The sequence below is a fragment of the Vigna unguiculata genome, chromosome 10 (genome assembly GCF_004118075.2).
Source record: "Vigna unguiculata cultivar IT97K-499-35 chromosome 10, ASM411807v1, whole genome shotgun sequence".
In the NCBI taxonomy this organism is placed as follows: domain Eukaryota; kingdom Viridiplantae; phylum Streptophyta; class Magnoliopsida; order Fabales; family Fabaceae; genus Vigna; species Vigna unguiculata.
In genome coordinates this window covers 3,324,126-3,396,214 of record NC_040288.1, presented here as the reverse complement: position 1 = coordinate 3,396,214, position 72,089 = coordinate 3,324,126, and the positions used below count along the sequence as shown (strand labels likewise).

The following is a 72,089-nucleotide window of genomic DNA, read 5'->3' as shown; positions in this document are numbered from 1 at the left end:
TAAGTTATTTTTATGTTTGGAATTTCTGAAAATAATATAACTGGCAGAGACTTGTATTAATTTACTCAATCCTTTATAAGGAAATTTATGAGATGTTGGGAAGAAATGAGAGACCCAAAGTGGAGAAATTTGACCAAAGAAGAAAGAGGGAAATAACTCTTTGATTGGTGATAGATTTAGATTTTATAATCTATTTTTCTTTTTTCTTTTCTAGAAACGTAATTTGTTAGCTCATATTGTAACATCCAATTGTTTATATTGTCTTAAGGAAAAACATTTATATCCAGAATCCCTAAGTTAAAAAAAAAAAAAATTTATTAATCACAAGTTATTTCATAAAAGATGGTGAAAAATATACTAGTATCGTCTTAATTAAATGTTTGCACTACCAATATTGTATAATAAAACGATCAATGGTGAAAAATAAGACTAATGAACACTAAATTATTGTATGGCACTAATAATTTTATTTTGTACATGGTTTTAGAGACGAAGTTAATGATAATTTAAATATATATATTTATCTTTTAATTTTTGTAAGTATTTTTTAATAACAAAATCATAAAGAATTTCAGATCTCGATCCAAATAATATGATACGATCTTATTTATGGTTGTTTCTAAATTTGAATTATCAAAAGACACAATAAACATAAATTAGAGGAAAACGCAAAATACAACATATATCAAAATGTTAAATTTTTGATAAGAATAAGAGTTCTAATCTAAAAATCAAGAAAATTTACTCTCTTTTGATACTTTTGTATATAAATACATAAGTTTTTCTTTAAAAAAAAACTAGAAATCCTAAAAAGAAAGTTTAAACATAAAAACATTAACGAATTTGTAAAAGAAAACCCAAAATCAAAAAATGGAGATATAAACTAATTTTCTCAAAACCTATTATTCAAATGTATCGAATGCATGATATTCATTCTTTTATGTCTTTCAAATGCCAATAGTTATTCCTTAATGTCAAAACACTAATATTGTCTAAGGATAAAAATATCATCAAAACTCGATTATTTAATAGTCTCAAATCAAATTAAAAAATATTTTTCATACCGAATTTATCCGCAACTCTTTGAAATGTAAGACAAAATCATAAATCAAATTCAAACTCTTAAACATATGCTGATAGGTTGGAATAGAAAATACTATAAATCATATAAAAGTCTCTTTTTTAATGTGTTATTTAATTTAATATCTTATTATACATAAATTTATTTATTTTTAAGTGGTGGATGATTTTAAATTTTATAAAAATAGAGTGACAAATGTTGTGGTTGGTGATGCAACGTGGAGAGACGTAAGATATTGAAACATGAACACGTATTGGTCTTGGAAGTGATGAAAGATAAACAATGATGACGAACACCACTTGACTCTAAAATTGGTAATCTAATTAGAATAATACATCATCAACAATCATTTCTCACGTTAGCAACGAGAAAATTGACAATGAAGAAATTCAGAGTTATAAAAGTATTATTTTGATAATTAATACTTTAATTGTAAAATGACCAATTTTAGTTATCATATCCAACTTCAGCAATTTCGTTTTCTAGGGACTGTTAAATTGTTTAAAGTAAATGTAATTACTATGGTTACTTTATTTAATTTTCTTAAACTTTAAAACTTTGCTATATCTTGTAAATAGATTAAGTAAAAGGTAAGTTTAGAAGTTCGGATAGAAAAGTTGTGTTCCTATGTTATTATCAAAATACAATTTTAAATATTTTTATGATAGTAGAAGAATAAAGTATTTTGAAAATTAGTTGAATAAACTACATTTATTCAATGAAATTTACACAAAAATATATAAATTTTTTGTTGAAGACAAAAATATATAAATTTCATGATCTCTTTCTTCGTGAGTAACAATTTTCTAAGATTATGTGTTAGATTCATGATAGTATATAGTTGATGGTGAATATTGAGAGGGAATTAAGAATTTGAAGGGATAGAGTACATTAAAAGACATGAATGTTAGGTATTTCTAGCAGTAAAAATAGGCATGGTTTGACTAGCAAGGTTGAAGAGTCTATAATAAAAGTTTGGTCATACAAAAAATTTGTGACCTAAATTAAATTTAGTTTTTTTTTTTATTTTTTATCTAGGCTCGTTTATAAAATAATAATTATATTTATTAGAAATAAAATCTTACTTTCTCTCAAAATCAATACATGTATTATAATTCATACTTATCTCTCTCTCTCTATATATATAATCTTTCTATTTAATTAAAATTAATTTCATTAATATGAATTAAATTTTAAAAATACACATTTTATTTTGTTTTAAATTTTTAAAGTGGAGAAATGGACTCACTAATCCGATACACAGTTAGCCATTTCTTCGTGTACCTTCATAATTTCTTCTTTCACCTCCATAACCAAAATGAAAGATCAATTTACAACTATCTTATTCTAATCTTTTTCCTCCAGGTCTCCTCTTTCTCTCTTTTCTTCTCTTCTTTTCTCCATCTTTTATCCTCCATCCAATTTTTAAAGTTACACAGAAAGGGAAAGAAAATACTTGAAAGTTTTATGAGAAAGATGAAAAAAATATGAATATACACGTTCATTAGACACACAACCCTATACAGTCTGATAGGAATGACAACGCGTCGGGTCGGACACGGATAGTGCTTATTCATAACCCGATCTGCGACAAAAAAATTTATCCACTACGCGTTCGTGTGAGTATCTGTTTAAAAAGTATCTGCAAGTATTTTAAAATCCGTGGATACCCGCAAACATTAAAAAAAAATATTTTATAAATATTTAAAATTAAAATTAAATAAAATTAAAAAAATGTATAATAAAATATAAATTATATTAAATTTAAATTAAATTTAAATTTAGTTTAATCTAATAAAATATAAATTAAAATTTAATTTTTATTAAATTTAACTTAACAAAACATAATTTTATTTTTAATTTTATATTTTTACGGATAACGGGTACCCGCGGATACAGATAGTATGATACTCGCACCGACTCGTTTATAAGCGGATATTAAAACACTCGCTACCTGCGAGTAACAAATATCTGCAAGTACCAACTATCTATCACAAATTTTATCCATAGATACCCACAGACACAAATATTTTTGTCATCCTTACATTCTACCCTTCCATACACCACTTCCCTACTCCAAAATATAGCTTCCATCCTCCATTTTTTTTTCCTCACAAAAACATAAATTATGGATTCTACAATCTGCACTACAAAATAAAAGAATTGTATCAGATATTGTATAATTTATAATATATTTTTTATTTTTGTGATTCAAATTATATAATTCAAAATATAAAATTGTATAACTTATAATGTAAAAATTAAAAACATATTCTTGATTATATAATTCAAAATGTAAAATAAAATTTTGAATGAGACAAGATGAATGTATAAAATTTTTGGTGGTGCAAATACATAAAATATATTAAAATTAATAAATATATATATATATATATATATATATATATATATATATATTAATTTTACATATATAGAAAAAAGTTCAGGAGACAAGGCTCCTATAACTGCTCTATGCTCCACAGCCGGCTCCCTCTTCCATTTGTTTTTTCTCACAAAACATATATTTTGGATCCTACACTCTCGAATACGAAATATAAAATATATTACATATCGTATAATTTAGAATACATTTTTTATTTTTGTGTTCCAAATGATATTATATAATTCAGAACATAAAATTTTATATATTAGATCGTACAATATGGAATATAAAAATTAAAAGCACATTTTAAATTGTATAATTTCAAATGTAAGATAAAAAATGTATTCCGAATTATATAATTCAAAATGTAAAATTTGTATATCGAATTTTAGATTGTGCTTTTCGTTTTACGTTCCAGATTGTATGTTCCAAAATTTCAAATTGTATATTCCAAAATATTTTCAGATTTTGTATTTCTGATCTGAAAATGAAAAGAGAGTAAAATTGAAAATTTAAAATGTATGGAGATGCCGGAAGAAATTATGTTAGGTGCATGAATGTAAATAAAAAATTGCAATTTGTTTAGAAAATAAGTTGGATTGACCTTAAAGAATTTCTTTTTCTATCCCGTATATTCTTCCTATAATCCCATATTTTTTAAAATTTTAACTATACCCTTATTTTTAATTATAGTTTCAGATTGTATAGTCTGTAGATATTTTGGATTTCACAATCCGGTATTCCAAAATATTACTTTTACACATTTCAGAGTATAATCCAGAATGTAAATTTATATTCCAGATTATATAGTGTGTATTGCAAATTTATATTATAGATTATACAATTTATAATATAATCCGAAATGTAAAATACATTTTAAATTGTATAATTCACGATGCAACTGTAATTCATAATGTAAATTTGGAAGATAATTTGAAAATGATTGTACAATCTCTAATATAAAATTGTATTTCAGGTCGTACAATCTGTATTGTAATTTTGAAAACAATTCAGAATATAAATTACATTCTGGATTCTACATTTTGTAATACAAAACTACATTCTGGAGTGGAGTGTAGAATCTATGATGCAAATTATATATTAGATTTTACAATTAATAATGCAAATTACATTATGAATTGGACAAAGACTTTTATTGGTTTTCTGTTGCATGTCGAATTTGCTACCCCTTTTATATATCTAATATAACCCTCTCCATGATCGCCACAAGCATGTCATTAGTCGATGCTTTGTTGGTAAAAGAGTTATGGATTCAACGAGTTTGAGAAGCACGATGTCCATTGGAATCAAATTCTCCTCCTCACTTACAATAGTTTCTTTTGTGCTCACTTGGTATGATGGAGGAGTGTGGCAATAGAGTAATACGAAGAAGGCGTTGGGATGGATGAGGGCATTGGTTGGTTGATGGGTGCAATGCCTTGTGGAGGTGTAGGATTGAGTAGGAAGGAAGAAGAAGGGAATAAAATTGGCATTTTATGAAAGCTATGGAGGTGTAAGAAGAAAACATGGGGTGTAGGAATCAATTCCCTTGACGTTATACAAGTTTTGAGTGGTCCATTGGGTTGGATCAACATGTTTGGCAACTCTACGTGGGCTACTTCTCAATTCACCCCTATATGCTAGATGAAATGAAAATTTTACCTTCTTCTTATGCCCAACGACCCCACCTCTGCACCACTTCATCGGTAGCTAGGCCGTGTTGTTTTCACCATTGTTGAGGGGGAAGGAAAGAGGCTTTAATTGTGCGGTAGCCTGAAATGTGGGATTGATGGGTGGAGGTGTGGACGATGCGTTATGCGGTTTTGGTGGTGGAAAGGATAAGGAAGATGATGAAGAAAATAAAGGTAAGGATTTATGAAAGTGGTGATGAAGATGGAGGTAGGTTTACGAAGATGGTGGTGAAGATGGGAGTATGTGTTTGAAAGGAAAAGGAAAATGATGAGTGGGAGATGGTGAGGGTGGTGGAAGATGAAAAAGTATAGGGTGCATCGGGTGGAAGCTGTGGAAGGAATAAAAGGGAAGAGGAGATAAAGTAATAGAGATAAAAAAACTAAGCATTATATAGATTGACCTAAGCATGTGTTAAAGGAAAAACTAATTACTAACTAAAACAATTGTAAACATAATAGAATGACACATGCTAAAATAAAATCACCAAAAGCTAAACAAAATAACTAAGGCTAAATATTATGCACGCTAACATTCTCCCCTAAGCTGAAATGAATGTTGATCATTCCAAACTTGGAAACAAGATATCGAAACAGTCCCAGAGCAAGAGGTTTTGTGAGGAGATATGTAGTTTGGCCCTTAGAAGGAATAGGCATGAGGTGAATAAGTTTGGACTAAACTTTCTCGCATACCAAGTGACAATCCAATTCAATGTGTTTGGTTTTTTTATGAAAGACTGAATTTGTTGCTATGTAAAGAGCCGACTGACTATCACAATAAAGAACCACCGAATGTGTGAGAGAAATGCCAAAATCCTGGAGAATATAGACCAACCATTGAGCTTCATAACTTGCTTGAGCTAGAGCTCTATATTCGGCCTCAGAGATATCTACCTTTAATCACTTCAAAGAAGCTTCATAGGCTAGGATGGAAATGAAACATATTAGTTATAGAAGGAAGGAAGTTGAATTGACTACATTTTAGCATACTACTACAAAAAAAATTCATATTAACCTTTATAAGGATTCATGAATAAACATGCTAATGACTTCTCAAAACAATTCGACAAATTCAAACTGAACTCTTGTCTTGTTTTATGGCTTCGTATTGAGACTTGCATTTTCTATTGTAAGAACAATAAAAATTGTTGTCTAAGAGTCCCATGAGACAAGAATATCTAATGCAGAGTCTAAGCTTCTTAACATATGATGGTCTTACACTTCATCGTGATGAACATAATTAAAATAGAGATACCAGCTTACAAAAAAAAAATTAGAAATTATTTATTATAATTGAATTCATGACTTTATCTATTAAGACTAGATTATCTTAATTTAAATAGTTGAGATACAACTATTAGAACAAATTGTGTAAGGTCTTAGCGCCTAAATTTAACAAAGAGAGCCTTAATCATAGTTGCATGGTTGCATTGCAACTTTTCTCTTAATAATTGTATGTTCTGCAATCCCTTACTATTTTAAAATCTTATCAATTGCAACGGTGGCTATACATAAACTGGCACATAACATTGAAACATTCGATAATCCATTGATTGGTGTGACAGTTGTCTTCAATACTTTTGGGTTGAAAATATGAGAATTTTTATGCTTTACAGCTTTGCAATAGCATATGTAGGCAGATTTTTGAACCTTTTAGGAAGTTCCAATTCTTCCCATTCTTCATCATCAAGCTTAGAGAAGTAACGGTCGACATCGCTATCACTGAGAAGCTCCAATTTGGAAGGTTCCCACTGAAAAGGATATCATCAATATGATAACTAAAATACAACTTTTCAAGAAAATCAATTTACATGGAGGAATGTTCATGCTGGAATGGGAAACGGTTATACAAAATCAAAGATATGAGTAGCTACCCACCTTTGGGTTCTTGTCCTTATCTAAAAGTATAGCCCTACAACCCTGCAGTAAAACATAACAATAAGCAAGCCATGGAAGAAAAATAATCTAAAACAACCATGGATTATCAGATACCTCAAAGAAATCCTTGCTGTAGTGTCCTTTTAGAATATGACAAACAATTCTATATTCAAGAACAAGGCATGGACCAATACCTAGGAGCCGAATTTCTCTAATCTGAAAATGCCAATAGGAAAATATAGAAGTTGTTATAATTACAATATGATATTATGACTATGACTATGATTATGATGATGATGAGATGACAACAATGAAAAGCAAGTTCGGATATTATGGTGATATGTGTACTAATCTTATTACTTGGGCAACTAGTGAAGTTGTTAGTGTTTCCTTCAAACATTGTTCAATTGAGCCTGTCTTTCAATGTTTGAAAAAAATTTAAAAGGAAAGAAAAAATCCATTCAACTCCTATTGTGCTTTTTTGTTTATCCTTTCTCACTTTGTTTTTGCAAGGCCGAGTAGAAGAATTTGTACTTTTCAAACATGTAAATAAATTACAAAAGAAAAGGTGAAGATTTCCAAGCACTAACCAAGCCTGAAAAAGTCTTACTTCTATCTAGGGCTTGGATTAATCTCATGCAGGCTTGACTTTATACATTCCCTACTACCTATGTTTATTCCTGTCCTAGCTACAGACTGACAGTTGTTGCTACTCAAGAAAGTACAGATGAAATTTCTTTAGTCTAGTGCTATGGGTGTGAAATTAGGAGATTTGCTGTTGTTTAAATAAGGACGGGTATGGGCCTTGACAAATTGGTTTCTAAGAACATTCTTGTTATAAATAGCTCTGAAAGTAATAGCCCACCAACAGAAGTAGGATTAGGGGCTCCAAATGTAAGGCACAGAAGTAATGCTAGCATGACTTTGTCCCATATTGAGAAGCTTCCAAGGATTGAATGACTCAACAAGTAATGATTGTTAGAATTCTGTTATGCACTATTGGTGGGTTCTGTTAGATAGTTTTTCAGTTAGATTGCCTTTATATTCCCTTCTACTGTTCGTACGAAAAACATATTATATTGTCTCCTATATTTCTTATTAATTGTTCTAGAAAGTAAATGGTTAATCTGTTTTCCTTCTCTTTCCAATAGGATAAGGTTGTCCAGAGAATCCAGCCTGATTTCAAAAGGTGATATTGTGCAATGCCTAGCTCAAAATCAGTCCATATTCATATATATATGTCTATTCCTTTATAGATTTCTTCACATCGCCTTGTAAAGATGTCGGAGGTTCCCTTGGTCCTTGCACCAACTTTTGTCTATTAGCTACTAGTTTTGGTAGAAATGAAGGAGCCAGAATAGTGATATCCTCAATATATGTTAACACTTTGGTGATTTGATTGAAACTAATTTGGATGAGCAACTTGGGATATGAAGTTGAACTAAGTTAAAAACAATATCTTTTATGGGCGAAAAACACTTTCTCTCCCTTTTTCGAAGTATTATTATCCCTTAACTCGTTGCTATTATCTCCTCTTTATCTTTATGAATTCATTCCTTTATATATTAAAGAAAAAGCACTACAAATATACTTGGAAGTTTGGAACAATTGAACATATAGAAGAGAAATTAAATTTAGAATGTACATGAAACATAACTTATAATTCCTTCAGGACACATACCAATCTAAGAAAGATTTTAAGGCTTGTTGGAGATGCTTTCTTCAAGGTTTGAACAGTTTCAGAAATCCAATGATCAGCCTTACCGGTAGCTTCTATCTCCTAAAACAGCAAGACAAAATTCAGGTAGCTAAAAGAAAAAATATCATCCTTCATTATGCTGAAGAACATTAATCAGATACTTTCAAAGGCATAACTCACAACTTACCAGAGAAGATATTATTCCCTCGACTGATTTTCTTGAGAAGCACTTGTTGATCACATCCATCCTGCAATGAGCCACCACAAGAAGATATAAATGAGAAATGTACAAGACTAAGATGGTGTGTTATGTTTCAATTATTGAGAAAAAATACAATAACAGAAATCTATAATGAAAAGTAGAGGAAGAGAATTTAGGTTCCTCAAATGTTCTGAAACTAAACCAAATTACTTGACAGATACAAGTGAAGTGAGCGGCTTCCTTGTGAGGTGGTAGAACTGTTACCAGTTGGTTATAATAGGATATCCAGTGAAAGTTGTGACTGTCACAACTAACACAAACAGATCAGACGCTTGACCAGGGCATAGCTGAGAGAGGCAACACGTGGCAGCAATGTAACAGGATTCAGTTGAGCGGAGAGGTTGTTACAGGGGAAATAAATTATTATAAGGAGGGTAACAAAAAGACAATTTGGGTAGTGATTAGGCTTGAGACCCCCCAGCTATGAAAGTTATCATCGCTAGTATGTGCATCTTTCTTTGGGTGTCATTTTTCTCCCGTTGTGCTTTTTTTAGTAGTTTGTTTATTTCTGAACTGTTTGATTCATAAGCCATGAGAAATAAACCTTTTTGAGGTTGTGCAGTATGCACTTGACTAATTGATTGACTTTGTAATTAGCAAGGACAAAAAAAATCAACAAGAACTACATTTGGGGTCGCTAGCAATGGGTTAGCAGTGTGGATTTGGGTAGGTTGTAGGAGGTCATAGGTTTAAAGTTCAAACCTCTAGTCATCAAGGTAGGGGGAAAAATTGAACCATAAGAATGAAATTCAATTAAAATGACCAATTCATTCTATCATGAACAAACCACACTCCATTATGTAGAGAGTAGGGATGTAGAGACTAACCAAAATACAATTCGAAGAATAATTGGCCACACTCATGCACATGCACGTGCACATGAATACATCCATACATACATAATTCGTACATACATATACACACTTTCCCAGGTATGTGTACATAAAAGCACAAAGACTCGTCTACGAATTTTGGGCATAGGATAAGAAGACCGCTAGAGGGCCAGGTAAGAAGAGTCAATTGGGTGCATTATAGCTCAATGATTAGCGGTTGACTAAGAAAAACAGTTGATGAGATCATGAGGGACAATCTAGAATTAAACCTAAAGATTTTGTTGATGTGACTGACTGCTCCTAGTGAGAATTGATTTTGGTTGCTGCCACTGTTGTTGTGAATGATAAATTATCCATCTATCTATCGTCCAAAGGCTTTGATTGTTTATCTATTTTTGTGTATATAATACATTGTATTTATTTATACGCATACCAACCTGTGATAAACGCTGTCGTCTTTTAGGAAAGGTTGCTCTGAGTATTTATCGATAATAGCAGACACTGCATTTGGATCACTAGTTTGCACCTTGCATAATGCTTCTTCCAATAAAGACAATTTCTGCGTATTGAATGATTATAAGAGGGGGAGTTGAAATATAACATAATACAATAAGAAAGAACTATTATGCATTAAAAAATCGTAATAATGTTCCAAAAGAGAATCCACCACAACTGATTGAAATCCGAAGTTAAATTGAGACAAGGTTTGTGTAATCTTTAAAAAAAAATCTCCTAGTACCTAACTAGGATAAGTTTGAGATTATAATATGGTTTTTAGTGTAATTTTAAAGTAAGTGAGTAAATGGCTTTAAAGAGAAGACAGGAGCAATACCCCCAAAAACAATTGACTCAAATTGAAAGAAATTTGATTCTCAACTACTAACGCTTAATCTGTTAAGAGATCAAACAACAGCTCATAAAGTTAAGGTCATTACTTCAACTGCCACCTTACTCAGCTGGTGCATTCACTTCCTAAATCAGAGGGTAATAAAGTTTGACACCAAATCCGAAAAGCATCTCCAACTTCCTAATATTTATCCATAGATATTTTACGACATACTTTCAATCCCCAGATTAGATTTTAATAGGAAAAAAAAAAATCTCCAGGTCAGATTACATTTGGTTGACCATTTTTATTTCAAAACTGCAGTAAATTTTTCAGTGATTTGAGTAAACAAATTTTACGACTAAGTTTAGGCAAAGTAATTACAGAAGAACTACTTGCCAGAAAGAGCCCACAATTACAGTGGCAGGTAGCATACCGATGAAGGAACAAAATGTGTTGCAAGACCACAAACAAGCATTTCTGCACCATTCAACCTAGCACCTGTAAGACCAACATATTCTCCTGCAATTTGTTTTCCAATAGAAATGAGAAAATAGGGGGAAAGGTTCGTTTGAGAATGCTTAGAAAAGGTAAAAATAGTAAGTGTTCAAACAAAAATAGTATCACAAGCATTCTTCCAAATTGCTTTTCATTTCAAAATTTGAGTTCACATAACTTCTTTTAACTTTTTTCAAAAGAAATGGTGAAAAACATTATAAATCGTTGATACAAATGCAGATCGGTGATAGCCAAAATATATTAAAACGTTCAATTGTAAATTGAAGGATTATGATGCCTATGGTAACATGCCAAAAGAATGCAGGACTCACAAATGGTGAGAACAATTAAAATATGGAGAAATTATGTAAACTTAATATAAAGGATACCAATTTGGACTAAATATATTTGTAGAAATTTCTAAGATAAAGCATGCATACCAAAAAAGCCAGGCAGCCTTGACAAGAAATATGGTGCACCTACATCAGGAAATAAACCCAAAGCTGTTTCTGGCATTGCAAATACCTGAAAACACTAGAACATATAGGTGACGAAGTACAAACAGAAAATTTAGGTCAACTAATACTTGGATGCTTAGATGTAATCAGAAAGGTGTACACCGAATCTTCCTTTGCTATCACCATTTTTTGTTTTGCATAGAAAACAAATTCCTTGGTAAAAAGAAGATAAGTCTAAAACTAACAAGAAGAAAAATATCTCCATTAGGTGCCCAAGGGTATTGCACAATCATACAATTATTTGACACCTGCGGTTACAGAGAAATGTGAGGTATAAATAGGTCACATGATGAAAATATCTTTCGCTCTCTATAGTTATTAAGAAAAGTTGACTAGTTAGGCTTTGTAAATAACATAAGTGGGCCTAGAGATAGGGGAACAAGGCATTTAGCCTATCAGGAATTGTTGGATAGGCAAAAGAAGGGATTGTGTTTTATATGTGGTGGACCGTACAGTCCCATGCACCAATGCCCGTGAAACAATTATGGGTCATAGAAGAGGCTACATTGGAAGATGAAGTTTCAATTAGGAGTCAATATCTAGGACAGAGTCTTGAAAACAAGACAATTCTTCAAGAGGAAGTTATTAATGAGACCCAAAGAATGAGTGGGCTTCCTCAATCAATAGCCCACGAAGGTACCAAGACACAATGGGGAAAAATATACGTAAGAACGAAGAACCAAAGAGCTGAGGTGGTAGGCAATTAGAGGAGAGAGAAATTGTGGAGGTGGAAAGAGAGACTCTATTTGTATTCGGTTTTGCTGAGAATTGGGGGAAGACTGGATTTTTGATTGAGAGAGGAGAGGAACCGTTTGTGTTGCTCTAGAGAGGAGTGTAGCTTTGGGTTGGATTTGTTATCCTTCTATTTCCTGTTTTTGTTAACAGAACAATTCCTACATCAGTGTTCTTTTCATTCTTTTCTTTTTCTTCTAAGCTTTTAAGGTGTGGGTCTGTATCACTTTGTGTGGCGTAATCTATTCACTTGAAGAAGAAAAAATAAAAATAACACTGCAGCAAGGAGTAGCACTGACTGCAGAGGCTGAATACAAAGCAATGACGCAAGGGGTGTGGGAGATAATGTGGCTAAACAAGATTGTTCAAGAACTGCATTGACCTATGAATCTACAAATTGAACTAAAATTACAATAAAGTTGCAATTACATATAGCACAAAATTCCGTACAGCATGCCAAACTAAGCATGTGAAGATTGATAGGAAATTTATAAAGGAAAAGGTTGTTGAAGTAATTTAATGGTAGCTTCGGTCTAAATTTGAATTTATTGTAAGGAAGTTGGATGTGGTGGATATTTTTGTACCAACTTTGGATGTATAGAAGTTGTTAGATATATTATAAAACAATTTAATTCTAGAACGCTTAGGGTAGATATGATATGATCAGCTTTTTTACTGATCTTATCCTTTTTTGTTTCATTTTTCCTGACTTACCTATATCTATATTTTTAATTTGAATTGTATTTAGATTGGTTAGAAAATCTATGATCAAACTCTTCCCATAAATCTCAATCTTTTAAAGTTGAATGATTATGAAATAAAATTTTCTATCTTCCTTGAAACTACATTTACATAGCAAAGCTCTCAACAAAAGAGTACCGTATTCTCTGTAACAACACGAAATCTTCCATGTACAGAAGCACCAGCACCACCTCCCATGACAATTCCATTAAGAATGGAAACCTTCAAATGTTTGCAAACAAAGGTAAGAAAAAAATGTATGTATATCAGTCATAGCGCAAAAAGAAAAAGTATATGGTAAATAAGAAGAGTTACCTGGGGCTTACTATATGTTGCCATCAAGTAATTCATTGTATATTCAGTATGAAAAAATTTTGCACCACTCTTCCAGTCACCTATTTTCATAGAAAATAAAAATTAATAATTTCGCATTAAAATTAATTACAATATTTGAAAATTCATTCAAAGTTATTGAATTTTTATACTAGGTAGACATGTTGATATGAATGAAGAATTTCAAATCAGCACAATATTCCACATCAATATAGCCATCCTCTCATATAAAGATTGTAGAAATTGTCACAATACAATGTACCACCAGTTTTGTTTTTTTTTTTTTTTTTAATTTTATACATTCATGCAAGGTATGAAGCCTTCACATCACATGTAAACAATGTACCACGAGGTTACCACAAGGAGAGGCAAATATATTTATTAAGGGAACAACCGGAACACCACCAATTTTACATTAAAGAATGTTATCCTTTTGTATTTGAGTTACCTGTGTGTGTGTGTGTGTGTGTATATATATATATATATATATATATATATATATATATATATATATATATATATTAGAGAATGTTAGATGTAATTAAATAAATACATGGGCCTTGGCCTATCCCTTTGTATCTTTTTGTATTTGAGACACGTATTTGTTTGTATATACATGTGTTTGTATATATGTTTGAGACACACACAAATTATTGTTTGACTCCTCAGCATATACCTCTGAACCAAAACAACTTAATTCTAGAACAATTAGTCAAAGCTACTCAGAGCTTATCGTAGCAAGTTTGTTGGGCCTATCATGTCATCAGCTATTGGATTCCCCTCTAGTCCCACACTCAAGATGTCTATTCCTCAACTTAAGGGGGGTATTGGAGATCCTACATCAACTAGAGATAAGACCAAATTATAATATATATGTGAGTTCAAACCTCACCTTATTAAGCCAATTTTGCAAGGTTGAATTAGGCTTAAATTTCAATTTCACAATATGGAAACAATAGGAATCATTTGTGTTTTCACCCAACATCTTAAGTTTCTGAAATGGCTCATGATAAGTGACAAGGAATCAGTTTGTCAAAATTGTTTGCATTGGTTTAATTGATGAACCATGTTGAAAGGGTTATTGACAAAACAGGTAAAAAAGGATGGTATTGATATAGAACCATGTTGAGAAATTAGAAACTGAGAAGGAATATAATGAATTTCATGTATTTTCTACACAAGAGTGTTCTTACTTATAAAGAAGAGAAGATACAATAATAAGGAACAAAATCAATATCTAATCTAATAATGGGAAACATAAACAAATCAAGTCTCTAACAAACCAAAATGCATCAGGCTCAACGTGATTCAAAAAGGCTTGAAGCAAAAAAAAAAATGAATATTATTGATGACAGCCATGGACGTTTAATACTTCTCTGCCTGCAGTAAATAATAATCTTAATTCCTAATAACTGAGTAATCTACAACAAGCAAAACATTTACATGGGACTAATAACAGCTCATAATTGGTAAAATAAAATTTATAAAACTAAAATAAGATCAATGTAACATGAAATGATATAGTAAAAGCCTAGGACAAAATACTGTATACAATATATATTATTTTTAAGTTATGTGATCCATTAAGAAACCAAAATAAAACATACCTTTACTTCCTTCACGAGCAACAGCTGCCACATCACCACCAGCACAAAAAGACCTTCCATTTCCCTGATATAGGTAGAGCCTCAAGACAAGCCAAAGTCAGAAAAACAAGATTTTCTATTTGAAAATAAGAAAATTTTTTCTCAACAAATTATATTTTTGTTCCACCCATGGCTTGTCTTTCTAATTGTTAAAGTAAGAATACATGAATTGTTTGAGCAATAGAAGTTTGTCACTAACCAATGAGTATGTAATATAGAAAGATACTTGCATCCTCTCTTATATTTTAAAAACAAAGATTCATAAAAAAGATAAAACTGTAATAGTTAGAAAAATGGAAGCCCTGAAAAAGTATTATCATTAAGGAACTACTGGCCACACCAAATTCATACAAAGTAGCTGTTTTTATTATTTCTTGGTTCACTTATCATAACTTCCCAACAAAATACTACAGATTTTCACCAAAAAATAGGCAGTCTAGGCAGAAAATTTTCAAATAAGGCCCTCTGGACTATGGAAAATGCAATAGTGCACCCTCTCTTGTTCAAACTTTTCAATGATCAAACTCTAGATTACATGACAATGGAGGAGTGTAACTGTAATGAAGGTGGAGTAGTCGCTAAGTATTGACAGCAATCCTTTTGACAGCTATGCACAACTGTAATGAAGGTGTGGTAGTACACTTACCTGTTATCTATTTATTTTTTTCATAATCACCTTTTTTCACTTTATTTAAATTGTGTCTGTCTAATTATTACAATATAAATGTTTATAGAGACAAGTTTTAAAGTTATCTTTCATGGAAATACATGTGTTTAATGCAGATAAATTAATATTGACATGATGAAACAAATCCATGTTGGTTGTTAAGCATTTTGTGATGTATCCTTGGTTCCTTGGAAGTTAAGAAACAAGTGGGAAAATTGTCTGAAGATCATAAAGCATATGTATTTTAGGGTTTCCCCATACATTTTTAGAGAGTGAAATAGTTGAGCTGATAAACTTGGTGTACATGGTATTACTCTTTAGGATTTAGTTTGGTGGGTTGATTTCCCGTCTTTTGTTACACGACACTCTTTTAGAGAAAGTTTTGGTCTGTCAAACTGTAGAACTTTTAAGTTTTAGTGGGTTTGAGTTAGTCCTCACTCTCTTTTGTTTCTTTAATGATATTTTGGTGTGCTAGGGTGCCAAATTGGTTGGTATCACCTACTTTTATCTTCTTCTTTTTTTTAAAAAAAAAGTAACTACAAAATTTAGAATATTTTAAGAATCACATTAAATTATTTTTAGGCTCTAAACAATATTTGAGGACCAAAGGACAAGTTAACTTTTTCAGAGACTGATATTCTTCAGTCAAACCTCTCAATCCAATTCCAATAGCAGCTTGTTTTGTTCCTTTTCCATAGAGTAAAATAAAAATCTACTGAATTTGCTCACTAAAAGGAGATTACCTTCACGACAACCAATTTAATATCAGAATTTTCCTCATCCTCAGTAAAAACTTCAAGCAGACGTGAAACCTACAACAATTAACAAGTAGACAAAAAATATTGCAAATAGAAGTAAGAAAATAGGAAACCGGAATTGTACTCTTTTACTCATTAAAACACATTAATACTTATTTTTTTATTTAACCCTTTTTCTCATTTTTCCTCAGTTCCCTAATGTATGGTATCGGAGGCATAAATATCTTTTATGTTGAGTTGAGACAACCTAATGTATATGGCAGCAGCAAATAAACAATCAGAAAAGACATAGGCAGTGCAAGAAATAATCAATAATATTTAAAGAAAAATATCAATTCTCATTTCAACAAACAGCTTTAGGCGTTTTATATTGAAAATTCCTAATCAGTGAAACCATATTATCGAATTCCTTTAGACTCTCCAGATGCTCTAAATGAGCAACTTACTTTAGAGGGTAAAAAAGTAATCCCAGTCATTGATAAGAAAATCAACAATCAATTTGATGTTCATGTACATAACAAATCACGAATTTGTTGAAAAAAGACCCCTTTATTTGATTCTGCTTTCATCAACAACTGAGATTACTTAGTCTGCCCTTTCCCACTTCAGACGAGCAAATCCACTCAACAGTAATTGCTCCAACGCAAAAAACAATTCATCAAATAAAACGACGCATAGAAATTTAACGTACCATATAAAAAGAGAGGGCATTCAACTGCTTAGGCCTGTTTAGGGTCAGAACTCTCGCATGTGATTTACGCTCCACCAGAACCTGCCAAACAAAACCAAAAATAGTTAAAATAAATTTAAAAAAGAATTGAAAACTACCATTTTTACTAACATATCAAACTACAACAATAACAAGGACAGAGCGATGATACGGTTAATTTAGGTGTTTTTGGTGCTTAGTTGAAACAATTTCACTTCATTAATCGTTGCTTATCTTCAATTCAAATGAAATTCACAAAATATTCAGAACAAAAAGAAGTGTTTTTTCTGATGCACGAAAATGAAGTGAAGTTTATGCGAAACTTGTGAATTAACACACACGATAGAGAATAGAGAGAGACCTGTTGGCGATCGCTTTCGGAGAAGGAAGCCATAATGGCAGCGAAGGGAAGGTTGCTTCTGGAGCTTTTCCTGTGCTCCGGTGGAAGAACGAGAGAGAACCCAAAATGTGGTGGTTGGTGCCTTTTGTAACTGAACCATTTCAGCACGTGCCAGGCACGGACGGGACTTTTAATATTTTTATTTATCTCCTATAAAAATATACATAAAAAAAAAACACAAACAAAGAACCAATCATACAATAACATTGCACAATAGTTTTATATCTCCTTAACTTTTGCTAGCCATATAGAATTATGTAACATCTCAGAGTAACTATACATAAAAGGTATATATGCAAAGGTTTTCGAAAAGAAAATATATATCCAAAATATAAAGCAAAATATAACATTTCTAAGGTTTTATAAGATTTTATACATCATGTGAGACATATATGATTTGTTAATTAAATAGGGAAATAAATAAATTAACTAATAATAAATGACAAATTAGTTATTAGATTAATGAGAAATAATTTCTAAATGATGATTATTTTTCTATGAGTCTGGCATAATAATAGATTGTATAATCTATATAATATATAAAATATATTTCTTTTTTCGTATTTACATTTTAAAATATCAATTTTACCTTTTAAAATATAATTATAATTATACAATCACCACCAGTAATTTTGAACATATATCCTTTGAACTCCTACGAGTAGCAGAATTTTATAGTAGAACATATCAGGTGGTAGATACAACAGAAGGCCTAAACTTTCCCACAGTAGGTATATTGATTGTACTGCTAATGCACTTGTATTAACACAATCCTCATTATTTCTCTGTTACCTTCATTGTGTTGTCTCTTCCTGAGAGTGAGCGAGCGAAGGAAAGAACGACCGATGCCTCTGCTCAGAGCTTCAACACTGAAGAGCGCGCACGAAATGAACTACGGTTTTACCCTGCTTTGTGGGGATTATGGGCCCGGAAATGGGCTAAAAAGCCCAAACAACATTTTTCACTTTCTTTTAAGTATTATTAAGATTTTAATTTTAACTTAAAAAAGTTTTAGATTATCAATATAATATTTAATTTGAATACCCAATCACTTATTTTCACATATTGGATGATTTCTGACATTTATTTTATTAAAGTTGAATGTGAATATTCTTTGTAATACTTTTTAATCAATTTTAAATTTAAAATATGCGTTTAATTTTTATTTTCAGTACCAAATTATTATTGCTTTTAAATTAAATTCTTAAGCAAATATTTATTTTTATTTTGTCTTTATTATTATAAAAATGTATAGTCATACTTTTATTACATAAAAAAAAAAAAAACACACACACACACACACACACATATATATATATATATATATATATATATATATATATATATATTATATTATATGTGTATGTTTTTTTGTTAGTTTTTCGACAATTAATCCGATGGTTCTAGCACTTACACATTATAAAAATATAGAATTTTATTATTTGCTTGAGAGAGAAAAAAAAAATCTTCTGTCAGTTTTATTTTAAGAAAAATAAAAATCAAAGAGGACTAAAGGAAAAATGAATTTAAATTATTAATGAATTCAACTCATAATAAAAAATGTGAGACTAGTAAATACGCCATAGTAATATTCTTAAAATATATTTAACTTGCATAAATTTAAATTATATAAAAGTTTAATTTTATCTTCAAATAAAATACTAAATAGTGATAAAAAATTATCATCCATCCTCAACACTTTATGTAATTATCATCACGAATAAAACTTTTGTTTACATTTTTTTTCTTCGCTACCTATTAATTAATTATTTTAATGTATTAATTTTATTAATTTTTTTCTTAAGTAAAATTAGAGTATTAAAATAATTCTTGTACTATTATTATTTACGTAAATCTAAATTAAATATTTATTTCAATAATTTTTTTAGGATTAAATATGTTTTTGTTTCTTTAACTTCTAGTGAAAATTAGAATTAGTCTCTTTCAAAACTTTGACCAAATTTAGTCTCTCAATTTTAGAAATGCATTGATTTAGTCATTTTAACCAAATTTTGTTGAATTTATTTTATGTTTCAAACGCGTTTCATGATAGTATTTGAGTTGTTTACACTATTTGACAGATCTTGCACTTCAATGTTAGTTGAAAAATGTGTTTGAAACATTAAATAAACTTAACTAAATTTTTAAAAAAAATCTGAACTCACGCATTTATAAAAATAAGGAACTAAATTAATCAAAAGTTTTGAAGATAAATTAATTCTAATTTTTATGGAAAGTTAAATGACAAAAAAGATATTAACCAATTTTTTTATATCATTAATAATTGGTTTTTTTTTTCATTTTTATCTTTTAAACATTATTTAAGTTAAAATTTCCTGTCATACATAAATATTGCTACTCACCAAAAAAATCGAATAAAAAATCAAACTATATAAAATTTGCTAATCAATTTATTTTTACACTTACAAATACAAGGTTTCCTAATCGTTTTTGTAGATATATAAAACCAAGTCGAGGAATCTTAATTTAAGTTTAAAGTAAATTGAAAACACTTTATACACTAAAAAAAAAAATTAATGGAAGTTATTTTGCAGGTTACAAAAACCTCCACAGGTAAACATGAAATAGGCAGATTATGGTGGGTTCTCTAAAAGCTAATGATAGTGGAGGTTTTTAATTTTATTTTGACTTAAATATACATTTGATCCCTATTTTTGTCAAAATTATTCAATTTGGTCCCTATTTTCGTTGTTTGATCAATTTGGTCTTCATTTTTGTAAAATTGCATTCAATCGAGTCCTTTTGGCAAACAGTGTTAAAATTGTTAACGAAACAGTGATACAGTGGAACTATTTGGGTTACGTGTCAAATTTTTGGCAGTGACATTGGCATAGTGAAATTTTATAGTCGTTGTAGGTTTAAAAGTTAGTGAAATTGATTTAGGGAAGAAATTAGGGTTTCAAGCAAAACTATGACCAGCAAGAAACTTGTGCACAATCCAATTGATGATTCTGAATTCGTGTTTGAGAGGTATGTCTCGTCACCATTCGTCTTCCTCCTCTTGTTGTAATAGTTAGGGGCAACTAAGTTGCGGTGGGTCTCATATTCGTGGTTCCAAGGGTATGGGTTTAATCCCCGTTTGCAAATGTGGAGAAGTTGCAATGCTTCGAGTGGCAAGAACTTCGAAGAATAATGGTAGACAATTTTGGGGTTGTTCTAAGTTTAAGAGTGCTGCTTCTAGTGATATGGTGTGGTGTAACTACTTCAAGTGGTGTGATGAAGAATTATATGATGAAAGGGATGGTATTATAGCCCAGCAAAGGATGAAGATTTATGAATTGGAGATTTCTGTGAGGGCTATGAAGAAAACGATCCAATTTTTCTTAGGATTAGTTATTGTTGTTGTTGTAATCTTTATAGTAATGGTGCCAATAATGTTAAAAATTCAATGTGTTTAGGTGTGGACGTTGCTTTGTGGGTGTTGAAGTTATGAATGTAAAAAAAACAGTCACTAACTCTGCATTGTAATTTATGAATGAAGTTATGAATGTTAGTTGTGTTGTCGATGAAGCAGGGTTGAGTAATTTATATTTTGTTCTACATGAATGAATCTTTATGTTCGTTTAAGTTGTTTAATCTGGTCCCAACTTTGGTTAAAAAAGGTTCATTTAAGTCCCTATTTTCGTTTAAAATGTTCAATTTGGTCCCTATTTTAAGTTTAAAATGTTCAATACAGTCCTTGTTTTCGTGAAAATTAGTGTAATGGAGTCTGTAATTTTATAGGACAACCTGCCAATCAGAAGTGCAAAATATAGCAAAATATAATTCAATCCATATTTTGGTTAGACAACCTGCCAATCACAAAAGCCGAAATGGCAATCACAACTACCAATTCATTGATTTTAAAACTTGGATTTTCTCTTAAGTTTGTCTCCAAAGTCCACTTAGAATTGATTATATCAATGGTAAATTCCCTACTGCAAATATGAACATCAACAACTTTCCTTAATTGCCAATTATGATGGGAAGTCAACAACGCACAATAAGCTAACCATGGACAGTTTCCTTGGGCCCTCATGCATCTCACCCTAATTCTATGTTTATCATTTTTCATAAATCTGATATTTCTGCCACCATGAACTGCATATTTTCTAACAACATCTCTAAAGTGTTCCTTATCAAGAAAATATGTTCTCACATCCCACTTATAGTATGCCATGAATTTGGGCATGACAAACATCCCAAATACATCTCGTGTGGTATCATCATCTTGTGATTCATCTGACTGTCACTGATTATCACTCAACAATTCACTTGACTGCCATTGATCATCGGAAAGCCCTCTATCAATGTGTTTTCGCACATCCCCCCTTTCCTCGCATTCACTTTGATTCTCTTCCTGAGTTATACCAACTTCAACTGCCACAAAACCCACATCATTATCAAATTATTTATGTCCCCCATTACATTAACAGGAATATCAACAAATTCCTCATCCTCAGTCTCCGAATCAACCCAACTATGAACCTCAGCCTCAATATCAACCTTAGTTTCAAACACCCCCTCCTGACCTCCTTGACCACCCAAGTCTGCATGAACTCATCCTCATGTTCACCTCCTAACTCATCCTCGCCTCCACCTCCCAAGTTAGACTCACCTCCACCTCCAGACTCACATCCACCTCCCAAAACAAGTTCATGCTTACCTCCATCTCCCAAAACATCTTCATCCTCACATCCACCTACCAAATCAACCTCATTCTCACTTGTACTTACAGTAGCCCGATCCTGACCTCCATCTCCCAAGTCAGCCTGATCCTCACATTCACCTCCCAAGTCAACCTCAGTCAAACCTTCACCTCCCAACACAACCTCACTCATACCTGCACCTCCCAACTCAACATTAACTTCAACAATTGCATATTCCAAATTACTTTCTACATCATCATCTACAACTACTACTTCTGACACAATGTGGACCACAAACAAATGGACTTCTCCAGTACGCTTAGCAACGTTAACCATATTAATTGACCCATTATCATCATACAACAGTTACAATCGTCTATCTACAACATACCACAACTTTTTAACAGCTAAATAACCCATAGATTTAAGTGTGTCTAACACCTCAAAATACCCCCATGTGTCTGGGTCATATGACCAATCATCAATAAATCCAGCCACATATAAAAGCCCACCATTCTGAACAAAATGTCCACCATGGTGGACCACAACCTTGAATCTCTCGTCACACATCTAAAAGCAAAAATAAAATAACATACTATCAATTAAACAGGAGACCAAAACTGAAAAACACATAAAAAAAGGGGAACATAAGGGGACCACCGAAACATAAAAGATTAACACTCTCCACTATCGAAAGTGACAACACAAACAACAAATCAATGCAAAAGTTACACTTTACAACCCACCACAATTAAACGGGGGACCACAACAAAACTATAAAAACTCACCGCAAACCCACCGCAAATGATACCACATTAAACCAATATTGACAATTAACTAACCTCGTTGACGCTCCAATCCTTCAAACTGCTCCAAGATGAACTTCGTCCACAAACCTTGTTGAATGTATCGAAGTAGGATGCAGCAGAAGAAGATTTCAGAAAATATTTCCCCCCTTTCTCAAGAACCCTAATTTCGATTTTGTGCCTAAGAACCCTAATTTTTCCCCTTTCTATCGCTGCACAATTAACCCTCGCTACACTTAATTACTTGAATGTTGCTTACCCACATTTTTACCTTTTTAATTTAACATAATGGCCTTATTTTTTTTTCTGAATTGTTAAAATTAAATAAACAATATGCCAACAAAAATGCATAACGAGCCAGGTCAGCTATACAGTTCCACTGTGTCACTATTTTGTTAACAATTTTAACATTGTTTGTCAAAAGGACTTGATTGAATGCAATTTTATAAAAATAAGGACCAAATTGACCAAACAACGAAAATAGGGACCAAATTGAATAATTTTGAAAAAAATAGGGATCAAATGTATATTTAAACCTTTTAATTTTTAAAGAGGTTTATGCCCTCGACAAATTACATTACATTTTTCAGAAACTCATTCCTTCCCAAATCAGAATCCTCAATCGCGAAGTTAGTTTCCACGCATGAGAAAAACTAAGTCGCGATTCAGCTTCGTTGCAGCCTCCATTGTAGCCCTCTTTGTCACACCCTCTCCATCACGCCCTCTCCATCACGTCCTCTCGTAGTTGCCTGAGTAGCTCCGCGCGATTCAGCTCCGTCGTAGCCTCCATCACGCCCTTTCCGTCACGTCCTCTCATAACGGCCTTAGTAGCTCAACGCGATTTAGCTCCCTCGTAGCCCTCTCTGTCATGTCCTCTTGTCATGACCTCAGTAGCTTAGCATGATTCAGTCTCCGTCGTAGTCTGAGTAGCGAATAAGTCATTTCGCCATTCAACTCTGTCACACCATCTCGGTGACACCGTATCCGTCACGTCGTCTCTATTACTTCATCACTACGTCATTTGTGGTTGTACAAGTGGCTTTTGTACAAAACCTGAGTCAAGGTACACCTGGACTTATTCTATTACTTGAAGGTACGAAAATGTTACTCATGGTCCCAAAGTTAGTAGACATTCTGAGAAGCATTACATTTCTATTTTTAGCCTTTTTCTCTAATTAGAATTAGAGTTTCAATTGGTAGTTTATATTGATTTTCAATGAAACCTTTATTAGGATGATTGACGAGTTGTAAATGGCAGGATAGACTTGCAATAGTGTCTGTGGTTATGGAACTGTTTCTACTATAGTGCTTGTCCTTGATGTATAATATGTCATTTTTAATTTTAAGTTTACTTTGTTAATTCAATCTTCCATTGCTAGTGCATTTCTTTGATTGGATTAATGTCTCTACTGTTTGGCTTTAAACATGGGGTGTTCTCCTTTCTCAGTAGGTATGAATTTTCCTTTTGTGGTGTTTAAGGTTATTCGTAGTGTGTACAACTAGTTGGTTGAGTTAATTAGTAAAGGCTGTGTGTTCATTGTTTAATTGATGGGTTAATAAACATTTGATGCAATGAAATTTTTTATTCTTTTTGCTTGTTTTCTAAATGAGGATCTTCTTTTTGGGTTGGGTTGATTGGAATAAATTTTGATGTAATGTCTTAGATATTCTTGGTGCCATTTTTTTCATCATAATTGATGTTTTGTTTTGCTAACTTTGGTGTAAATTTTTTTAGGATGGTTAGTGTGTCAAAACTCTTATTTGGATCGAAAAAGAATGCTAAGTGTCTAAAGAATTGAATTTAAGCTTTGTCCTTGTGATATATTATAAATGGTAGGCTAAACTTCTAATAGTTTGAGGCTATCGAAGTATTTCAGTTGAGGGTGCTTGCTAGATGACAGAGTAAACTTCATGTAATGTGATTTTCTAGTGTACTTTGTTTATTCCATTACGAGATTGGATTAATGTCTGTATCATTTGGTTGATATCAACCAATATGGACTATAAATATTTTTTCTTCCAAAAACAACATCTGGTGTTTGCTTTGATAAATTTCTGCCTAATCTGGTACATTGATACATTGGTATATACACTCATGGAGACATTAATTGTTTGAACTTAATTACTTTTTAATTTAAATATACATTGTCTATGTATCCACTTAATTATTGGTTGAGACATGTATCTACTGTTAGTGCATTCATCACCAAACATTTAACTGTTGTTAGTGCATTCACCACCAAATATATATATATATATATATATATATATATGTATATATATATATATATATATATATGTGTGTGTGTGTGTGTGTGTGTGTGTGTGTGTGTGTGTGTAGTCAGAATTGATCCTGCAATTTCTTAAGTGTGAATATGATTCCTTTAAAAAAGTTAGCTAATGGTGAAAGTAATCTTTGAAGCTATTTTGTTTCTTTTTGGGGTTCTTTTCTTTTACTTTATGTTTTGGTTGGGATAGAAGGTGTGTGTATTTCAGGATGAAGTAGGAGCAGTGGTGTAGTTGTCGTTGCTACAATGCAATGCTATGTTGAGACGATTAGGTGTGATATGTGGCAGAGAGATAAAGTGGAGTAATTTTAATTTGGATGAAAATGAGACCAATGTGGATTTTGGAATGTGAATAATATATTATTCTCTTATAAGAGCATTCTTTCACTGTTGGAACCATATATATATATATATATATGTATATATATGTATGTATATGTATATATATGTACATATATATACATACATATATACATATACATACATATATATACATATATATATATATGTATATATATGTATGTATATGTATATATGTATGTATATATATGTATATATGTATGTATATGTATGTATATATATGTATATATATATACATATATATACATACATATACATACATATATACATATATATACATACATATATATATATATATATATATATATATGTGTGTGTGTGTGTGTGTGTGTGTGTATAGTGCTATCACATGACCTTTTAAACAATGGGTAAGGCAAGAGGTAACTGGAGAAACTTTATTTGCATTTGAGAATTTTTATAAAAGTGTGGAAAAGATATATGATTTGTTTAGCTGCTATTGTTCCTTAAAGTCACGATCTTATAAGTGTTAGTGTATTTTATAAAATACTCATTGCCATTTTGTTCAGGTATCTATTTCAATGGATTAATCTTGGATTTTTAAGCCTCGAAATACAATTGAATACTTAATTGGTTTAAAAAAATTCTTAGATTTTGCTTTTGAGAATGGGACTGTTTGAGATATAATTAAATGCCCATGTTCCAAATGTGGGTTTATGAAATGGAAAACTAGAGGCATAGTTGAGGAGCTATTGAACTTGGATTTAAAATTTAGTTACACCTAATATACCATTATATAGCCATCTACAATATATAAAACTCGCACTTAACTTGATTTACACAAAATTTTAGTGGCTTTAAAATTTAAACGATCATACATCTTAAACTCAGACCACATATTCACCATGATTATCATTTTACCTTTTACTTGTAGGTATGCAATTTTTATTCTTAATGTTCTATTACTTCATTCTTTCATTTCAATCATATTTGATTCATGTATTTTCACCACATTTGTTTAAATTATCTACAAGGTTATCAAATGAATAAACCTTAAAACATATTTTCACAACTAATGTTAATGATTTATATAAGGTTATCAAATGAATAAACCTCAAAACATATTTTCACAACTAATGTTAATGATTTATATGCAGGCAAATACAAGGGCTATATCTAACGTAGGATCATTTTATTATCAATAATGGTTTTGTTGCCTTGTTCCACATACTCAATTGGATTAGAGTCTCATAACAGATATATCAAGCGAGTTACCTTTTTATCTAAATAATTTAAAGTGGGACCAAGAAAATTTGTAGTGAAAATATTATTAGATATTGACTTTCCAAAGGGTCATGTTGGAATCAAGAGTTTTGACATTGAAGTAGTTGATCAAGATGGTAATTTTGTAGCTTTGTATGAAACTTACCTTCATCATTGGTTTGTTGTAAAATATATTGAGAATATTAACATTGTCACACTACATCAAACTCACAACCTTCGTAATGGTATCGAATACGAAAGAAATGATGGTGCATGCTTCCACATTATTGGGACTTGGGAGCATAATCATGAGGAACATCCTCAATCTTCTAGATCCTTTTGTAGTTGAATTATGTAATCCTACAAAAATAAAGCATGAGTTTAAAGAGAAATGGCTATTTAGCATCATGGTTATTGATACATGTGACAAACATGATAGAAAAGGTTGTATGGAGTGTAGATGTAAGCTTTTCAATATCCCAAATGACTTTTACAATGTCACAACGGGTATTAATGGTCAATTATTGTCTAAAAGTTATAAAGGATGACTTTTTTGTTGTCAAGATAACTTACGATGCAAATTAAAAAATGACTTCCATGGACCAATGATAAATCTTTCACTAAGATACAAAATAAGACGGGTTGATCAGGATGAACCCTAGGTACCTCTTAAGTTTTATATATTTGATTCAACTGGTCATGTAAGATCAAATGGTTTGACACCAATTCATGATTGTATGGTATATGATTTATCCAATATATACTATATACTTTACAAATGATAAAAAAACTTTTGAAACTCACTTATATTCCAAGCAAAAATATTGTGTTACTAATTACTTTATTTGTGGGTAAGTAGGTAATATAAATTTCTCAATTTGTTGTAGGCAGAGTATATATTTCCAAGAAATTGTGATAGTGACTCCCTTCATGTTAAGAAACCAAGCATCCCAATGACAAAAGATGGTTATCTAATATATGGCACTATTCATATGGACACAGGTGTTATCAATGGTACTTTATATGGACATGTTATATTTGATATTTTTTATTTTTGTTTTGTATCATCTATATTACGTAGATAAGTTTTTATATCTTTGTAATTGGAAAATTTAATGAATATTTTCTAAATTTATGTTTTTACTTAATTTAGGATGGAAGAGTTTTATGCACTTCAAATCCAAAATATGGAACTCGAAAAGAAGGAGGAAAGGAAAATGGTTACCTAGTAGGAATGTCAATTTGCTATCCAAAACTTGGTTCTACCAAGATTAAAGATGGAGAAGTTTTAACACTAGAATACATATATAAAAACAAGTTTCGTATCGGAGCTAAGGGACATTTTTAGATTTACTTGATAGAACAAATATTCAAAAAAGATTTGAAATTTTAATATGAAAGTTTGTATTTATCTTTATTAATAATTTATTTAATAGATAGTATAATTGTAATATGTAAATTGTGGTTCTAACTTATCAATATATATAATAATGTTGTTTTACTTTTGATCCATGGTTTGGTTTATGATTATGTAGCTATTGCCATGTGTCTTGTTGACGTGGGATTTAGTATATGTAATCATTTATCATAATCTTTCTTAGGTTCTCAATACACTAAAAAATTGTAATTTACCAATTTAGACTGTAATTTAAATGATATTGTGATATGAGGCAATATTTTTTTAAGAATAATTAAAGAATGGTGAAAAATGAATCGCAAAATGTTAGAAAATAATAATAATAATTATTATTATTATTATTATGATTATGAATAATAATAATAATAATAAGATAGATATTTGTATAAAAAAATATTGATCATGTAAAACAATTCTTATAATAAATAATAACAATATAGGATAAAATTGTAAATAGAGAAATTATTAGAAATATTTTTTCGGTTAAGGCATGCAGAGCATTGTCCTTAAAGAGAAAATATCTCCATTACATAAGACAAATAAACTAATATGCACTTTAATATATAAAAACTCCTAAGATGGATTGCGTGTAGCGAAGGGTCTTTGAGCTTTATCAGCACCAATGGTTTGAAAGATAATATAAATCAAGAGACCAAAAATAATTTTATATGGATTGTTGTGTTTGTGTTGCATTTCTAGATAAAAGAGAGTAAATAGTAATAAATAATAATTAATATTATTAAAATAAAATAATAATAGTAATAACTCTGATTCAAATACAATAAATCTAATAAAATTAAAAAATCTTCATCCATGAGCACTATTTACCCAAAACTAACCATGTATAAAACTATGAGTAACAATAGGATAATTTATTTATTATTTTTTAAAAATTATTCTAAATTTTTCTAATAATCCCTCATTATTTTTAAAAAAATTGAAATATATTTTGAAACAAAATATTGTACTTTAGGATAAATAAGCCTTATACCTAGTGCATATAAACTTCCACTTGAAAAAATGTTGGGATTTTTAATTGTCTTATGCTACATCCTTTGTAATATGGTTTTAATAAGAAAAACATACAACACCAGTGTTCATTTTAGGATCTAATAAATGGTTACGCGTTATGATCTTGTGCATGTATCTTATTTCGCGAGTGTCACTTAGAGACTTACACATGTCTCATAATGGCAACTCCACCATGACACTCGTTAGGTAAACCCTGAAAAGGTGTTTTGTGACTTACATTGCTACAATAATTATCATTGAGTTTATTAAAATGTATTTTCTTTAAAAAAAAACATAATAATGTGCATGCCTAAACCTTATTATTGTCACAATTCATAGTACACCTCATCACAGGAACAAAACATAACATTTATTGAAATTAATAGGTGTACTTTAGTCAAAAACAACTTTTATTATTACCCATTGACCTTCGTTCCATGAGATCACCATTCATGTGGATGGGTATCCACTGTTGTAACTAATTTATTGGCTTTAGTCTCATTCCCCTTGACGACTCAAGTATATGTTGAAGCATCAATACTTTGGTAAGCAGATCCACAATATTTTTTCTTACTTGACAAAGCCAAGAGAAATAATACCAAGAGTAATTAAATTTCTAACAAATAGGTGTCTCACTCTCAAATGATTTTTTTTAATTGTAATTTTTTCTAGAAACTTTAGATATAACAACTTGACTATCATAATGCATTGAAATAGGAAGTATATGCTCATTTAAAATTGGTAAATCATATATAAAGTTTTGTAAGAAATTCTGCCTCAGCAGTATCAATATCTAAAGCAATAATCTTTGCTTCCATGGTAGATTGTAAAATAATAGTTTGTTTAGTAGCATGATAGTGCACCTTCACTCAAAGTAAAAACATAACCAATAGTTCATTTTGTACCATCAAAATCAAGAATCAATTTGCATCACTATATTTTTCAACAACAATTGGAAATTGCATATAATGAATTCCATAATTAATGGTTATTTTCTCAATCTACCAATAGCATATGCAATATCTAGTCTAGATAAAATTTTCAAATGTAATAAGGAATCAATAATTTAAGAATATTTATGAGAAGAAATTGTAGAAAATTTTTGAGTGATTTTGAAAGTGATGACTTGAGCTCACTCCCAATTTGTAGTTTGTCAAAAAGATTATTCAAAAATAACCTTTATTGTTCCCGTTTTGACCAATAATATGAAATAAAATTGAAACGAATCACTTTATTTAAATTCTAACCCTAATGAACAATCTCACAAATAGATCAGTTTAATTTGCTTGTTTAAATTGATTGAAGATATATACAAACTTAATCACATAGGAAGTCTTTTTGATATAGAAATTAGAATTTTGTCAAAAGGATTATCCAAAAATAACCTTTATTGTTCCTGTTTTAACCAATAATATGAAATAAAATTGCAAAGAAACAATTTATTTAAATTCCAACCCTAATGAACAATCTCACAAATAGATAAGATTAATTTGCTTGTTTAAATTGATTGAATATGTACAAACTTAATCACATAGGAAGTCTTTTTGAGATAGAAATTAGAATCAAATGTGATAAGTTGTAAAAGCTTCAAAGAGAAATTTAAAGAAAGATAGACAAGAATGGTAGCAATATTTATATTGGTTTACTTTTTAAGAGCTACATCTAGTATAGTTTGTAACTTGAGAATAATGTTACACTAATCATTAAGATAGTAAAATATTACACATAGCACTATATCACAACAATACTTCTTGAACCATGTAAGAAGCCTACAAGAATATGCAAAACCCTATTGCATACCTTTGAAACTCTTCTAGAAAGATCAAAAACTTAACAAGACTTAAAGAACACATAACATGTGAAATGATTCACTTAGAACTATCACAAGTCCTTAGTTGAAAGCAATCTACACTACATTATCCAAAATCTCTTCAAGAACGTTTGATTCTTCTCACTTCACATAATACATCACTCAATTTAAGCTTACTCACGTTTCTAATGATTTTCTAGAAAGTTAAATCTTTATGTAAGCTCATTGTTATATAGAAATATTTTCTTATACATTCAACCAATTTCAAAGAAAAAACAATAAGTTAATTTAATTTAATTAACTCTTGATAGTTAAACTATATATTCATAATTTAATTAACTCTTGATAGTTAAACTATATGAATAAATCAAAATTAGAATCAATTAGTTAAAATATTCTTATAAAACATTCGAACTGTTATGAATTAATGAATTAATAATTCTCCATTGATTTGATACATTTACTCATATGATTCATTACTCTTTATGTAAATATTTGTATAACTACGTTGATTTGTTTCCTTTATGGAGTACATGGTGTTGCTCGTTATCCTCTATTCTCTATTGTCTCTTCTCTATTATCTATTATTCTCTCTGTTATTTGCTTTATTTCATAACACGTTATCAGCACGATGCTCCAACCAACTAAGGACTAATGAAAGTTTTTTCTCTCTAACGACAGTGCTCTGCGTGTCTCAATCCAGACTCTTTCTAATCATTTCTCAATTTATAATTTTACCTTATATTCTTCCTTTTGTGATAAGAATTGTTCGACTTTATCAATTTTTATCTCTGTCTTTTTTTATTTTTATTTTTATTATGATGATGATTATTATTATTATTAATATTAGTATTTTATGTGGTAGTTCTAAACACGCGAAACATGGCAAAATTTGGATTTGTGACCCCTGATATTATAAGGAAGAATTGCTTATATTGGATTTTAAATGTTGAAATACATTTAGATGCAATGGATATTAGGATACCATTAAATAAAGAAATAAAGCATCTAAGCAACAAATTTGCTCATGCGACAAAAATATTGTGAAAAAAGATTTCACAAATATTATGAATTTATTTCATGCATATGTATGGCGGGCAAGACAAAGCAAGAAAGCTTTTGATGAAAAATCATGAGATCTGCCTAATCTGCTCCATTCCTAGAAGTGAATGCAACAATAAATATTGTGAATTTATTTCATGCCTTTGTATGGTTGAACAAAGCAATGAGCTTTTGATAGAAAATCGTGAAACATGTCCAAATTGGTTCTGCTCCATTCCTAGAAGTGAATGCAGCAATAATGTGGCACAATAATGTGAAAAAGGGAAAAGGAAAATGTGAAAATATTAACAAAAAGATGAAAGTATATATTATCATTACGGTGGTAAAGGCCATTGGAGTTGTACTTATTGTACACCAAAGCATCTTACAAATAATGAGAAGAACATAGAAACACATTTTGCTTATGAAGATGTTGATTCTGATTATGGCCATATGGATGCTACTCATCTTGATATTATTTCATAACACGCCTGAAGCATGGTAGGCTTGTTAGTTCCAAAGACACGTTTGAAGCGGGGTAGGCCTATTGGTTCCAAAGATAAAAACTCTTGAATGAGAAAGGGAGCTAAAATGAAAAATGACCTAATCAAAAAGGTTGAAATCCCAAAAGATTCATTTGACATAATTAATTGTTCGATTCCAGAAGAATCTCAGGTACCTGAAATTGTTGAAAATGATGACATCTCAATAAATTATGTCATGAATCATATAATATGGAACCAAAATGAAGTTAACATTGATGAAACTTTTACTCATAACATAGCGATGAATGCTATGAATGACAATAAGGATAAATAAGTAATGATTATTGAAGATTGTCGGCAAAGAAAAGATTGGCCAAAATGAAAATATGCAAAGAAGCATAATTATATTTGCTTGCTAAACGAAAGGTTTTTGGACGTATAGTTCGCACATCTGAAGTTGTGAAACCCGTTGGGTACATATAGATTTTTACATAAAAATCAAATTAAGAATGATAAAATTGTTAGATACAAAGCAATTGGTTGCTCAAGGTTGTTCACAAAACCTTGTATTGATTTGTGAAAAAACATATTCACTAGTATTGGATGCAACAACATTGCAATATTCAATTATCCTAGTTGCACAACAAGGTTTGCATTTACATCTAATGGATAATGTTACAACCTATTTGTACGGTTTTTTTTAGAATCATATTTATATGAAAATCCCTGAAGGATTTTATTTGTCCAACAAGACAAATTCTAAATAGGGTTATTCAATAAAATTGAACATGTTCTTTTATTGATTAAAGCAATCAGGACGTGTCTGGCATAACCGTTTTATTGAGTACTTATTAAAAGAAGGATATATAAATGATCCTATTTGTTCTTGTATTTATATGAAAATATTCAAAAATGAATTTGCCATAATTATTGTTTATGTAGATGACATAAACATCGTTGGAACTCCTAATGAGCTCACAAAAGCAATTGATTACTCAAAGAAATAATTTGAGATTAATGATCTTTGAAGGGCAAAGTCTTATTTGAAATTAGAAATTGAGTATTTAAATAAAGGTATTTTTATACGTCAAGAGGCTTATATAATTAAGGTGCTTAAAATGTTCTAAATGGACAAATCATGTCCATTATGCACTTCAATAGTTGTGAGGTCATTAGATGTTGATAAAGACTTTTCTTAGACCTCAAGAAAATGATGAAGATCTTCTTGGTCCAGAAGCACCATATTTTAGTGTCATAGAAACACTAATATATCTTGCTAATTATACTCGATCTAATATTGCATTTACTGTAAATTTGTTAAGCAAGATATAGTTCTTTAACTACAAGAAAAAATGGTTTGGAGTAAAACATATACTTCGTTACTTTAAGGGTACTACGAATATGAGCTTATTTCATCCAAATGATTCAGATTCAGACCAATGGGTTATGTATATGCATGTTATTTTACATATTCTCACAATGTCACAATGGTTAATCACAAACAAGATGTTTGTTCACATGTGGTAGCACAATGGTTTCATGAAGGTATATGAAACAAACCATAGTAGCAACATCGTCTAATCGCACAGAGTTACGAGGAATGTTGTGAATATGTTTGGTCAAGGTCTATAATTCAACATATGCAAGAAACTTGTGACTATCCCCAACAAAGATGGAATCAACAACCATGTATGAAGACAATAGTGTATTGTTCAATTGAAAGGATGATATAAATATCCAAAAATTCATTCATGTGAAAATATGGTAAGTCTACTTATGAAGTTTTTGGCAAAAAGAACTTTTGAGCAAATGATTCACAAATTTGTACTCTATCACCTTAAGGATGTAAGTTTACATGAGGGGAAGAAATAGAATATGTGATGAACAATATTGTATTAAAAAATACAAAATGTTGTACTCTTTTTTCTTCACTAGGTTTTTTTTTATCCCAAAGGGTTTTTCCTAGTAAGGTTTTAACGAGACACATTTTTTTATCAATGGATACTCAAGGGGGAGTGTTATGAATTAATGAATTAATGATTGTCCATTGATTTGATACATTTACTCATATGATTAATACTCATATGATTCATTACTCTTTATGTAAATATTTGTATTAATTGCGTTGATTTGTTTTCTTTATGGAGTACATGGTGTATCTATAAATAGGACTCTTCCTATCAATAATAATATATAAATGAGTTGCTCCCTACACTAGTGCAGAATGGGGTTTTTAACTCGCCTTATAGGCCTCGGTTACTGCGGGACCGAAGCCTATAAGGAGGCGGTGGCATTTTTGAAATTATTCTCAGCATTTTGCCTCGGGTCCCATAACAACCGAAGCATATAACCAGTTTTATGCTTCGGTTCTCTACCAACCGAAGCCTATAACCCATCTGTGGCCCCCACATTTTCAAAACTGCCACTTTTTGGCCTCGGGTGTCAAAGGACCGAGGCCTATAATGGACGATTTGGCCTCGGGTGGAGCAGAACCGAGGCATATAACCTATCTGTGGCCCCCACTTTTCCAAAACTGCCACTGACAGCACACTTTTTGGCCTCGGGTAAAGCAGAACCGAGGCCTATAGCTTTTTCTGCCTCGGGTGTTTACAGAACCGAGGCCATATCCTCTATTTATGTTCCCAAATCGCGCGAACCCTCACTGTTCATCATCTTCTCTATCGCGACCTCTCCATCAGCGACCTCCGTCAGCCACATCTCCATCACCCTTTCCATCGCCGATTGCGCCTCCGTCCACGAAGTTTGGGTCGCCGGTCTTGCTCCGCCACCGAACAGCAGGCGAAAAGGAGGCAGCCACCGCGCCACCGTCGAAAAGGAAGAGCCACCGTCCCCCCACCGTCGCGCCACCGTCCAGCTCTGGTTGCGGCCTCCGTCGCGCCACCGTCGCGCCACCGTCGCGACTCTGTTGCGGCCTCCTGCGCGCCACCGCTGCGTTGTGCGTACGTCGCACCCCCTCCGTCGTGCATTCGTCGACCCACTTCGCCACGGTTCCCCACAGCCACCTTGCACTGCTGCTCCGTGTGACTGCTCCGGCGAGTATCTTGTGCCTTGTTCGCCAATTCTGTCCGGGGTAAATTCAAAACGTGTTATTTTTTTTTTCGTTTTGTATATTTTTTTATGATTTAGGTAATTGTTTTGCATTTTGATGAGATTTTTGGTTGATTTTTGCGTTTTTCTTTTGCTATTTTTACGGTTTCTTATTTATTTTATTACCTCTTATAGCTCTTGAAGACCTCAGTATCGTGGGTGTGCATCATCTTCCATTGTCATTCAATTTTCACGCTCCCAGGTTCTTAATTCTATTATTTTGTAAGATTTTGTTGTTTATTATGTATTAGTAATATGTTATATATATGTATATATGTGGTTTATTATTTACTTAAATATTTGTTTGATTTGTGAGTTAGCCTTAGTTTCCCGTTTGAGATTCAATACGAAAATTATGTATTGTTCCCGAATTTTCATGTTGAAAAAACTACCTTTTTTTAAAAAAATTAGATATAAGGGGATACAATACTAATAATTTAAATGTATTGAATCTTGAATTGTCCGATTGGACAGTTTAAGAAGATTAATCACTTTCTAGTAATTTATTAGGGCATATATATATATTTTAAAATAAAGATCTTAAAATTCATGAATATTTGTCAATTGTGTTTTGTATTGATCTTCGGGTGCATATTTGATTGTGGTTTATAATCACTTTCATTTCGTGTATCCTGAAGGCCAATGCGAAATGCTGGCAAAATTTCGTGAAATTTAAGATTTGTATTTTAAAAGTAATATGTACCAATCAAATAAAGAAAGTGAATCTTCTTAAATGGGATAGGGTCACACCTTCATTACGACATGAGCATTGATTCAAAGATTACTGAAATTAATCACGCAATTTCAGTATGGATCGAGATTGGATTAATTTACCACGTATTAGCACTGAGTATGAGAATGGAGTAGAGGAATTTATAAAATTTGCGCAACGTTATGAGGGGAGAAGTGATGATGAGGTGAAGTTCAGATGTCCGTGTGTCAACTGTTTGAATGCAAGAAAATTGAATGCAACTCAAGTTAGGGAACATCTTATTTGTGATGGTTTCCTTAAAAGTTATACAATATGGACATGGCACGGCGAATTAGTACACATTCCAACTATTTCTCGATCTGAATATCTTGCCAATTCCTCCATGAAAGAGCGACGAGAAGAGCGATGTGAAGAGCGATGTGAAGAGCGAGTAGAAGAAGACAATATAGAGGACATGATACGGGATGTTGGCGCAGAAGCTTTTGCACAAGCGCATGTGTATGAGACGATGTCTGCTGATGCGGAAACTCCGTTGTATGTTGGTTCAACTAAGTTCACGCGATTATCAGCGATTTTAAGACTTATGAATTTGAAAGCGACCAATGGTTGGACAGATAAAAGCTTCACAGAATTGCTCGTGCTCTTGAATGAAATTCTTCCCGAAGGAAATACTCTACCCACTCGAAACTATGATGCCAAGAAAATTCTTTGTCCGATGGGTATGGAGTATAAAAGGATACACGCATGTCCTAATGATTGCATATTATACAGAAAAGAATTTGAAGATTTGAAAAAATGTCCAAAGTGTGGGTCATCACGGTACAAGCAGAAAAGAAACAGTGAAGATAATGGTCAAATAGAGAAGGAAGGATCTGCTTTGAAAGTAGTCTGGTACCTTCCAATCGTGCCTAGACTTAAGCGTTTGTTTGCAAATCCTAAAGACGCTAAAAACCTTAGATGGCATGCAACTGAGAGAAGATGTGACGGACTCCTTCGTCATCCAGCTGATTCAATGCAATGGAAAAATATTGATCAGGAATTTCCCAAGTTCGGTGAAGAATGTAGAAATATTCGTTTTGGCTTAGCTACCGATGGAATGAATCCATTTGGTAATTTAAGTACAAATCACAGTTGTTGGCCTGTTATATTATTCATTTACAACTTATCTCCTGGACTCTGCATGAAGAGAAAATACATGATGTTGTCTATGATGATATCTGGTCCAAAGCAGCCTGGAAATGACATAGATGTATATCTCAATCCTCTAGTTGAAGACTTGAAGGTGTTGTGGGTTGATGGTGTTGAAGTATTTGATGCTGTTGTTTCTGAAACTTTCATGATGCATGCAATGTTATTTTGCACCATTAATGACTTTCCAGCTTATGGTAATTTGTCAGGGTACAGTGTTAAGGGTCATAAAGCATGTCCTATATGTGAAGAAAACACTACATCTCATCAATTGAAAAATGGAAGGAAGACCGTGTATCTGCGCCATCGAAGGTTTTTACAAGCTAATCATCCTTATCGAAGATTAAAGAAAGCATTTAATGGACATCAAGAGAATGACAAAGCACCAACTCCATTAACTGGCATTGAAATTCATGAAAAAGTTAATAAAGTACATCATGTATTTGGTAAAACGTCCAAGAAGTCATCTGCATCGAGCCCTTGGAAGAAAAAATCAATATTCTTTGACCTTCCATATTGGTCGAAGTTAGAAGTTAGGCATTGCATAGATGTCATGCATGTAGAGAAGAATGTGTGTGATAGCTTGATTGGTACACTACTCAACATTCAGGGAAAGACAAAAGATGGAGTAAATGCTCGTTTGGATTTGGTTGAAATGAAGATCCGAGAAGACTTGGCACCAAGGGAGGTTGGTAGGCGCACTTATTTGCCCCCTGCATGTTACACTATGTCCAGACAAGAGAAGATAAGTTTTTGCTTATGTTTAAAGAGTGTCAAGGTACCTCAAGGATACTCTTCAAATATTCAGAGTTTAGTGTCCATGCAAGACTTGAAGCTTGTTGGCCTCAAGTCTCACGATTGCCACATCTTAATGCAACAATTGTTACCTGTAGCTATTCGTGGAATTTTACCCAAAAATGTTAGACAAACTATAACGCGTTTGTGTGCATTCTTCTCTTCAATTTGTAGCAAAGTCATTGATCCTTTAAAGTTAGATGAACTTCAAGCCGAAATTGTTATCATCTTGTGTCAGCTAGAGATGTTTTTCCCTCCATCATTTTTTGATATCATGGTACATTTACTTGTTCATGTGGTGAGAGAAATCAAGTTTTGTGGACCAGTATACTTAAGATGGATGTATCCCATTGAACGTTACATGAAGATTTTGAAAGGGTATGTGAAAAATCAATATCGTCCAGAAGCTTCAATGATCGAAAGATATATTGTTGAAGAAAGTGTCGAGTTCTGTTCAGATTACATGGCAAAAGCAAAACCGATAGGAGTTCCTCACAGATCATGGTTGAACAGGTGTTCTATAAGTAACAGCATACGAGGTGTGAGTGTGGTTACCAAAAATCGCGAAGAGTTGATGCAAGCACACCTATACATTTTGAACAACACAAATGAGGTAATGCCTTACTTATCTGCACACAAAGTCATTGTGAAAGAGAACAATCCAAGACAATCAGAGAAATGGCATTTGATGGAACATAATAGAACATTCATGCCTTGGTTTAAATCTGAGGTTTTGAAAGATGCGCAATGCTTTGAGACTTTGATGTGGTTAGCAAATGGGTTGAAATTTGATGTCATCTGTTGTACAGGTTATGAAATCAATAATTGCACATTCTATACAAAGTGTCTTGATGATAAAAGCACAGTACAAAATAGTGGAGTCAGTCTTGAAGCCGAGTCGCTACAATTTTCTACATCTAAAGATCAAAATCCCGTAGTAGGATCAATGACATACTATGGTGTAATACAAGAGATATGGGAGGTTGATTATACCACGTTTACTATTCCATTGTTCAAATGTAAGTGGATTGACAATAAGAGTGGTGTCAAAATAGATGAATCAGGAATGACTCTAGTGGATTTTTGAAAGGTGGGTTATCGAGACGAGCCATTTATCATGGCACAACAAGCATCTCAGGTTTTCTATGTTAAAGATCCTGCGTCTGAACATTGGTTTGTCGCTCTTCATGGAAAAAAACAAATTGATCCTAATGAAGAGAATATGAGTGATCTTAATATTGCTGTCACCCACCCATTTAGAAGAACGACAAATATTGATGAAATCCATCTAGTTGATGATGTACATGCAATTCGAGAAGATCACGATGAAGGAATATACATATGACCAATCAATAACTTTATGTATGAATTTCATATTCTTGTTAACATTTAGGTGTTTTGTTAAATAATGTTTTATATATTAATTTGTCAGTTGCTTATTAATGTTTTTTTATGTTTTCATTTCACAGATACATGGCTGAACATACTTCATCAGAGGATGAAGCACCTACTAAGAGACCCACTAGAGGAGCCACTAGGTTGAGAGAGCTCTTACTTAGAAGAGCTAAAGGTCTGAAAACACATGTTGATATTAACGTCGACACTGGTGAACCTAGTGGTCGTTATGGGGACGTCTTCAAAAGCTATTTAGGAATGTTGGCACGAGAGAGAATATCAATCCTTACGCCATCTTTTGATCATGTCACTGAAGTTGATCGGGAAATGATATGGCAAGATTTATTGGTAACTAATATTAATGTTATTAAAGTTATACTTTGACTTTGTTGATAATATGATAAATATTGTTGATGACATTTTCTATATTGCAGCTAACATTTGATATTCCAAATGTGCCGACCTTAAGACAAAAATGTTTGTCATCGGTGGCTGAGAAATTTCGTGGTTTTAAGACCAAGTTGACGTCAAGGTATGTCTTTGGACATAAAAAGAATGAAAATCCATTGTTGAAATACACTTGGATTGATGAAGACACATGGCGTCAGTTTCTTGAGCTTCGGACATCTGAGGGATGGCAGGTATGTTTATTTGAAATCATCAATAGCACAATTGATAATTATGCAAAATTTTAACTAATTCATAAAATGGGTTTTATATGTTACAGGTCAAGAGGAAAAAGGCTCAAAGCATAAGTGCTCAAAATACAAACCCGCACATATTATCTCGTGGTGGGTATAGAAAACTTGAAGAGAAGATAATGACAGAAAAGAAAAAATCTAGGCCCCCACCTTCTGAGGGTGAAGATACTGAGCCTCCTTCACCACCATCACGTCATCAGAAGTGGAAGTTAGCCCGTTTACGCTCATCGGGCAACTACACTTCTGACTCTGCACGAGAAATCTCTGAGAAAATTGTAAGATACAATTCTTATCTAAATTGCTCGTTCATGTTTTATATTGTATTTTGATTTATAAATGTTTTTGTTACCTTGTAGGATTCATTGGTTGAGCAGACCTCCCAAGGAGGATTCATTCCAGAAGGTCGTCATGACATACTTGCTTCTGCAATTGGACGACCTGAGCACCCTGGACGTGTGCGTGGTGCTGGATCAGGAGTCGGCATACGCCAATTTTTTGGTTCCTCCTCTCGTCAGTCTTCATGCAGTCATGGTGCTGATTATGAACAAAGACTAAAGGAAATGATCACGGCGCAAGTGAGAGAAGAACTAATGCGCCAATTTGAGCATTATGGCATTCGTTCGCCAGTGGATCATCCGCCAGAAGTAGACCCATTTGTGCCTCCCACGGGTAAATTTGTGTTTCTATAAGTTATGAATTGAATAAATGATATTTAATAAAGTAATTGAATAACATTAATAAATCGTTGGCTCTAACAGGTAGAAGCGGAAAGGGGAGTTGTTCAGCTCCACCCGGGGATGACATGGATGACACTCATCCATGTCAGCTATATATTTGGGATGGTACAGAGAAGACACTAGTGGCTCGTGGAAAAGTATTTGAGGCAGCCACAGTTCTTCATGGCATGGAGTTATCAGAGGATGAGGTTAAGGTCACGGTAGAGGAGGTTCTCATGCCGTATGCTTTAGTTCCTGTGCCAACAGATGAGGTGTATACTGTGGCACAGGCATTCCAGTGTTTCCTCGCCTGGCCTAGAGATTTGGTTGATACTGACCCCCCGGTACAGACTCTTAAACCCACAAATATACAACATTTTTAAGTTTACATGTTTATTATATTCAAACTTAAATTATATTCCATTTTAACTGAAATTGCATCAATATAGGAAAAACCTCAATCAAAGAAGATTCTTCTCTCTTTGGATGATCCTCTTGGTGCATTGTTCCAACTTGCAGAAATCATAGCTGATAAGCCGATGCAGGTTCCTTGGGATGCTAACATTTTTGGGAGAGATCTTGACATCCCACTTTACTTGCATTCCCAAGATGTCTTGGAGCTTGCACGAGGACAAGAAGAACTCAATATTACCATTATCCAATTATGGATGATGTAAGTCTTTTAGTCATTATATATAGTTATTTGATATATTTATGTATTTACTTATATCAAATCAATTTTTGGTTTAGGTATTTGTCTGGTGTCACTGAAACTATGGGGCTGAATGATGTATATGGGTTTATAGACCCCCAACTCACCCATGAAGGCAACAAGTTTGATGACATTCAAGCATATGTGACCAAATGCTTTCAACGTGGAAAAGAAATTTATTTTGTCCCTTATCTTGCTGGGTAAGTCATTTTTGTTAACTTATGAATATAATAAGTCATTTTAATGCATAACAATGAATTTATTTTCTTATCAGGCGTCATTGGCAGTTACTTGTGGTTTCCCTAAGGGAGAACCTTGCTGTGTGGTTTTGCTCTTTGCATCGCCCTCCCCCCAACCATCTTAGACAAGTGATAGATTGGTAAGAACCTCAATATCAATCTTATGAATATGACATGTTATATAAAAATATCCTAACTTATTCCCTATATCATAGTTCAATTGCTGCACATAACATGTTGTTAGGGAGATCAACGGCTAAGGCAAAAGGTCTTGTATGGTGTTCTCTCCAGGTTTGATATTTCTATCCATATCTTCATGATTGTTTGCTTGATTTTCTTCATTAATTAATTGTAACGTTGTTAATATAATGTAGTGTAATAGACAAACCGGCTCATATGAGTGCGGTTACTATATAATGCAATGGATGACAACCACTGTGCGTGCTCGTATTACAACAAATTGGGAAACGGTAATATATATTTGAATTAAAATGAATACTTTGCAATATTTCCTTTTTATATACTAACTTAACTTAATCTATTATTTTGTAGACATTCAAGAGTCCTGCAGCAATTCCCGCAAAGTCCATCAAGTTTGGTAGGATAGCATGTGCCAAATATATAATTGAAATGTACAATACTATTGATTAGAACATGTATCTTGATTGTAAATGATTTGTAATTGTCTTTTAAATGAATTTGAATTGTGGATGTGTTTTAAAATATTTTGTTCTGGTCTATTCTGGTCTGTGCTGGGTGCTGAACAAAATTTGCAGGTTTAAATGTGGGAATAACACCAAAACAGAAACTGCATTAAAAAAAAAAAAAACAGAGTATTAGGCCTCGGTTCATACCAGAAACGAAGCAAAAAGGGTGCTTTTGGCCTCGGGTGCAGCCAAAACCGAGGCCAAAAGGGTATCGAATTAAAAAAAAAAAAAAAACACCATATGGCCTCGGGTGCAACAAAAACCGAGGCCAAAAAGAGCCCATATGGCCTCGGGTGCAGCAAAAACCGAGGCCAAAAGGGTTATCGAATTTTAAAAAAAAAAAAGAAAAGGCCCATATGGCCTCGGGTGCAGTGAAAACCGAGGCAGAAGGCAGGGTCTATGGCCTCGGGTGCTTTGAAAACCGAGGCAGAATCCCCCTCTATGGCTTCGGTTCTTAACCGAGGCCAAAAGCTATGACCTTTTTGCCTCGCCCCAATATGCTTCGGTTTCCGAACCGGTGCAGAATATTAAAAACAACTGCTGCCAAAGGCCCTTCCTGCACTGGTACTATCCTCTATTCTATATTATCTCTTCTCTTCTCGATTATCTATTATTCTCTCTATTATTCACTTTATTTCATAACACAAACATATTTTTATAACATTCAACCATATTTTATTACACTTTTAATTTATTAAGTAGACTTATTTATCAACTATGATTTCAACCGATCATTCTATCATAGATTTAGCCAATAAAATTGAAAAGACCTTAAACGTGCTTGTACATTACTCACCTTACTTGTCCACCACGCAAAGTAATTCGTGGAAATCAATTCCAAAGACCATAATAACGTATTTATTGTTATTTCAACTCATGATAGCAAAAGCATTCTAATTTAAACATAAATATTATTTTAATATATTTAATATATTTTAATAATATATTGTTTAACTAAACTAACTGAAAAAACTATATTTGTAAACGAATAATTATGATAATAACTGAAAAAAAAAATACATTCATAAATAAAAGTGGTAAGTTTGATAATTGTTATCTTCTAATTGTAAGTTTGAAATTATCATCGTAGAGAGTGTTTGTTTAATACTACAGCCCAACATTTAACTTGAGAATTCATTTCATAATTTAATTTGCTAGAATTTATAGTCAACGGGTTACAAAAGTAATAGGAAATTGTTCACCGATATTCAGGCATGGGTTGATAAATCAAAAGTAATTGTTTTACATTTTATTACTTAATTATTATTAATATTTTACAAATTTATCATCAAAATTTTACGAATTCTATTATCATATTTCCCGTATATTTTTCAATAATAAAAGAATAAATTTTACATGTTTTACTGGTTCGTTAAATCTCTAATAGAATGTTAAATATGTATCTTTATATTAAATATTACATATTCATAAAGAATTTATATGTAAGTCGATGAATAGTTTGTCCTTTTTATTGTATGTATTATGTATAGGGTAGTAAAGAAAGAAAATAACACCTTTTTTGTCATTAATTTGGAAAATAGAAAAGAAAATAGAGAATTAGTTAAATGAATGAATATATAAAGTGATAACATTAAAACCGAAAGAAGTTAAAGTTGGTAGATAATAATGTTTGAGTGATCTTTCGTGGTACCTAACGTTGTCTCTATCAAGTGCGCACAAGGTGGGAAGGGATGCAGTGCAATTAGAAACCACATGTGTTCGCTTTCGCTGCTTTGTAACCACACGATGAAGATCGCACGGTTCAGATTAGTGTTTTGAATCTAATTACTGAAAATATGTTTTCTTTTTATTTGGATAAAGTCTAGTAAAATTAAAAAATAAAAAAAGATTAAATTAATTTGTAGAAATTATTTCATCAATTTTACTAAAATATTAACTTAAAGTCATGCATCGAAAAATTAGAATAAATAGATATTTTGGTCATAATTCAAAATAATTCAAACGAGTACAGTTATTTTGGTCATAATTATTAAAAAATATATATTTAGATAAAGGGTTAAATATATTTTTAATTCATTAACTTTTACCGAATTTTAGAATTAGTCAATTTCAAAATATTTGACAAATTTAGTCTTTTATCTTTTAAAATATGTGAATTTAGTCATTTTAATCAAATTTTATTAAGTTTATTTGATTTTAAGCGCGTTTCGTAATATATTTGATTTAACATTAAAAAAATGTGTCAAACAGTATAAACAACTCAAATATAGTCCTGAAATATGTATGAAACATCAAATAAACCTAACAAAATTTGATTAAAAAAATTAAATTCATGTATTTCGAAAGATAAATAACTAAATTAATTTAAAGTTTTAAAATTCAAATGCTAGACAAAAATATATTTAAAAAAAAAAAAAAGTGATGTGATGAAATATTTCGACGATTATGATTTGTTGGGTGCGTGAAAGCGCGTTATGGTGCTGTGCAGGCGATTCAGATATTCATATCCTTTGGTCCAAACACTGTGTTGACCACGTCACAATAATGGTAATCCACGCCTCTTCTCTCTTCCTATATAAACCCATTGGTTGTGTTCAACAAAACTCACAACTTCATCTTCTTCATTTGATTCACTTCAATGGGTCCACCTGCTTACAAGTGCAGAAACTGCCAAACTCCTATTGCTTATCGTGATGAACTTCTTTCCAAAAACTATATGGTAATATTGTTCATCAAACTCACTTTTTTACCTTTTACTTTTTTCTTCATCACTTTGTTTCTGTCTTTGGATCTGCCACATGATTGTTTGTAGATGAAAAAGCACCAAAACTAAGATTTTTTCTCTTTCTTTTTTTTCTTTCCCAAAACCACAGAGTAGTTCTGTTTTTCTTTCTCATCTTTTCCTCATTCTTTCTGCATACCAATTAGGATGAGCCTCATATGCAAGTTGAACTTAGATTTCAGATAAAAACTAAGAGATTCTTCACTTTTTGTATAACTATTGACTGATTTCTATACTTCAAAAAAGAATCAAACTTTTTTTGGAGAACATAAACCGTATATGTATATATGGACTTTTTTGTAAAAAGGGGTCAATTTGACAAAAAATTTGTAAAAATGGGTCAGTTAAATTTTTTTTTGCAAAATAGGATAAAGTGGTCGTGGTTGAGGACGACATTAAAGGTGAAGTCGTCCTTCATCGTGTCGGTTTCTTTTTTTTTTTTCAAAAAGCGAAACCGTGCTCTCAGAAGTCGGTTTTTTTTTTATTTTTTTTCTTTTTACACATTCAGCTTTATATATATATATATATATATATATATATATATATATATATATATTTTAATTATATATTATTTAGTTTTTTTTTTAAATATTTGTTTACAGTAGAGAAATAAAGTGACATCCTCAATGGCGATTTTTTCGCCAGTTTCTTCTGATTTGGTCAAAACGTTCTCTACTTCTTCGTTTGATTTTATAAATTTAGTATTTTATTAAATGATACTTGATAGTTAGTAGACTAACTAAACCACAAATAAAATAAACATTAACAAATTAAATATTCAAATATAATTATCGAAGGATTTTTTAATATTTTTTTAATTTGTATCATTTTATCTTCTTAATTTTGTATTAAGGTTTAACGATTAAGTATTTTAGAATTTTTTTAAAACTATTTTTCATATTTTTACTTAAATAAATATTTAACAAAAACTAAATAATATATAATTAAAAAAAAAGAAAATATATATATATATATATATATATATATATATATATATAAAGCTGAATGTGTAAAAAAAAAAAAAATCAAAAAGTGAAGTCGTCATGCCCAAGGACAACTTCACTTTTAAAATATATAGAAACCGGCTTCTGAGAGCACGGTTTCGCTTTTTGGAAAAAAAAAAAAAAAAAGAAACCGGTACGGTGGAGGACGACTTCACCTTTAATGTCGTCCTCCACCACGACGACTTGATCCTATTTTGCAAAAAAAAATTCAAACGACTCTTTTTTACAAATTCTTGGTCAAAATGATCCCTTTTTACAAAAAAGCCTGTATATATGCTTTCATTAATAGGGTATCAATGGTTACCTTCAAAAGGAAAAAAAAAATACACTTTTTGTGCATATCAGTTTAACAATTTTGGTGTTTTGAGATAAAAGTTTTACTGCCCAGAAGGGTTTTTCTTTTAGGAGACTACCCCCAAACAGTAAATTACATTAAATATGAATTTTTTTATTAATTTACTTTTTTTTTAATAAAAAGAGGAAAATGTATGTGGAGACTATAGTGCTAGTCCACACCCAGAGAGAAAAGAAGATGAAAGTAGATAGGTTTAGGGTTCATAATACAATAAGATGATTAATACAAAAATTAATTTACTTGATGAAAAAAAAAAAGAACAGTTTTACTTTCCTGAGAGCATGTATGAAGAAATATGATAATGTTTGAGGGTTGAAAAGTTGAACCTAAGTATTAGGCCATATTTGAAAATTGAATAGCAAGTGGTTGATCCCTTTGGGTATTCAGGCAAAAACAGGGCAAGCATTTATGTTCTCTCATGCAAGGAACATTGTGTTTGGGCAAAAGCAAGAGACAAATCTGATAACTGGTGTGTACACCATTGCTGGCATCTTCTGCAGCAAGTGTGGTGAGGAATTAGGTTGGAAGTACCTTCAAGCTTCTGAGGCAAGACAGAAGTTCAAGGAAGGCAAATTTATAATTGAATGTTCTAAGATTTCCAAAGAGTACTAGCTTCTATGTTCATGCCTCCTTCAACCATTAACTTCTTTCCATAAATTCTTAAATAAACACTTATGATATGTTTAAGACTGTTTTTTGTATCTCATAATTAAAGAAGGATTAAGAATATTTTTAATTTCTGTCGGATTTTTAACTTTTGATATATTTTTTTTAAATGAATGAATATAATTGTTTTTAATTTAATTATATAATTTTTTTTTATGTGTTAAATATGTTTTATGATTGACGTTTTGAAATGTTTGTTTCGTTTTAATTCAAGGGTTAAATATGTTTTTGGTTCCTCAATTTTCAGTGAAATTTGGAATTAGTCTTTCTTTGAAAATTTTGACCAATTTAGTCCTTCATCTTTTAAAATGTGTGAATTTAGTCATTTTAATCAAATTTTGTTAAGTTTATCTAACGTTTCAAGCACATTTCATAATAGTATTTGAATTGTTTATCCCGTTTGACATATTTTCGTTTCAATGTTAACTCAAATATTATCAAATATTATCGTAAAATGTGTTTAAAATGTCAAATAAACTTATTAAATTTGGTAAGAAGACTAAATCCACACATTTCTAAAGATGAATGACTAAATGGATATAAAATTTTGAAGATGAATTAATTTTAAAATTGATTGAAACTTGAGGGACCAAAAACATATTTAATCCTTAATTCAAATGTTATTCTAAAATATTGTTTACCAAACTCAACCAAAATTAATGTCATTAAATTAAAAGAATTTTATATATATATATATATATATATATATATATATATATATATATATATATATATATATATTCATATTTCTAAATTAAAAATTAAAATATATTAAAATTTGAAAAAATGATAAATTTTAATTTTGCATGTAAGTGTAAAATCTTAAAAATATACTTAACCTTAAAAGAAAATAAAAGTAGAAGATGAAAGTGGTTTCAAGCGATAGTAGTTTATGCAAGTGAAAGTGGTTTATGTGAGTTTCATGAATAGATGATTTTTCTCACATATGTGAAGAGAAGAAATGTTATCTCAATAATAAGAGATGAAAAACTACTTTATCCTTTTCATTTTATTTGCAATTAGTGTATTGTTGTATGTTGGGATGAAATAACAGTTTAGAAATCAATCTGATCTGTATTGATACATAATTTAGTAGGGTTATATGATAATTGGTTAAATTAATTTAAATTACAAAAAATAATAATAATTTAAGAGTAAATTATTAAATTTAAAAAGAATTATTTTAGACTTGTGATAATTATGTTATTTAACTTGTGATTTATATTAAAATAAAATCTCAAAGTCTAATTATTTTTCTTGTGTTGCATTTGGTAAATTTGGTAAAGACAACTATTTACAGGCGCGAAATTATTGCCCTTAAATAATTAAAATATGTTCGATTGATCAAACATATTTTTGAAAATATTTAATAGAATTTTATAGAAATTTTAAGTTTTAAAAATGTTAAAGAAATTTTCTTTCAAATTTTAATTATTCATCAAATCAAATAATTATGGTATTTTCATAGTTTTGAAACTTCTTATCTTAATTATGAAAATTTAAACTTTCGCTTTTGGATAAAAACAACTTTTGAGTAAAACACAAATTAAAAACAACATCATTTGAAATGTTATTTTTTAGATAATAAGCCGAACAAAGATATTTCAAATTTTTCTTCATTCTAATATTCCTAACTGAATAACTGTATTAAGTTAAAATTTGACAGAGAAAGTCTAATAAGAACCTGATTAGGTAAGTTTATGGAGAAGAGCTTCTTTAACAATTCTGATATATAAAAATTCTTTTACATATATATTATAATTAATTTGATATATTATTCAATTTACTTGATGTATATATTGAAACTATTTGATTGCTCTGTACTCTGCTATTGTAACGTCTAATATGTAAAAAAAAAAAAAAAAAAAAAAAACTTGTTATTCAATTTAATGTTATCCAAATATAATAATTTCATAAACATGTGAGTTTGCTTTCTAATAAGAAAAAGTTATTTAGTATTGTAATTCATTTCAAAAATTAAACAGAGTTTGGAAATATATATTGTTGGTGTATTGTTTGGAAATTATATATACCAAATGGAATTATTTCTCTATTTTTTATTCATAAAAATAATAAAATTATATATATATATATATATATATATATATATATATGTATTTTTTATGTAATAAAAGTATTATGAAAAAATAGCAATAAATATTTGCTTAAGAATTTAATTTAAAAACAATAATAATTTGGTACTCAAAATAAAAATTAAACGTATATTTAAAATTTAAAATTTATTAAAAAGTATTACAAAGAATATTCACGTTCAACTTTAATAAAATAAATTTCAATTCAAAATATTTAAAATTTTTATTTGAATATTTAATTAATGTGATCAAATTTTTAAGAAATATTTTAATATAAAATAATTATTTATTTTAAATAAATATCACAAATATAGTAAATTTGTAATAATTATTATTATAATAAATTTTAATTTTATGTAACTCATTATTAAATTTTAATATAATAAGATTATATTAAAAATAATTTTAAATTTTAAAATTATTTAGAAATTTATAAATATTAAAATATAAATTTAAATTAAAATATTCATAAAATTTCAAATATTGTTGATCGCATTTATCCATTCCATTTAATTTTTATTTATCTAATATTATTATCATTATTGTTATCAATTTATAATTATTATGATCATTATTATATAAACTATACATTATTATTATTATTAATTATAATTATTTTATTATTATTATTATTATTATATTATTATTATTAAGATTATAATTATTTATAATAATATATAATAAGAATATACTCTTTTATGTTCACATTTTATTATTTTACTTTTATTTTTAATTATTATTTTAAAAATTGATTATTTCATATATATAGTTTATCTTTTACCGTTATTCTAAAATTTTATTTTCTCTTTAATAATTATCTTAAAAACTTATTTTCTATACATATTTTATTTTTTTAATTTTAACAATTATCTATTTGTTATTGATTTTTGTTCAAATTTTTATGAAAATTAAAAAGTGTGAACACACAGTTCATGTTTCAATTATTTATCTTTTTATTTATTATGTTGTTCATTTATCTTTGCACAATTATCTTAATTCAAAAAACAAATAATTACTAAACTTAGTAAAATAATAAAACTGAAAAATATTTTTTTATTATAAATAATTACTTAAATTTAAAATATAATAATTAAGAGGATAAAATTAAAAAATAAAAAAAGACACCAAATATGTTTATCTCTTCTTATATGTAGTTGTATTATTATTATTATTATTATTATTATTATTATTATTATTATTATTATTAATGTTATTGTTGTTGTTGTTGTTTTTGTTGTTATTATTATTATTATTATTATTATTATTATGATTGTGTGATACTAGCGAACACACGGGTGTGACAACACCTGTATGTTCGCATTTTTTTAATTTTTAAGAAATTTAAGTATAAATTTAAGTTAAGATCAATAACAAATATATAATTAATTTTTAAAATAGTTGTTAAATGTAAAATTAAAAAAATAAGAAATGTGATTATTATAGTGGTATTATTATTGTTATTATTATTTTTATTTTATCATTAAATCTTATTATTATAGTGATATTATTATTATTATTATTATAGTTAGACACATATTTTACTTTAATTTACTACGGGGATCGTATCTCAATTACTTGCACTTTTATTTGTTTTGTTATTTATTTTATCTCTATATTTGTATAATTATTTGAATTAAATAAATAGTTACTAAAATTAGTAAAATGATAAAACTGACAAATAATTTTTTATTATGAATAATTACTTAAATTTAAAAAATAATAATTAAGAGGATAAAATTGTAAAAACAAAAAAGGACACAAAAAATGTGTATCTCTTATATATGTAGTTGTATTATTATTATTATTATTATTATTATTATTATTATTATTATTACTATTATTATTATAGCTAGACACATCTTACTTTTATTTATTACATTATTATATTTCAATTACTTGTCCTTTTTATTTTTTTATTTATTTATTTGTTGATGTATAATTATAGATTATTATAGTTAACATTAGTCTTAGTAGTATTAGCATTAACATTGATATGTATAGCATAAACATTATTATTATTATTATTATTATTATTATTAGTTTGTTATTATTGGTATCACTATTATTTATTATTATTATTATTATTATTATTATAATAATAATAATAATAATAATTATTATTATTATTATTATTCATAGTGATGTTATTATTATAAATGTTTTTTTTAATTATAAAAAATATTATTATACTAAATATTTTTGTTAAATAAATTTTTAATCTTCTAAAAATTTTATAATTTATAATTTATTTTAATATTATAATTAGTATTTTTAATGTTTAAATAAATATAATAACAATTATATTATTATACTAAAAAAGTTTGAAAAAAAAAACAAAAAAAAAATTGTGAGTATACACACGGATCACAGACTATTATAATTATTTCATAAAATCAATTAAATACATTATATTATAATATCAATTTTATTTATTATATTTAAAACTAAAATTCTTATTATATCACTTAGATTTATTCATTACTTTAATAATAATATTTACAAAAGTATTATTAGTTTAATAATAATATTTACAAAAATATTATTTAATTTTTATAATATTTCATTACTCGTTACTTTATTGTTTTATTATACAAAATAAAAAATATATAATTGTGCATATGTAACACCCCATTTAATTAATAAATATAATTAAAGGAAGTATCACATTGAATAATATAGAAATGCGGCCTAGGAGTTTAAACCTTACTCCTTACAATTATCCAAGGAAGTTCGAACATAAAAGGCACACAACGATGCCAAACAGGTACAAAGGTAAAACAACAGTAGTTGATAATACACCAAAAGCTAAAACAGAACATGGACCGTGAACCTAAAAGAAAAGTCCAAATAAAAGAACTTCAGCCCAGATAGACTATGCAGCGGAATCATCTCTCTCCTGTTGAACACGAGTACCTCTCGGATTTGCTCCCATCAATAAATTGATGATCATCGCAAAGGTAGAAGAACAACATACAAGGAAATCAAACAAGCAAAAGGTAAGCTAGAGCCAAAGAGATTTTATCATACAATCAGATATACTTCCACAGTTCGATATGCATACATCACCCAAGCATGTTATGACCTTCCAAATCAATACACTAAGACTCGACTCGACTTATCCGGATACATATAATCTGGTCAGATTCAGTGGATGCTTGCACTTGTGGTGGATTACCCTGCTCACCCCCGAGCTATGTGTTACAAGTGTTACAATGATTCAATCCCCCACACATAAGGTTAGCCCTTAATGAGTTTCAGGCCTCTTGCTACTCTCACCACAAGAGTCAGTCCGCTCTAAGTGAGACTAACTGACTCCTTAGAGTGTCAGGATGCATCCTTACCTTGAATCCTTACCAAATTATATAAATGGGGCACCACCATGGACACCCACTAATAGGGGCCATGGAATTACGCACTGACACGGACCAATCATGCTCAATCAATCAGGTAATATTTATCATACACATAACCTCATGCCAACCTTTTTCAACCAATCCTCATTCATATCCAAATATTGAATCCATACCAACTTATCCTTTGTATTTCATATCAATGCCATGCCTCTTTGATACCAATCATCTCATTTAATTTACATGTTAAATTCATACCAAACCCATCATTCACCATCCACGAATCACATCACTCATACATAATTGTTCATCACATATTTTACCATAACAATTACATCCAAGCAAGTGCCAACCATCCAAGAATAAGAAACAACCAAACACCACACTGCCCTCGCCCAACTCCTCGCTCAGGCTGAAGGGTCTCACTCAGGCGAGAGACTCTCGCTCAGGCGAGAGACTCTCGCTCAGGCGAGTCCCCTTCGCCTAGGCGAGGGCTCAAAAAGGGGGAACAATAACCTCACGCGGGATCTCGCTTAGGCGAGAACCCTCTCGTTTGGGCAAGATGTTCGCTCGTTCAGAAAGAACGTGGGTCGCTTGAGCGACTACTTGCGTGAAGTAGCTTGGGTGAGCCTCTGTTGATCTCGCCTAGGCGAGACATGCTCGCTTGGGCGAGAAAACCAGTGCTCACCACTATTCTCTCGTGCAACAGTCCAATAACACAGCCCAAATAACACAATACGACATTTTATAAGCTCAATTCAGTAAACAATCCATGAATCACGTAATATCATCAAAGAAATCATGAAAAATCAAAGCTTTAACGAAACCCTAACTTCCCTTACCTTGAAAAGGGCTAATATTGGACTTCGACTCTTAAGCCAGCGAAACCAGTAGCTCCAAGGGCAGATTTATGAACTGAAACAGTGACACGACAAAGGACATTGGATTCACACAGTGAGTCCCGACATAAACCACGAAAACAACTTAGAAAGGGCGCGAGGTTCGAGAACTAACTTACGTGAACGGGTGACGGAGGTTGAGCTCACTTGAACTTGGATAGATCTAGCCCTTAACATTAGGACATTCAGAAAAAAGTGAGCCTTACAACATCTACTAGTTTAATTTAGAAAGAATAATTATTTGGTACTCAAAATAAAAATTAAACATATATTTTAAATTTAAAATTTATTAAAAAGTATTATGAGGAATGTTCACATTCAACTTTAATAAAATAAATTTCAATTCAAAATATTTAAAATTTTATTTGACTATTTAATTAATGTGATCAAATTTTTCAGAAAATATTTTAATATAAAAATAATTTTTTATTTTATAAATGACACAAATATAGTATTTTAATAATTATTATTATGATAAATTTTAATTTTATGTAACTCATTATTAAATTTTAATACAATAATATTATATTAAAAATAATTTTAAATTTTAAAATTACTTACAAATTTCTAAATATTAAAACATAAATTTAAATTAAAATATTCATAAAATTTCAAATCTTGCTGATCGCACTTATCCATTCCATTTAATGTATTTATCTAATATTATCTTCTTTATAAAATGAATTTCTGTCGCTACCACTTTCTTTTGTGCTGGCCAAAAGAACATTTCTACGTGGCATTTTGTTTGTGTCGCAAGAACAAGACTAAGTGCTGACACAGCGTCACATCCTCTTCTCTTCTTTTCTCTTCCCACAAACAAATCATAAAAACACTGTCCACTTCCAATTCCAATAGAATTGTGCAAAACACAAGCGAATAGAGTGATTACTGTTTGAAGAATGGAGTTCAGTTTCGACGAGAAAGATTTCGTATCGTGCTGTGGAAGCACCAGATTCGCCAAGGACATGGTTTTGGCCTCTCCTTTCAGTTCGTTGCAGCACGCCGTTTCTGTGGCGAGGGACGTTTGGTTCAACAAAGTTGATGTTAACGGTTGGCTTCAGGCCTTCTCTGCCCACCCTCAGATCGGACATACCCATGCTCCATCTGTTGCCTCTGAAGCCAGTGCTCAGTTCAGTACATGAATTCATCACTTTTTTCCATCTGGGTCACTCTCCCTCTTGTGTTTTGTGTGAAAGATTTGATTTTTGACTGGAAAGGGTGTGTTTTGGTTTTTGTGGGTTGGTGGTTCTTTGGGTCATCATTTGGGATTTGCAGTTCAAGTTCAGTGATTTCTCCCTTCCGATCAGAAATTTAGCATGACTTTTGAAGTGGTTGATATAAAAGTTAGAGAATTTTTAATACATGATAGTTAGGATACATAGACTATCTGCTCTCTCACTTGGGTGGTTCTCTATTTTGTGTATTGAGATGAAACCAAGAGTATAATCTATGGACTGATATGACAGATATTTTACATTGTCATTCAGTTATAAATCATCATGTATGGTTAATAGTTGATTCTTATGCAATCTTCAAAATTTCATACTTCTATCATTTCTGATTGATTGATATGGTGGAAATTCATACTTACCATAGGAATTAAACTCGTGAAACTAATGAATTAGGTATGGTTGTGCTTTTCTCTTTGAGTTTGTGCAAGTTTTGTAGGAAATGGATTCCCTGCAATCAGGACTTGAGGTTGGAATGTTGGATGAATTTGGGAGGACTCGATCTGAGAAGCACATTTCAAGTCTGATCTACTTAGATAAAATATGAGGAGACCAATGCTCATTCAAAAGTTGTAATTGTGTGATAGTGTGAATGTGCTAAACCCCTGACTACAGGAAATCTGGGTCTCGGATTTGAGTTAGGTGTGGAGTTGTGTCAGTTGAGTTCATTCATTCCTGATATTATGTTCCTGTTTGGTTGCATTCTGTTCTGTGTTTTGATATGAAACAAATGAATTGGATGCAAAAGGCTGTGTTTTTTTTTTCATGGTGGGGGTGAGTTTTTAAGTTAGCTATGGAATTTGTCAGTTAGGTAATTCATTCCATCAATTTTGTTCCTGGTTTTAACCATCTGGGTTTCTTTCTCTCCATTTTACATTGGTGAAAGAACCATGAGTGAAAGTTGTGAATTTTTCTTCATCTGGGTGGTGCTTTTTTGTGGCTTCAGCTGTGATTTATGCAATGAAAAGGGTAAAAAAATGTATATCATATTTGTTAGTTAGAAATAATAAGGAACTGTTTTATGCAGTTGGAGTAAGGGAGAGCAATCAACTGCTTTATCTACTGCAACTGGTTCTAGCTTACAGGTTTGCTTGCTGCTGCTACTCAAAATATTACTAATATTTTAGTGCTTTTTGTTGTACTACGAAATTTATGGTTGGAACTTGATTGATCTATGGTCTGCTATCTTAATACTGAACATACCATAAGATATTGAATTGAAAAGCACCTTCTTTCAAAGAGTTTTAATTTCTTAGCTGATAATTCACACGGTTAGCATCCTTCGTTAGCTAATATTATTGTGCTGGAAATTAGGCATTCATTAACAAAACTGAGCTTTGGACGTGGCTGCAAATATATGGTTAGAGGGGGACCTCAACTGCAATGTTAACTGTTAATAAATGGAAGTTAATTATCTGCATGTCATTTTTCAGGAACTATCTGAATGGAATGCTCGGTACTGGGAAAAGTTTGGGTTTGTTTTTCTCATTTGTGCATCTGGCAGAACCACTGATGAGATACTTGCTGAGCTGAAGGTAAATTTGAATTTCAAACTTTAGTGCTGGTAATGCTTTTATTTACTTTAACTTCTATTCTTGATTAATGTCTATTTGGGTGAATTTTCGTTGAGTTGTTATGTTATGAACATAGATTTGTTTAAGGTTACACAGGTTTAGCTTGTTTGTGAGCAATGATAGATCTTTTGAGCTTCTTTTTTCAAAGGGTGGGGAATATTCATTCATTCATTGTCTCTTATGTGCCAAATTCAATCATTGGCAGTTTCCTACATTGGTTAGGAACCCAAATTATTATGAAATGTTGATATAAGACTTTTCATTTAAATTTAAATTAATTTATGTTACACTGTGCAGAGACGATATACAAACAGGCCCATTGTTGAATTTGAGATTGCTGCTCAGGAGCAAATGAAAATTACAGAACTACGCCTTGCAAAGCTCTTTTCAAGTGCAGAAGAGATTTCTTCTAGAACTGACAAGTATTCCACTGCTAAAAAGGCAGAAGGTACTTCCATATTCTTTCCTGATTTATGTTTGGTTATAGTTTAAGAACCCCTTTTGACATTCAAATCTGCTTAGGAAAGATATAACTTTGTGCTCACTTTGTTTCCCTGACAACCCTTCAACTATTCAATTTGGTTTTGCTTATTGCTGTATTCATTAATTGAAATGTAGCATATCATCAACCATTCATCATGAGTCATAACTTTTTGTGTAGAAGTAGAATGATCAAATATTTGAGTTTTTCATCCATTCATCCATTCATTCTTTCGGTATGTTAAAAGTTGAGTTCTACAATGTTCAAATCTGGGATACAAGTGATTTAATGTTAACTCTTAACTGGTGTTAGAATCATGCGATTTTGACCTGTGATTAACCATTTTGAACTATGACATCTCGGTTAAACTTACACATCGTTCAACAATCATTTGTCATCATTCTAAAAGAGATGTGACACAAGGACTATATTATATTTGTTGTATTCAAATAACTTTCTCCTAAGATGTTTCTTATATTTCTAACTGTGATGCATGTTGTATATGTGGATGGTAAGTTGGTTTCTGAGTGCTTAACAAAACCCTCCTCCTTTATTGTTTATAAAATGTTGTGGTCTGAATTTTCAAAACTCTGCAACTTTTACATCATGATGTTTACAACAAGTTACCGATCTTGGTTTCTTATTTTCCCAATGCTAGAAGATCGTATTAGCATCATCAGTAGTCATGTGACTGCTGCTTCAGAGGGTTCATCAGGTAAACCAATTCACCACTCTGCAAGAACTCGCCCTCCCATCACCACTCATGTGCTGGATGTGTCGCGGGGCTCTCCGGCCGCCGGTATTGAGGTGCTTCTGGAGGTGTGGAGGGGCGTTCATCCTCGGCCGACATTTGGGGCCACAGGCGGTGGCAGTTGGGTGTTCCAGGGGTCATCGGCGACCGATCAAGATGGCCGGAGCGGTCAACTGCTGAGCATAGTTGAGGATGTGAGTCCAGGAATATACAGGATAAGTTTCAACACCGGGAAGTACATCCCAAATGGTTTCTTTCCTTATGTGTCTATAGTGTTTGAAATCAAGGATTCACAGAAAAGGGAACATTTTCATGTTCCTCTTCTGCTTTCTCCATTCTCATTCAGCACTTACCGTGGAAGCTAGGAATATAGGAACAGTTGCCAGATGAATGCCACAAATGTTTGTGGGGTGCCTAGAATGAATCTCTGAAGATTTGAATCACTAAAGGTACCACATTTAGATAGGTAATAAGTGCAGTGTTCTTCAGTTATTGCATGTTATGTAAGTTCTTTCCAGTTAACAATCGAAACTTGCAATATTTGAGACATGACTTCAATATTTAAATACCACATATAGTGCATGAGCAAGGGTTTATTGAGTTCCATTATGATGAAATTATATTTAAATTGTCTGCATAATTTGTAACTCAAAAGTAGTTACATTTAAGTAAAAAAGAATCATATAATTTGCACCCTATCAATTTTTTTTTTCTTGCACCCCACAATACAAGGAAAATACTCAAATACCTTTCACCCTTGCACCACACCACCAGAGACTGCAGGAAGAAGAGAGAAAATGGTTAAAGAACTCATTTCAGAAACATTTTTCCGGAAAATATTTCATGTTTTCGTAAAATTCTTTTCGTAACACATTTCATGCAGGAGTTCCAAAAAATTTATTTCGGAAGATATTATGTGTTTTGAAAATTTTATTCTGGAAATCTGTTTCAAAAATCGTATTTCAGAATATACTTCATGTGTTTTGGAAATTTTATATCAAAACTCTCATCTGGAAAATTTTGTTCCGGAAATTCTGTTTTTGAAAATTTCACTAGGAAAAATGTTATTTCGGATATTGCGGAATCAACGATTCAGAGATAAAATGGTTATTATAAAAACTTAATTGGATGCAGGAATGAATTGATGGGTGCAGGAAGCAATTTGGAGGAAGAAATTGATGGGTGCATGAAGCAATTTCGACATGAGAGGTGAGAGTTCTTCAAGGAACGCTTTAGACACGGCTCTTCAATTTTTTTCTTAAGAAATTCAAAAAAATAACAAATTTATTATTCAAATTTGATAACATTTGTATGCTCTACAATAAAATTTAAAAGAATACTAATACTTTTTTAACATAAATATGAAAAATTAAGATACTCTTTAACATTGAAAGTATGGCTTCAGAAGTTTATTTGTGAATAATAAATTATAGACTAAATTTTGAGAAATTATATTAATATTTTTTTGAAATGTTAAAGTCTTCGAGTTTATTACCTATCTATCCATTACACAAATCTATTTATTATACAAATTGAAAGAACAATTTGAACACGTGACAACTCTTGAAGGAACAGTTTGGACATGTGGCGACTATTCAAAATTTTCTTAAAAAAAAAACAAATCTATTATTCCATTTTGATAACATTTTTATGCTTTGCAATAAAATTCAAAAGAATATCAATATTTTCTTAACCTAAATATGAAAAGTTCAGAAACTCTTTAACGTTGAAGATGTCGCTTCAAGAATTTATTTGTGAACAATAAATTATAGACTAAAATGTGTTAATTCACTCAATTCATCATTAATATCAATGTGTTAACTTTCTATATGATTTATGTCTTCTGATATTCCTACATGTCTTAAGTCCTTCATAATGCTTTGTAATTATTTATTTTTCATTTATCATTGTCCTTGATAATGTCATAAGATGTTGCATGAGACAAATGAAGATCACAAAGCGTAGGAATGGCAATGGGCGGAACAGATACGAGTTTTGTTATCCCATATCTATCTCGGTAGAAAAAATTCATCTCCATCCCCATATCCAACTCTAACGGGTATCAAACCTTTTTCTTATCCCCATCCCCACCGGATAACGAGTATAATCTCGTACCCATACCCATATCTGTTTTATTACTACTTCAATATTAATTTTAATTAATTTTTATGAAATAATAAAAGATTATGGTAAAAGAAACATAATATTATCAAATATTCAATATTAAGAGGATGATTGTTTCTTTTATATCAAATACTTTGAAATAAATTATAATTTTTTATATTTTAGATTAGAATATACCAAATAAAATTTCATAAGAACTAAAAAATTTATTAAATTTGCAAACACTAATGAAACTTAGTTGATAAAATTTAAAAATATTTTAAAAATCATATAAAAGGAAAACAAATATTCAAATTAAAATATATTTTAAATATTTGTTTACTTCAATTTTTTTAAATTCTAATGAATCTCTTTTTTATACACTAATACAAGTTATAATACATCACTTGATCAAAATGATGCAAATAACAGATAATAAACATAATAATAAAATTTGAAATAGATCTTGTATCTTTTGAATTCCAATATATGTTTTGATGGTGATAAAAAAATATTCATTACAATTACATTAAATTTTTATTTTGTAGTAAAACAAAGTTATTTATACAATTATAGTGAAAAAAATTACAGTATAATTGATAATGAGTTAGAAAATAAAAAATAATTAGATAAAATTTATCGAAATAGTATTCTACATGATGAAAATAAATAATAAATAAAAATATTAAAAAATTAACAAATGTATGTCTTAGAAACAATTTGAGAGACTATTAACAAAATGTATAATCAATGGTATAATAAAATGAAAAATACCTTAGAAATCTAAGAAAACTTTTTAAATATTAATATATATGTTCAATGAGAAATAACAAAAATTGTTGTTTTAGGGAGAAACAAAAGAGTTCTTGAAATGAAACAAAATGAATCATAATAAGTACAATTTGTTGTTTACATTACCTAATAAATGAAAGGTTTATACTATTAAATACTTATATTGAGAGTATTAAACATTTTCATATAAAAGGAAAATATACAATAAATAAAAATATTCAAATGTGAGATATAAATTTTTTTTGATTGACATACAATATTTTAACATAATTACATACATGTTATGATAAGTGAACGATATATTAGAGATGCTAATGATTTTCATGACAAACCAAATAATTAGAAGAAATAATATATATATATATATATATATATATTATTTATTATTAATGTTAGCAGTTATACAAATTAAATTGTATGATTAATTCTTTCTTTAACTTAATACATTTTTTAAAAACAAAACATTAATTATCTTTTTAATATCATATTTAAATTGATAAAATTTGATTAACCATTTAATATTAATTTTTAAATTAATAATTACTATTTAATACATGAGGATGAAATTATTAATATCATACATATTTGCAAATATACAAATCAAAATAATTATTAATTATTTATTTAATTAATTAAATTTTATTACATTTTTTAATAGTCAAACATTAATTATCTTTTCAATATATCATATATTAATTAATAAAATTTAATTCACCATTTAATATTAATAGTTCAATTACTAATTATTATTTAATACATCAATATGAAATCATTAATATATTTGCTGTTATACAAATTAAATTGAATGATTAATTTTTTTAATTAATTAAAGTTAATTACACTTTTTAAAAGTCAAATATTAATTACTTTCTACTATATAATACATTAATTAATAAAATTTGATTCACCATTTAATATTAATTATTGAATTACTAATTATTATTTAATATAATAATATTAAATTATTAATCAATAATATTATTATATTTCAATACAATTAATATTTATTATATTTATTATTTATTTATTAATTTATATTATCTTTGATGAAATCTTTAATTATTTATTATATACTATAACTGTTTACAGATCTTTCAAATGGTTATATTAATGTCTTAAATACATATCTAATCCTTATTTTCACTTAAAAAAAACATTAATAAATTTTGTATAAAAATATAAATCTCATCTCCTAAAGTTTGAAATATTGTTATTTGAACATAACTTGACTTATTTCGATAATATTTTTAAAATCTAGATAGGTAAAATTTTAAAAATATTACAATATTTTGGTAAGAAAACCGTAAAAGCAGTATGTATATGACTTATTTATGAACTTAATTTAAATATAATTATTTTGAATATATTTAAAAATGTCTTAAAATGTAAATATTTAATTGTTTTTCTAGAAGTAGATTAACAAATTAATATATTGGGGTGTATTTTAAAATTAATAGTTGCAATTTGATAGTATATATATATATATATATATATATATATATATATATATATATATATATATATATATATATATATATATATATATATATATATATATATATATATATACACACACTTTAATGTGTCTACATCTACTTAGCTTTTTTTTTTTTTTTTTAATATAAAGTATAATTTGCTTAAGCTAACAAGAAATTTACATAATTGGTATCTTTTTTAACAATACTAATAATACATCTATTTCAACAGTTCCTCAACTACTGAAACTTTCAATATTCTCAACTACCAATTGCAAACAAAATTGGTGAAACCATTTAACAAGTTTCAAGAAATTGGTGAGCTACCATTAACTAAACCAGAAGAAAAAATAAATAAGAAATGTTAAGAAAACTTGTGGTTTCAGATTTGAATAATTTTAATATATGTAAGATTGAAGTGATCTTTGATTCAGTTTTTGTTCTTAATTAGGGTTTGTTTCATTCTCTGCAACCCTAGATTTTGCAGAAAAGAAAATGGCAGCAGGGAAAGAAGAAAAGAAGAAAGAAGAGATTGAAGTGATCACTGCAATTTACAAAGTTAATCTTCATTGCAAGGAATGTGGAAACAAGATTAAGAAGCATCTCATGATCACCCAAGGTAATTAACATATTTTACCTCTACACTATTTTTTTTTTTTAAGTTTTTAGTTTCACGAGTTTTCATTTGACTAATATTTTACATTTCAAAATAAACTGATTTTAGTATAATAAATTTGTAATATATTTTAAAACATTAAAATCAATATATCCATGAGTATATTTTGAAAACAAGCTAACCAAAAATACATATTCCACGATCATTTTTGTTTTCTCTCCACAATAATTACCCATGTTTAATTTACTTAACATTTATATTTCCATCTCATAATAATTACAGTTTCATATTTTCTTATTTAAAAACAATACGCGCGTCACTTATTAAAATAAAAATAACCTTTTTCTTAACAAAGTTTTACAGAAATAACTTAACTCACTCAATAAATGCATTATTTTTTATCTGCCGTAAATATAAATATTAATGTAATCTATTTGGAGAAAGTTAGAAAATAAAAAGTTAGCACTTCATCGGAATTAAGAATATCAATAATTTGATTTTTTTTTAAGATTATAGCTACCAAAATGAACAAAATGTGTAAAAAAAATAGTATATTCAATAAAAAAACTATTCATGTATCTTTAACTTAAAAAATTACAATTACAATTAAATAAACTGAAATGGAATGTCTTAAAAAATAAATCAGACCCTCAAAAAAATTGAAAGATTATGTTGTGGGTAATTCTCCTACAATTCCCTACTTTTTACTTAATAATATTAAACAAACAAATAAATAAATAAATAAATGCATTTACTGTCTCAAAAATATAGAACAGCATTAAAGTATAAAGAATTTCCACTAGAAGAGAAGAAAAAATGAATTTATTTGTAAATTAAAACTATGTTTTATACATACTAAATAAAATTTAAAAGAGCTTTTTCACAAATTGAGTTATATAATAAAGTTATTGCATTTTGGTGGTGATTATTGAACAGGGGTGCAAAGTGTGGAGATAGAAATTGAGAAAGGAGAAGTTAGAGCAAAAGGGAAAATAGAGCCTTTGAAAATCTTGAAACTTATAGAGAAGAAAAGCAACAAAAAGGTTGAATTAATATCACCAAAAATCAAACCTAAGGAGATTACTACTGTGGAAAAAAAGCCAAAGGAAATCAAAGAAGTAAGTTCATTTTTTTTCTCTTTTCTGATGTGTAAAGAATTTTTTATTTGATAATATAGAAATTAAAAATTTTCAATTGAATAAACATTGGCTAAAAGAAAAATAAACATAATGTAAAAATGATAATTTTTTTTTATTTTCATGAAACTTAAACACTAGTGTTGTAGGTATTATTTTTAAGAATTATAATTTTACCTTAAAAATAATAATATGTATAGTGAATAATCTTATTAATATCATCACATATTATTGAGATAAAAAATTTATACTCAATTTAAATATAATATCAACAATATTTATAATATTTCATGTATATATTTTTCTTTTTTTTTTTATTTTTTTTCTTGTTGAAATCATTTTTTTTATTGATTAGACTATTGCTTCCTCACATAAAAGCAGTAGTTTTCCAAATTATAAATATTATAAATCTAATATTTATACTCAATTTTTTAATTTTTTTTAAATTATAATAAAAATCTCTACACCCCTTCTATTTAAATCTATCATTTGGGCTTGGAGCCCATTATTCAGCAAAGGCGAAAGAAAGGTAAAACAACATAAATGTTTTGATAGATTGCTACAATTGCAATATAAATTTAAAATAACACTATTTTTTATTACGCTTAATTATTTCACATTTTTCAATAATTTGTTGAAAAATAAATTTATTGCTCAAAATTTAATTTTTTAAAGTAATTGTATAATAATACACATGCTTGTAGGGGTGTTGGCTTAAATTAATTTAATCAACTTGGAAGCTAAATTAATTTAAAGTTTAAAATTGATTAATTCCAAATTAAACAAAATAAATCCAATTTTAGTTACTTATATATAGATTGGTGGTTTATAAACCCAGTGCAAAATGAAGATATTAAACATTATTAATATTTTCATTGCATTTCTTTTTCTCTTTTCACCGAATACCAACACTTTGCGTTTTTTTAATGATTATCACAAAGGCTTTTTTAGCATTTAGTTTATTTACCTACTTTTAATAAAAAAATTATAATTAATTTTTTTAAACAAAAATTGTTACATTCCTAAATATAGAGAAAGACATACAAGTGAATTTATCCCTTTAAGCTCGTATCATAATAATCATTATTATAAATAAAAACTTATGATATAACTCACAATTTAAATAAGTTTTAATTTTTACAAATCACATCTACATCACTCACAATGTAAATAAGCTTTAATGTTTACACATCACATTTGCATTGCTAGATTTGAAAGTTAAATAGATGAATTCGTATCCACAAAAATATAGTGAATTTTTTAACCCGTATTTATAGAAATACATTGAAATTTTTAACATTTATTTAGATAATGATAACTTACTTAATTAAACAATGCACCATAATAGAAATAATTAAAATTTGAAAATTTGGGCTTGAACTAAATTTAATGATTTACATATTTTAACTTTAACAATGTTATTGTTAAAATTATCGATTTTCAAGTTGGAATTCTATTATAGTTTTATTCTTAACATATATATATATATATATATATATATATATATATATATATATATATATATATATATATATATATATATTTTTTTTTTTTTTTTTTCAGATAACACCTAGGAAATTATAATACGTGTTCAATCATAATCACTGAGGAATTTTTTTTTCTCATTTTTATATGCAAGGTTTTTGTGTTTAAACTATACTAGATTGTGGACCAAGAAACAAGAGAACTTAATGGGAACTGAAGAAAACAAATAGAAATAATTATTTACGGTTTGAACACTCCATGTTTAGACGTGGTCAAAGGATTTTGAAGGTTTTTGAATGAAAATAGAGAGTGAGACAAAGAAAGAAAGAAATATTTTATAGTCAATAGTTAGATTTAATTTATTTTAAGTAGGTTGTGACAATCATATCTAATTTTTTTAAAAATAATTTGAATTATTTTTAAATATTAAATTAAAAATGGTTAAGTTGTAAAAATTGCATATTTTTAAATTATCTTCTTTATATGTTTAATGTAAAAAATATTAACAAAAAAAATTAAATAAAGTTGTAGAAAATTTACAGTAATATGTTAAATAGAAGAAATAGTTATACTTAAATGACCAAGTATATTACATTTCGTAATCAATTTCATGTACAACTTAAACATCACGTTCTAAAATTACATTGTTAGAATATAATTTATAAAAGAAAATTTCTATATAAAAGTCATTCAACAAATCACACAAGGAAAGAATATGTAAAGTATAACAAAGTTTTAAATGTATTTTAAGTTCTCACAGAAATAAATATGATATATTAGTAGTATTTCTTTTTGTCTTTAAAAAGTAGGTTCTGACCTTTTATAGTATTTATTTAGCTTAGTTCTAAAAATAGAAAATATACAAAAGTAAATATGATATATTAGTAGTATTTCTTTTTGTCTTTAAAAAGTAGGTTCTGACTTTTTTATAGTATTTATTTAGCTTAGTTCTAAAAATAGAAAATATTAATTCACATAATTAAACTAAATACATATTTTAAATTAAATTATTTGCATTATTTTTAGGCATATAAACATTTTATTTTTTGTTTTATGCAAATAAGGTAAGGTATAAATTATATTTAATTTTAAAAATATTATCAACAATGTTTTAATTTTTTTTAATATTATTCCTATATTTTCATTTAACAGTTTACTTTTAATATTGTTCTTTCATAAAACAAAACGCGTAATTTACTTAAACATTTATACTTCACTTTTAATATTATAATCATATTTCATTTTGCAATAAAAAATATTAATGAAATAATAATACTAATAATAATAATAATACTAATAATAATAATAATAATAATAATAATAATAATAATAATAATAATAATAATAATAATAAAAGTGATGGAGTCATTGAATTATTTCATTTCATATAAAAAGACAAATTATGATTTGGGAAAGTTTGTGATGCCAACATTTATCGTCTTCTTTGGTTAAACTATGATCGATAAATTAGTCATTTTCCAATTTACCAAATTCTCCGCTTTCACTTTTTTCCCTCTCGTTTCATTCACGATAAATTATTGACGGTTCACATTCACGATACAATTAACTATTTTGTCTTATTTTTAAAAATCAAAATACCTCTTAAGTGGATTGATTGAAACATATATAGAATAAGATTGGAGTTCAGGACTATTTAAAATTTTTCTCTTAATTTAATATCAATTTAAAATATATATATATATTATTGTTTCATTTATCATACAAATAATATTTTTTATTTAAATAATAAATTTTATTATTATTATTTTTATTATTCTTGCTATTACTGTGATAATCATTACTATTAACTTCATCGTTATTGATGATACTTCGGTTCTCGAAAACGGTCTCGTCCCATTTTATTTTACCTATTTTTTAAATTAACTGCAACTTTTTGGTTTGACCCGGTTTTACGTTGGTTAGTAAACCAATTTTGGCTGTTTTAAAAATAAAAAATAAAAAATAAAAGTAAAATATTTATTTTTAAAATTTAAGTCATATTATTACATTTAAATTTTATGTATAAGTGTTTGATATATATAATTAAATATATATAAATCATAACAGATGCATGTATTTGAGAAATAAAATAAACATTACTTTTATTTCTTTTTACAAAAAAAAAAACTATTATTTTATAAATTGGGTTGATCAAATAGTTCCGTTCAATGTAAACCATAATATTTTAGCTTAATGTAAATCATTTTGCGAGTTTTTCAAACTAAATTGTGAAACCAAACCTATTTAGACAGGTGTAATTATCTTGGTTTTCACTATTTATGATCATCATTATTAAAAAAATATTATTATTATTGGCATCATCTAGTTTCTTATCATGTTGACTATATTAACCGTCACTTTTCATTATATGGTCCTTTCATAGAATAAGGTTCATCACTCTCTTATTTTCTTTATTCTTTCTATGGAAAATAAGTCTAAAATTATATGAAAACGGCATCTATCTAAATATCTACTCGTCCAACTTATAATCATATTATATAAATATCTACTCGTCTAACCTATACTATTATGTAAAAAGAAAGAGGTTAGAATAAAAAAAAAAAATGCAAAGATACCCTCCATGATTAGATTAGGTATATCATTAAGGGGTGGATTTTGAAATCTTTTAAATTTTATATATATATATATATATATATATATATATATATATATATATAAATTAATTATAGACAGTATATTATAAAATTTTATGAATTATGTATTTTTTTATTTTTTTATAAAGCAAAATATTTAATGTTAATAATAAAACATAGAATTAAATATAATAAAGAATAAAAATATTTAGGTTAATTTCACTTTTAGTCTTTATTTTTGTCTAAAAATTTGACTCTAGGATTATGTTAATTATACTAACCAAGCAATCCATCCATATTAATAGTTTCAAATTTAATGAAAAAATCATTAATTCATTTCAAGAAATCTAACAAAATTTACCGTGAAAGACCAAATTGCATCAGTTTTTCAAAAATGAAAAAGAAATTGAGACTAAAAAAAATTAGAGGGTCAACTTAACATTTTTAAACGAAAACATGAATTAAAAGAGTAATTAAACTAAATATTTATTAAAATAATTTTCTTTTCATTCTCATTGTCTTTTTAGTTTTTAACGAATTGTAAGTATCTCTCACCCTCATATGTTTTTCTTTTTGTTTTTGAAAAAAAAAAGACACATACTCATTAGTTTTGCTCTCATTTATGAATTATCCTTCTCTTTTCTTGTCTTTTGTCTCACTTAATAATGAAAATATTATTTTTTATCTCATGAGATTTTTATATATTCATTTCTTTATGAATATAGAAGAAAAATAAATAATGTATTATGTGCTTTTTCATAACCGATTTTTAATTGTTACTTGACTATAATATATTTTCTTTTAATAATTACGTGTCTCAATTTTTTATTAGATTATAATTTTTTTTAATATTATTTAGAAAAAAAGGTATATTGATAAAGAATAAAAAAAATAAATTCATTGTTAAAAGTGATTAAATTCCTTTTAATCCAATTATGTTAATTTTTTTTATTTGTCAAACATGTTTTCCAACAAATATTGAAGTGAGAATGTATCAAACGATGTAAACAACTCAAATGCTAACATGAAACGCGTCTGACACGACAAAAAAAGTTAACGTAAATGGGTTAAAAATATTATATCCATTTTTTTAAAAATTTTAGAACCAAAATGTATAAAAATTTCAAAGAGAGACAAATCTCAACTTCGCTTTAAAGTTCAGAGACTAAAAACATACCTAACTCATATATTAACAACCGGTAGAAGTTAGTCAAACAAAAATTGCCATTAATATAAAGAATAGCAAAAAATCTACTATTCAATTTATACTTGGAATACTTTTTGGAACTACTTGGCTACTAAATTAATTGACCATATTTCATGTGTGGTTTCAAGCCAATCATCCGCATCATCTCGGCGAAGGTTCACATGCATTGTGACAAATGTGAAGCTGACCTAAAAAGGAGATTAATAAAGCACAAAGGTACATATACATATACATACACAACTCATAGTGAAGAACATTAATTATTATAATATATAAGTAACATTTGAATCAAGCTAAGATTAAGGTTTTTGATTTGATTAATGTAGGTATTTTCGATGTGAAAACGGATCAGAAAGCACAGAATGTAACAGTGGAAGGCACCATTGAAGTGGAGAAGCTGAAATCTTTTTTGAGAAAGAGGGTTCACAAGACTGTGGAGATTGTTTCTATAAAAGAGGTGAAAAAGGAAGAGAAGAAGAAGGATCATGGTGAATCAACTAAGAAAAAAGATGAAGATAACACTAAAAAATCTGGTGAATCAACCAAGGAAAAAGGTGGTGAAATAACCAAAATAATAGAGACTCGTGAAAAAGAAGAGGTGAAGGTTAAGGACAATGTTCCTTATATTATTCACTATGTCTATGCACCACAACTCTTCAGCGACGAGAATCCAAATTCATGTTGTATTTTATAATTGGAGTAAGATTATATATCCAAATAGACAAATAAATAAATAATTTAGTTTTTTTTCTTTATGTATTTTCAGTATAATTTTGTATCATTGATCAATAGAAATTTGTTGTGATTTATTTTTTCAAGATAATTATTGTAAACATAATATATATATATATATATATATATATATATATATATATATATATATATATATATATATATATATAATTTAGAGTTAAATATGTTTTTGATCCCTCAAGTTTCAGTGAAATTTGGAATTAGTCCCTCTTTAAAACTTTTGACCAATTTAGTCCTTTATTTTTAAAAATGTGTGGATTTAGTCTTTTTAACCAAATTTTGTTAAGTTTATCTGAAGTTATAAATGCATTTCATAATAGTATTTGAATTGTTTATATCGTTTGACACATTTTCGCTTCAATGTTAACTCAAATATTATCATAAAACGCGTTTGAAATGTCAAATAAACTTAATAAAATTTGGTTAGAATGACTAAATTCACATATCTCTAAAGATGAAAGATTAAATTGATCAAAAGTTTCGAAGAGGGACTATTCTAAATTTCATTGAAACTTGAGGAACCAAAAACATATTTAACCCTAAAATTTAATAGGTTTCTTTAGACAAATTGTAATGAATTACCAAGTTTTAAATGAAAAATATTTTGAATATAGTAATTAATCTAATATTCTATCTTACGAGACTTAGGTTAGAAGATTAGGTTTGTTAGGGGTAGATACATATAAAAGTTAAAAGTTGTCTTATTTTTATAGCATTTCTAATGTCATTAGTTGGTAAACGTATCACATTTCTCTCTTAAAAAAATGTAGGACCTGTGCTGCTTTAGAAAAACATGAATTAATTTGAAAATAAACCAAAAACAAACGTTGTTTCACTTAATTAGTGACAATTTGTTGGCTATTTATTTGAAATATATATAGTATACATTTGACATTTGAATATGAATAATGATGTCGATCTTTTTATATAAATTAAATTAGGTTTTCTATATTCATATATTATAACTGTTTGTTAAATGAGGGTGCTTATAATTCAAAATACTATATGTACACTTGAATTATTCATCTGGCTGATGTATCATACCATCATTTATTCAATAATGTGTTCGGTCAATTCCAACGGGTAACCATTGCACGATGCAAATAATACTCTGCATTTGAATCTCCATTAAACAAAAAGAAAGTAGCATATTTACAATTAATATTTATTACTAGAAAAGTTGATTTTAGAATTACTAGTTTTTCGAAAATACTCTTATCAAATCTATATTTAGGGTGTGTGAATACAATTTTCCATCAAATTTTAAAAGAATGAAATATTTTTTTCCTAAATTAAAATTATTTTATGCAAAAATTTAGAGAAGAAGGTTCTTGTCTCAAATTTTGTAGAGTAGGTGGATGTTATATTACGTACCAAAAGTGTTTCGAATGGGTTAGGTATTATTTGAGAAGTCGTCAAACTCTACATACACAAGTATTAAGTATGTCAAATAAAAAAGTGATACATACCCATCATAAGTATTGGTAATCTAACCTCAACATCTTATATTAAGATAATTCTTTTCATTTATTTTACACATATAAGAACCTTCCTCGATATCTTATTATTTGATATCTTAATCGATTTAATTTAGACTATCATTGAAGAATATTCTCTTTTTTTAATAGATTCTTCTAAATATAACCATAATTAACCTTAATACCATCATAGGTATTAATACAATATACATGTATATTCACTTATCATATCTTTAAGTCTAAATGATTTTATTACATACGGTCATCTATTTATATAAAAGAACAAGTTAGC

General features: G+C 29.3%; 4 protein-coding genes across 5 annotated transcripts; 3 read left to right on the top strand and 1 right to left on the bottom strand.

Annotated features, from left to right (window-relative positions):
• Positions 1-6,411: 6,411 nt before the first annotated feature.
• On the bottom strand, positions 6,412-17,757 carry LOC114166818 (3-hydroxyisobutyryl-CoA hydrolase 1-like). Its single transcript, XM_028051657.1, has 14 exons — positions 17,614-17,757; positions 17,235-17,315; positions 16,529-16,597; positions 15,080-15,143; positions 13,455-13,534; positions 13,278-13,361; positions 11,589-11,673; positions 11,087-11,172; positions 10,262-10,383; positions 8,917-8,977; positions 8,712-8,810; positions 7,145-7,246; positions 7,031-7,072; positions 6,412-6,903 (listed from the first exon to the last, which is right to left on the bottom strand). Exons 1-14 carry the CDS (start codon positions 17,644-17,646, stop codon positions 6,763-6,765), a joined length of 1,149 nt encoding a protein of 382 aa, XP_027907458.1. The 5' UTR covers positions 17,647-17,757; the 3' UTR covers positions 6,412-6,762.
• A 27,795-nt stretch (positions 17,758-45,552) lies between these two features.
• Positions 45,553-47,856, top strand: LOC114165927 (protein yippee-like At4g27740). Its single transcript, XM_028050552.1, has 2 exons — positions 45,553-45,693; positions 47,503-47,856. The coding sequence occupies exons 1-2, from the start codon at positions 45,613-45,615 to the stop codon at positions 47,725-47,727; spliced, it is 306 nt and encodes a 101-aa protein (XP_027906353.1). The 5' UTR covers positions 45,553-45,612; the 3' UTR covers positions 47,728-47,856.
• Positions 47,857-54,849: 6,993 nt separating this feature from the next.
• Positions 54,850-58,764, top strand: LOC114167096 (uric acid degradation bifunctional protein TTL). 2 transcript variants are annotated; one of them, XM_028052044.1, is made up of 5 exons: positions 54,850-55,252; positions 56,380-56,437; positions 56,786-56,887; positions 57,224-57,374; positions 58,069-58,764. In XM_028052044.1, the coding sequence occupies exons 1-5, from the start codon at positions 55,023-55,025 to the stop codon at positions 58,521-58,523; spliced, it is 996 nt and encodes a 331-aa protein (XP_027907845.1). In that variant the 5' UTR covers positions 54,850-55,022; the 3' UTR covers positions 58,524-58,764. The 2 variants fall into 2 exon arrangements, with proteins under 2 accessions (XP_027907845.1, XP_027907844.1); XM_028052043.1 differs by having other exon boundaries at positions 58,066-58,764.
• Positions 58,765-62,930: 4,166 nt separating this feature from the next.
• On the top strand, positions 62,931-70,311 carry LOC114166526 (heavy metal-associated isoprenylated plant protein 4). The gene is made up of 4 exons (XM_028051274.1): positions 62,931-63,147; positions 64,081-64,262; positions 69,695-69,782; positions 69,893-70,311. The coding sequence occupies exons 1-4, from the start codon at positions 63,024-63,026 to the stop codon at positions 70,258-70,260; spliced, it is 762 nt and encodes a 253-aa protein (XP_027907075.1). The 5' UTR covers positions 62,931-63,023; the 3' UTR covers positions 70,261-70,311.
• Positions 70,312-72,089: the final 1,778 nt, after the last annotated feature.

What these genes read in the sequence shown, in the direction of transcription:
- LOC114167096 (XM_028052043.1), top strand. Translation starts at nt 55,023, where the DNA reads ATGGAGTTCAGTTTCGACGAGAAAGATTTCGTATCGTGCTGTGGAAGC. An exon ending in CAACTGGTTCTAGCTTACAG is followed by an intron (nt 56,438 to 56,785) that starts GTTTGCTTGCTG and finishes GTCATTTTTCAG; the next exon opens with GAACTATCTGAATGGAATGC. An exon ending in AGATACTTGCTGAGCTGAAG is followed by an intron (nt 56,888 to 57,223) that starts GTAAATTTGAAT and finishes TACACTGTGCAG; the next exon opens with AGACGATATACAAACAGGCC.
- LOC114165927 (XM_028050552.1), top strand. Translation starts at nt 45,613, where the DNA reads ATGGGTCCACCTGCTTACAAGTGCAGAAACTGCCAAACTCCTATTGCT. An exon ending in TTCTTTCCAAAAACTATATG is followed by an intron (nt 45,694 to 47,502) that starts GTAATATTGTTC and finishes TTGGGTATTCAG; the next exon opens with GCAAAAACAGGGCAAGCATT.
- LOC114166526 (XM_028051274.1), top strand. Translation starts at nt 63,024, where the DNA reads ATGGCAGCAGGGAAAGAAGAAAAGAAGAAAGAAGAGATTGAAGTGATC. An exon ending in GCATCTCATGATCACCCAAG is followed by an intron (nt 63,148 to 64,080) that starts GTAATTAACATA and finishes ATTATTGAACAG; the next exon opens with GGGTGCAAAGTGTGGAGATA. An exon ending in AGCCAAAGGAAATCAAAGAA is followed by an intron (nt 64,263 to 69,694) that starts GTAAGTTCATTT and finishes TGTGGTTTCAAG; the next exon opens with CCAATCATCCGCATCATCTC.
- LOC114166818 (XM_028051657.1), bottom strand. Translation starts at nt 17,646, where the DNA reads ATGGCTTCCTTCTCCGAAAGCGATCGCCAACAG. An exon ending in ATGCCCTCTCTTTTTATATG is followed by an intron (nt 16,598 to 17,234) that starts GTACGTTAAATT and finishes TAATTGTTGTAG; the next exon opens with GTTTCACGTCTGCTTGAAGT. An exon ending in GACGACAGCGTTTATCACAG is followed by an intron (nt 8,978 to 10,261) that starts GTTGGTATGCGT and finishes GGCTCATTGCAG; the next exon opens with GATGGATGTGATCAACAAGT.